The 72,089-nt window shown below is 44.4% G+C and overlaps 1 protein-coding gene, 2 long non-coding RNA genes and 1 pseudogene across 5 annotated transcripts; 2 read left to right on the forward strand and 2 right to left on the reverse strand.

The window, feature by feature from the left end:
* Nucleotides 1-275: 275 nt before the first annotated feature.
* On the reverse strand, nt 276-23,794 carry LOC309658800. Of its 2 annotated transcripts, XR_014262398.1 has the most exons (3): nt 23,261-23,788; nt 11,448-11,620; nt 276-1,280 (listed from the first exon to the last, which is right to left on the reverse strand). It is a non-coding gene; the product is annotated as an uncharacterized lncRNA (long non-coding RNA). The 2 variants fall into 2 exon arrangements; XR_014262399.1 differs by lacking the exon at nt 276-1,280 and having other exon boundaries at nt 11,554-11,620; nt 23,261-23,794.
* Nucleotides 23,795-34,491: 10,697 nt separating this feature from the next.
* On the forward strand, nt 34,492-38,771 carry LOC309657040 (thimet oligopeptidase-like; annotated as a pseudogene). Its single transcript has 7 exons — nt 34,492-34,818; nt 34,965-35,265; nt 35,466-35,835; nt 35,915-36,173; nt 37,084-37,159; nt 37,264-37,392; nt 38,021-38,771. The product of its transcript is annotated as a thimet oligopeptidase-like (transcript).
* A 4,381-nt stretch (nt 38,772-43,152) lies between these two features.
* LOC309658804 lies at nt 43,153-46,891 on the reverse strand. Its single transcript, XR_014262403.1, has 2 exons — nt 45,010-46,891; nt 43,153-44,820 (listed from the first exon to the last, which is right to left on the reverse strand). It is a non-coding gene; the product is annotated as an uncharacterized lncRNA (long non-coding RNA).
* Nucleotides 46,892-47,510: 619 nt separating this feature from the next.
* On the forward strand, nt 47,511-58,568 carry LOC309658772 (olfactory receptor 7D4-like). Its single transcript, XM_082457788.1, has 4 exons — nt 47,511-47,576; nt 54,047-54,739; nt 56,277-56,386; nt 57,587-58,568. The coding sequence occupies exon 4, from the start codon at nt 57,603-57,605 to the stop codon at nt 58,539-58,541; it is 939 nt and encodes a 312-aa protein (XP_082313914.1). The 5' UTR covers nt 47,511-47,576; nt 54,047-54,739; nt 56,277-56,386; nt 57,587-57,602; the 3' UTR covers nt 58,542-58,568.
* The last annotated feature ends 13,521 nt before the right edge of the window (nt 58,569-72,089 follow it).

Consider the following 72,089-nt stretch of genomic DNA (forward strand, 5'->3'; position numbering starts at 1 on the left):
GCTCAGCCCCTTGAAGTGAAACTTCACCTCCTCTCTTCCTACAGCAAGCCGGAGGACCACACCTCAGGGGTGTGCTAGTGTGTGTGTGTGTGTGTTTGTGTGTGCGTGTGCGTGTGTGTGTGTGTGCTGGAGCGTGAGGAGCATATGAGCCCACTTCAGAACTACACCAGACTTGAGAAGCTCCAGTTAGGAGAATGGAAGACAGCTGGCTGTATCATCCACTGTGCCATCCCTGGCTTGACTGTTAACTTGGCGGACCCAAGTTTTCCCTAGACTTGGAGCTGGCAGGATGCCCACTGCTGTTTTCAGATGTTTCCTCTCCCCCTATGCATTTGCCTCAATGGGCCTTTCTCTTTCCCAGCTTTATGTACATATATATATGTCAATAAAACCTTGTTCGTATTAATCTGCTTCTGTTTATGTGTCTTTACTCACTGACTCAGCTGTAGAGGAAGAACTGACATATGTGAGTGGTGATGTGGGAGCCAGACTTAAGACACCAAAATTCTGTGTCCCAGTGACTGGGATGTGGAATTAGGCACACATTATGGCTGCACGTGCTGACTCCTGAAATCTGTTTTCAGTGTAACGAGTGACAATCAGGAGGAACTAAGGTCCAGAGGAGGGAGAGTTGGGGTGACTCACCCTGACTGATTAAGTGTGCTGATGTGTCCAATCCCTGCCGACCCGTGGAGCAGTGCATTGAGTGGGCCGCACGTATCTCAGAAGAATGTTTTTCTCAGACTGATGAAGAGAAGCGACAGGACTTGCCTGTGGTGATGCCAGTTTTTGACAGAAATACCTGCAGCATCCCCAAATCCCAAATCTCTTTCATTGTTCATCACAGACATGTTTGCTGCTTGGGACGCCTTTGTAGACCTGCCTGAGTTAACCCAGCATCTTGACAATAATTTTAAATACTGGAAGGGACGGGACGAAATGAAGCTGCGGAGCCTCCGCCCGCCTCCGGAACAGTGGGCGACACTGCCTGGGGCCCTGACGCGGTGTCCCTCCAGTCACTTGGGATTCCCGAGGGCGGTCAGAGTTCCTTGGTCCTTTCGTCCCCCGGTCTGCAGAGCCTGTCAGAGCACACAGGGACGTCAGCAACCTTCTGTAGCCACCATCTGATGCCACTGCCATAAAGTGAGACTTAGTCCACTCAAGGTACCTGGGCCTGCTGCGGGGGCTCTTCAGAAAGTCACGTGAGAACCACGGTTTGCATTCGCGTCCGTTAAAACATGAGCTCGGGACTGCCCCCGCAAAGGACGGAGATGGATTTCCTGCCAGTGACAGAGAGTGTCTTGTTACAATTTCTCTCAGTTATGTTCAGCACTTAAGAACAGCTAAAGGCAATCGGATCTTTTTTCAAATCATAGAAGGTGCAATCACTCACTTTGGAACACTACTGAAAGTGGATTCTCTTTTAAAACTGAACAGAAAATGCAGACAAAGAAATTTTGAAGTTGATTATTAATATCAATTATTACAATGTTTTATTTATTTTATTAGAAGTTCAATATTTTCTATGAATTTAAAAATACTTCAAAGCCAAAGCCAACTTTAAATACCATGACCAAATTGACATGATTCATATTCATTAGATATGTATTACTTCGTGTACAGACTTATTTTCATAATGCAAATTTAAAATATAAAATGACACATTTTTACTGCAAAAAACAAAAACCACACTGGAGGCTAGATACTCCCTGATGTGTGATAAGGAACCACACTTTATGACTGAACTTTTTGAAAATGCTGAAATGTCTTTTGGGGCATCTTTTTATTCAATTGAGACTTAGGCCAGTCATCTTCATACATTCCCACTACACCCAGAGAGGATGGATTTGGCATCCGGGTTCATGTGTCTGGAGAAACAAAGGAAGAGTTCATACCTGCTCTGTAATTACTGAAAATTTAAGTTGACCTCAAATGTACCATGCTGCTTAAAACAGCAGAAAAGATCCTCTTTAATAACTGGCTTGGCTCTGAGCTAACCCACTAAAATATCAAATCACGAGAGTTATAATTGTGCCCAGTTCTGGCTGACCCTAGAGTTCTGCTGGGCCTCCACTAGGTTTAATAATGGCAAAATTCCTGAGTCTGTGCAGCCTATCTTCCAGTTGGAGGGGAGAACAGAAACCCATGTACATTCTCTGGTAGGTACGACAGGAATAAATGCTATGGAGATTAAGCAGTATATGGTGAGGTGAGATTGTGGGCAGAGAGGAGCAAGGCTTTCAACTTCAACGGTAGACAGGATAAGTTTTACTGGGAAGGTGGAATTTGAACAGTCTAGAGGGAGGCAGATGAGTCAGACATCTGAGGGAAAAGCATTCCAGATCATGGGAATAACCTCTGCAAGGCCCAGAGGAAGGATGCCAGTGTCCTCAGGGAAGAATCAGTAAATAATGTGGCTGGAATAGAGTCAGCAAGTAGGAGGGAGGGAAGGAGGAAAGGAGGACAGAGAAGATGTGTGTGGAATTCCCTGCATCACCATTTACTGATTGAGTGATCACAAACAGTTAATTCAACCTTCAAGTGTTCCAGTGAACTCAGTGCTTTTCCTATGGCCTACTGACCTCTCAAGAGTTTTGGAAGGATAAAATAATGTAGGGAGGTGACTTATAAGCCATTGTTACTGTTCTATACATAAGGATAGATGGGTAGACAGGTAGATATAGATAGATAGATACATAGATAGATAGATACATAGAGAGATGATAGATAGACAGATAGATGATAGAGAGATAGAGATATATAGACAGACAGATAGATAGACAGATACATAGAGAGACAGATAGAGACAGAGAGATAGAGAGAGACAGAGAGATAGGCAGATAGATAGACAGAGAAGAGAGAGAGACATAGACAGATAGATAGATAGAGACATAGATAGATAGAGATAGACAGAGAGATAGAGATAGAGAGATAGATAGACACACAGATAGATAGATAGACAGAGAGATAGATAGATAGATGGATAGATAGACAGATAGAGAGATAGATGGATAGATAGACAGATAGAGAGATAGATAGATAGATAGATAGCTAGATAGACAGATAGATACATAATAGGTAAGGACTGAATTTCTGTAAAATCATAATTTTAAATAATAGTTTCATTGAGATATAATTTACTTTCCATATTATTTAAAGTGTACAATTTAATGTGTTATGCATCTACCACCACAATCAATTGTAAAACTTTCATCCACCCCCCCCCCCCCAAAAATAATGTACTATAAGTCACTCACTCTCCCACTTCTCCGAACCCTAGGCAGCCACTAATATACTTTGTCTCTACAGATTTGCCTAGTCTGGACATTGCATACAAATGGAAACATACAATTACTTAGCATGTTTTCAAGGTTCATCTATGTTGTAGCATGTATCAGTACTTGATTTCTTTTTATGGCTGAATAATATTCCATGGTGTGGTTATTACTGTGTTTCATTGATCATTCACAGTAAATGGCCATTTGGGTTATTTCCTCTTTGGGGCTCTTATGAATAATGCTGCTGTGGTTGGATTTACATGCAGGTTTTGTATGCAGGTCTACATTTGTTTTTTAAATTAACAGACTATTTTGGAGCTGTTTCTGGCTTACAGAAAAATTAAGCAGAAAGGACAGAGTTCTCATACTTCCTTACCTCTCAACCCAGTTTCCCCTATTATTAACATCTTACATTAGCATAATATATTTGTTATAGTTAATGAACCAATATCGACACATTATTACTAACTAATGTCCATGCTTTACTTTACACTTCACTCTTTGTTTTGTACATTATATGATTTTTGACAAATGTGCAATAACCTGTATCCACCATTACAGAACCATACACAGGAGTTTCTCTGCCTTTACAATTCCGGGCTTCACCCATCCTTTTCTCCCTCCCCACAACCTCTGGCAACCACTGATCTTTTGATTGTCTCCACACTTTTGCCTTTTCCTAAATTTCATATAGCTCCAATCATATAATATGCATGTAGCCTTTGCAGATTGGCTTTTTTTCACTTAGCAATATGCATTTAAGCTTCTTCCATGCCTTTTCATGGCTTCATAGCCTTTTCTTTTTATTGCTGAATGCTATTCCTTTGTACGGATACACAATAGCTTGTTTATCCATTCACCTATTGAAAAACATCTTGGTTGATTTCAAGTTTTGGCAATTATGAAAGAAACTGTTATAAACATCCATGTGCAGGTTTTTATGTGGACATAACTTTTCAGTTCCTATGGGTAAATACCAAAGAGCATGATTACTAGATCACTGTATGGTAAAAGTATGTTTAGTTCTGTAAGAAACTGCCAAGTATCCTGCTAGCAACAAATGAGAATTCGAGTTGTTCTGCATCGTCAACAACTTTGGTATTTCAGTATTTGGATTTTAGCCATTTGAATAGGTGTGTAGTGGTATCTCATTATTGTTCTAATTTAAAATTCCCTGATGACATGGAATGTGTAGCATCTTTTCATATGCTTATTTGCCATGTGTCTATTTTCTTTGTTTAATCATAGTTGTTTTGGTTTTTTTTAACCAATGCCTGGTAACTCTTGTCCTCCTTTGTCTATTTATATTGTCTTCTTTCTTTCTTTCTTTCTTGTTCTGTTTTTTTTTTTTTTTTGAGCTTTGGATCATTTAGTCTTTTTCCTGGTATATCAAATTATTTTTTATATTAAAATTGGGCTTAACTTATTTTAGGAAACTATAAAGATACCTCCACATTCTGGATGTCGTTATCGTTCTCTTGAAAAGATTTCCTTTTGCCCATGGCAGACAGTTACTCTAGGGACTGGAAACCTTAGTCCATTCTCAGTTTGAGCTCATTCAAAGCTGTTTTTCAGTCTGTGTGAAGGTTGCTCTATTTCTGTCTTGTCCTTCCTCTACGGGTGTTGCCCTTTGGGATTACCATATGAGCGTTTGGATTCTCCCTATTCCCAACTACCCATGTATTTGTTAGGCTTTAAATGTAATGGTTTCCGCAGCCCTGTGAGACTAAAGATACACTTAGCTTGTCATTCCATTAGTTGTTGCCTTTAGCTTGAGCTCTTGCCGTTTGGCTTCTGTGGTTAGAGTCTTTTGAACTCCTTGGCTTTTCAGCTCCTAGTCTGTAAGATTTGAATCAGCAAATGCCCCAAGGAGAAAAGCTGCACCAAATGTCAAGCTTGCGTCTGTGTTTCCCTTCTCTCCAGAACTTGGCCCACATGTCTTGGTGTCTCTCTAACATTCAGATGCCAGCGAACAGATGTTTTCTTACTTTATCCAGCTTTTCTAAAATGTCTTTGGACTTCACCTGATCTTATGTTATTATTCAACTATCATCTCAATTACCCCTAGGAAGAAAATCTACAATTTCATGTTTTATTTTCTTATTTTCTATATTACCTCCGTTTCTGTAGAGACCTTTGACCTGACTGTTCAGTCTAGTTCCTGTGTTACCAGTAAGATGGAGATAAGGTGGAGGCTAAGAATATTGGGGGGAAACCACTGATGAATGATAGGTCTCGTTCGTTTTGTTTTTCCTCTCCTTATTTACTCCGGCAGCCTACATTTGCCTTTCTTCATTTGACCCAGTTGCCCAAATAAGGAACCCACTCTGGCAAAGACCTGACTTTACTCTCATAAATGTCTGCATGTTAGGATTAGCGAGATGATGAACACCATGCCAAAGCTCTTGGTGCGAGACTTTTGCAGACTTTTGTTATCCCTTTAGTTTGCCTCTTGCCATCACTGCTCAGATTGTTGAGGTTTTCTAAGATTCTGTAGGTCAAACCTCTCTACCTGCATACCAGATGAGCCCTTCTCTCTTTCCTGAGCTCACCTGCGGGAGGTTAGCCCTCGGTTTTTCTTTTTCCCCATCCAATCATAATTGTTCATGAATTCCAAAAAGCCCTCAAAGTACCTGTCATCCCTTTCTCTCCTCTCTTTTTTATCAACACTGTTAAATGTTAAGCATATATTTGCATACCTCTTTCTTACTTACAATGGAATACTGGAAAGCGCGATCATGCAGTGTGAGCCCCACCAAACTAGGACTCATACAACACTCTCCCCCAGGCCTAAACTTGTGACATCCACTGGTTTTCTTATAATATCTTATATGTATCTAAATTTGTAATGATTTAGTTAATTCCTGAGTTATGTGACAATAAGAAATCAGTCAAATTAGCACTACAGAAGCACAGCTTAGACCTAGGGACCAGAACCAAGGACCACAAAAACCTGTTAACCAATAAGTTTCACTTGTACTTTGTGTTTAACAAGTGGGTGAATGGGAAGTGAGGGAAAAGGAGTTTAACTTCATGTCACAGAAACTTGCACTAAAATGAAGAGGAAAATGACCCAGTTCCTGGTTCAAGTCACTATAATCTGCTTCAATAAATAATAACAGCACATAAGAAAAACAAACACTATATGATAGGAACAATGGATAATTAATTACCAGATCAGGGAGGACAGATGACACTTGCTATGGGATTTCATTAAAGAAGGATTCCAAAAAGCACTGGCTTCTTCTGAGAAGACTTCTTAGAACAGGCAGCATTTAAACTGAGTCTTGAACAAGTATATAGAGGGTAGGGAACAGGCCTTCCGGGCAGGGCACAGGCACAGTGTCAGCAATGGCACAAAGGGCTTATGGAATAGGGAACAAAACTGGCTGAACACAGGAGTGCTACGTGTTGGGGAATATGGGGGAAAGGCTGACTGAGGTTGGTTAAATGAAACATCATTAGACGGAAGAGAAAGTAGGTGGAAAGACAGATGGAAGACTGTGGAAAGCCTCTGAAGATGGAGGTCAGCATAATAATATTAAGAAATCAGTGGTACTTTGACACTGTATGAATGTCTAGGTTTAAAAAATCAAGAAAACACAATAAAAGAATAAACTACTGATATAATGATATGTAACCAAAGGCCAGATACCAAAGAATACACACTGTGTGATTCCCTGTATGTCATATATGGTGAAAGAGGTCAGCTTGGGTGTTGCCCTGGGGGAGTATGGAACAGAAAGAAGTAACAGAGAACCTTGTAGGGTGTCACAAATATTTTATAATACCTTGACCTGGTGTTGGATACATGGGTGCCTAGAGATGTAAAAATTCAGTTATTAGCAATGCAACCTGGTGTTTATGGTTTGTATGCATACATTAAAAAAAACTCTAGTAGGTTAATTAGGCTGTCAGCTGTATGAAGTAAATTTTGGTCAAGGAATAGCCAAGGTAGTAATACAGTAATAAGTTATACATGTGCTCACTGTGCTCTAGAACGTCACGACTGGAATACAAGAAATATGTGTAACAAAAAAGACAAATGTTCAATATTGATGGTTGGATGAGCTGAATAAATTAGATCACTCTACTTTCAATTTAAGAACTTGGCCAGTGTTTGGATACCTTTGAACAAAGAAAAATAGGAAATACAATTGTTATTGAGCATATGCTATGTATCAATCCCTGACTTATATTTTGACACACATAAACGTGGGAAATATTGCACCTTGTATCTGAGACAATGAACATGAGCGACGTGGCTGGTTTTGACACTAGAGGCTGAGAAAACAATCAGCTCAGAATCGTAAGAAGTTTGAAGTCGGAGGAAAAGAATCAAGAGGAAATACTGGTAAGTGCCAGGAGCTTCTGGAAACTACATAAGAGATGAAGACCGCAGAATTGTTGAGCTTTCTAAGAGGCCCAATGACTCAGGTAAAAACAGAAGGCTTAAAACTGAAACCTGGGGATATATGTATACATACAGCTGATACACTTTGTTATACAGCAGAAACTAACACAACACTGTAAAGCAATTATACTCCAATAAAGATGTAAAAAACAAAACAAAACTAAACAAAACCCTGCAAAGTAACAACTGTTAGGACAAACAGTAAAGAATTATAAGAAAAATAATCACATGCCTGTCCCCACACAGAAATATCTTAAGCTCCATCTCAGCATTTCTCGATTGGCCTTTCACAAAATACAGTCCCATCAGCTGAATATAGGTTTCTCAAGTAACTGTGAGTAAGACTGAATTAAAAAAATGAAATCACTTCCTTCCTCCAAAACTTTTCAGAGTACGTAATGTAACAAAGTGAAACCTGAATTTCATGCCGGGATGTAGAGTACGGCTCTTCCCATATGCTTCTGTCTTGTAACTACATCAACATCATCTAAAACCAGTGTTGTGCAGGACAGACATTGTGAAACGCTGCTCTCATCATGTAAGATATCAGGTCCTTCTCAAAATCCATTCTTCCTTCTGCCCTTTCTCATGTTGTCCCTGCCACCTGATGGGTCTCTCCTAAGCTCCACCTGCCAAAACCCTCCCCATTTTTAGGATCCAAGAGATAATAAAGGCTTACATTACTAAAAAGCAGAGAAAGAAATCCCTTCCCAGGGATCTACATTTCCTTCCTAGGGAAAAGAAAAACTGTAAAGTATACCACAGTGACCTTAAGTCTATGAATGTAACTATGTTGTGTTACTTTGAGTTCTGTAAAAGTCAATGTGCTACAGTATATATGGATATGAATATTTGATCTCTTGCATGCAGATCTTGCTGATAACTTTCATCGTGAGCGAGGTTAATGATTCAGGAGCCACTGTATTTGGCTCAGCCCTTAGAACCAGGGAATGTTAAAATTGGAAAGGTCCCTAGATATTAGCAAATCTATCCACCTCATATTCTAAGTAAGGAAACTGAGACGTTCACAGATTGGATATTTATACTAACAAAGGATAAGGATATAAGATATTGGCAGATATATCTTTTAGATTAAGAATTTAGAGATTTTTGTAGAATACTAAGACATTATGTCCACTGATACTGAGACAATGTGGTTTTGTTTTTGTTTTTGTTTTTTTTATTAATTAATTTATTTATTTTTGGCTGCGTAGGGTCTTCGTTTCTGTGCGAGGGCTTTCTCTAGTTGTGGCAAGCGGGGACCACTCTTCATCGTGGTGCGTGGGCCTCTCACTATAGTGGCCTCTCTCGCTGCGGAGCACAGGGTCCAGACGCGCAGGCTCAGCAGTTGTGGCTCACGGGCCCAGTTGCTCCCCGGCATGTGGGATCTTCCCACACCAGGGCTTGAACCCGTGTCCCCTGCATTAGCAGGCAGATTCTCAACCACTGCGCCACCAGGGAAGCCCAGAGACAACGTGTTTCTTAGTCATCATTTTCTATTGCCGTGACGAAGCGAGGTGGTAGTCAGTAGTTGTACAAAGGGAAAAAGATAACTTTACAAACTCCCAATTTATATACACAGGGAAATTCATCATTCATGTTATTTAAGCTAACTGGATGCAGTTTATCAGCTACATTGAGGAATGGTGAAGTGTCTATACAATTAACATGTTAGTTTCTGTCACGAGCTCCCTGTTGTTCAAGTGAGTTAATGGTCAGCACTCAACTAGGCACTTAGAGTCCATTATAAATCTGGACTAAACGTTTATCTGTGGCATCTTTATTCTTCTTTGGTGCCCTTAGGCAGAATTAGCTCTCTTATGTTTTGATAAATTCAAGTATTAAACAGGGCTAAGGTTTCACAAGTTCTTTGGCCTAAACATGGGGGTAAGGAGGACCAATGAGCTGGAGTACTTCTAGATTTGAGAATGGTCAGATTGAGGAAGAAGAGTCTTATACCAGAGGTGAAAGAAGACTGATTAGAATTACCTATTTTTAAACATTCCGACCCTTTTCAATGTTCTAAAGTGATCATGAAGTACATGGGTATGCTAGGAAGTAAGGGAGTCAACCAAGAATATTCTGTAAGAGTTTGTGGATGGCAATAAAGAGGCAAGGAAGATAGAGAACAGACTAGAAAAGGCTTCGGTTGGCCATAATGAAGTCAGAAGGAGAAGGAGAAGAAGAATGACAGATGCAATGGGAAAGAGAAAGCAAGAATAGAGAAGCAAAAGGGAAAGTAGAAAAATGAGACAAATTTGGAGAAGGAAATGAGGAAGAAAACTGGGTGAAAGAGGGAAGCACTGATGGTAGACCACATGACACTCAAAACTTAACACGATGGGGCTTCCCTGGTGGCGCAGTGGTTGAGAATCTGCCTGCCAATGCAGGGGACACGGGTTCGAGCCCTGGTCCGGGAAGATCCCGCATGCCACGGAGCAAATGGGCCCGTGAGCCACAATTACTGAGCCTGCGCGTCTGGACCCTGTGCTCCGCAGAGAGAGAGGCCGCGATAGTGAGAGGCCCGCGCACCGCGATGAAGAGTGGCCCCCGCTTGCCACAACTAGAGAAAGCCCTCGCAGAGAAACGAAGATCCAACACAGCCATAAATAAATAAATAAATAAATAAATAAAATTAAAAAAAAAAAAACTTAACACGATGCACATTTAAGATGTGCCACCAATGGCCATGGTCATTACCCTCAAATAGTTTACAATATGTGTTTCAAAGACATTTATAAATTGAAAATGCCATTAAAATAAGTGCCAGGGTAAAAGTATTCATGGAATTGTATGGGAGAATAAAAAGTCTCCCGTCAATGAGCCTTCTGAGACATAGGAAAAAAAAAGAAAAACCTAAAAAGCATAAGACTCTTCCTATTTTCATTTCCAATGATACATCCCAATCTTGATGATCAATCAGCGATTTAAATGTCAACTATAAACCCAGTATTTTATTAGCTGCTATGCAGTATACTGGAGCAATAGAAGAGAGAGGACCTCAAACCCTCTGTTCCCTCAAACTGAAAGGCAGGCTTCCTGACCCCTCCAGACCACTACTGGACACAGGGAACACACACTAATGTTTCAGGACCCCAACCAACAGTCACCTGCTTTGTGATTACTTCCGTGACACACCCCCACTAACACCACTGACTCTGCTGCTCCTACGGGACATTACATATATTTCCTATTTTAACACATACCACAGTGCATTATAATTATGATTGCAGATACATGTTCTAACAATTTAAAGAGAATGATGACTTTTTTGCTCTTTACATCTTGCTATTTCCCTTCTCATAATATTTCTTGAAGAGAAACCATAAAAATATAAACAAACACAAAAAACAGAAATTATACAAAATGTGTGCTTTGCAGCTTAACACAAACTTAAGTAAAATTCGTTCTGACAGCATCCAGCATGACAAACTTCCATGGTACAAATGAGAATGGACCAAGGTTTGAGCAGGTACAGGAGACAATCCAGGCATGAACACCACCAAGAAAAGGTAGACAGGAAGTAACATGGCGTGTAGGAAATCACGAGACCAGTCTGATGGGAAGAGACTTAAACAAGACTGAAACTCACTTTCTAAACCTCCATCTCCAATTGGACAATTCGCAAGACACAGGTGCACCAAAGTGGCCTATTTGTTCAATCCCTTTAATGGGGAGAACAGTTTAAAATTTTACCCGTTTAGTTTGCCCCAAAAGCAACTATCAAATGTTGGCAGGACACAATGAAGGCTTACCTTTGTTAACATAGTTAAGTCTCTCTCTCTCAGAACTAGCCCATTTAGCTCCAGGTTCCTTATTGCACCCGACGCACTTACACAGCATTCGTGAGCTTTACACAACTGGAAGGTCACATCTTTATTTCTTATTGCAGGAACACAACTTCTGGAAACTTTATTTCTGTCACAACCTAAAGCAAAATTATTGTAAAATGAGTGATTTAAACCGTACATTTTATCATCATTAAAAAGCATCTAAAAAGAAAAAAAAGCATCTGCTCTGTGCTAAGGATTAGAAACGACTCCTGCCCTTAAAGCCTCGTTAAGGAGGGACATGTATAAACTCAAAATTTCAATCACATGAGATAAAGAACCATAACCTTTATGCACAGAGGTTCCTATGGAGGCAAAAAGTTATATCTAAGTGATGGCTTCATGATAACCCTGAAGTACAATCGAGAAAGCTGAGGCTCTGCAGAGGTGGAGGAGGAGGTGCAGTAACTGCAGAGGGAGCACCTCTGCACAGACACTCAAGCCTGACACCTGCTGGGCACTGTAAATACTGCAGGTGGGGATGACTAAACGCCGGGGCGGGGGGGGGGTCCAAGTGTGAGAAGGGACAGAAAATAGAGATGTTGGTCGAAGCAAGCCTGGGAGAGAGCATGGCTTGTATCCCACAGGTGATGAGCCCTGGGGCTACCACAGGCTGAGTAAGGGTGCCTCCGCTGATTAGAAAAAGGCGCCCCGCTGCTGAAGGACTGATTAGGTAAAGGGAGTGATCACAAAAAGCTCCCCTTCCTCAGGGCCAAAGAGCCCCAGGAGGCTTGGCCAAGCACAGTTCAGACTACACGCCTCTGGGCAGAGCACACGCTGGGCGGCTAGTACGCACTAACTCTGTGTGGGCAAGTCATTAGCAGCATTATTTTAGGCGTATCTTTTCATGTTAGAAGATCACTCAACCCGAGTAGGCAGATGAACTTAGAGGAACTGAGTCCAGGGGCCGCGAAACCACCCAGGAGCTTCTGCCATAGTCCGGGAAAAATGTAATGTGGATGAAGAAGCAAATTTACGAGGAGGCCAAAATCTACAAGCTAGACCCACTGGATGAAAAACACAAAGAAAGTTCAGTGAAGGAACTCTGAAGAGAATGGGCTCTGCAATAAATTTTTCTTACAATCAAGGTAAAATATTAGGCAACATTAAGTACAGTGGCCTTTAAGGTCCCTTCCAGCTCGAATTTCTTTTGATTTCTAACTTATTACTCTGGTTAAGTAAAGTCCCTTCAGAGGGACAGAACAGTTCCTACACCTGAATGGGATGCAAAGAATAATCTGACTTCTCTTCACCAGGGGATGAGTTGAACTGTCCTTGCAGAAGAGATAACACACGGTGTGAACCCCAGATCCTAGAAAAGGGCCAGGCACACAATAAGTATTCAGCTTTTTGAAAACAAATGAGCAATCATTTCCTCTCCTAGATCTTCACACCCTTCCTCTGCTGGCTACTTTCTTTCAGCTTATAAGCATCCTCAATATACCCACTGAAAAAGCTCTCACACCTATGACTCTTTGGACCTTCTTGTGGGTAACCTAAGTCTCTCCCATGCCTTCAAACACCTGTCCTCCCAAAAAGCCCAGATCTGTACCTTGGGCCCAGACCTGTCTACCAGGCCCCCCAAAAGCACTGAAGATGAAGTAAGATCCTTTCCCCAGCCCCAATCCCTTCCTACTGTGCTGTGTATCTCACAAAAAGATGCAGCTATAAACTGTCACCCACGCTTGCTGCCCTCCCTTTTCTAACTGGTCACCAGGCCCCACCCATTCTCTCTCGGATCTCCGAAATCCAGTCCAACCTTTTACAACTTAAGTGGGACCCTTAGATTACAATTCAGCCTGCACCCCATCAAGTGCTTTCCACATGGAGGTCCGAGTGAGTCTCTAAACCAGAAGTCCATCTCACTGTTGTTCAGCGTTTCCCACAGCCTTCAGGATAAACATTAAAACTTCTGACAGGACAAAGAAGGCCCTTTTCTGTTTGGCCCCAGTAGGTTTCCAGTATCAACGCTCATTTCTTTCCCAAAACCTGAGTTCCACTCGTGTACCTTACTTTTGCCATATTTTCTTATATTTCTCAAACTTTGACACACACTGCTCCCTCCTGCCACCCCAGGAGCTTCCACTGCTCCCTCCTGCCACCCCAGGAGCTTCTATATATCCTTAGAAAGGATGGCACCTCCTCCAAGAAGCCTGAACTCTCCCTTCCAAGATTCTGTGCTCTGCAAAGGGGAAGGGGGGGGAGGGATAAATTAGGAGTTTGGGATTAACATATACACACGACTATATATAAAATAGGTAATCAACAAGGACCTAATGCATAGCACAGGGAACTCTACTCCATATCCTGCAATAACCTGCACGGGAAAAGAATCTGAAAAAGAATGGATATATGTATAACTGAATAACTGTGCTGTACACCTAAAACTAACACAATATTGTAAATCAAGTATACTCTAATATAAAATAAAATTTAAATTAAGAAAAAAAAAGATTCTGTGCTCTGCAGCACCAGAACTCACTTCTTCCAGAGCACTGACTACTGTGTCTGTGTTTACTTGCTCCCCAGTAGAAGGGGAGATGACCTAGGGCATAAGCATCGTCTCCAGCAGCCCTTGGTTCTGACAACTCATTCAAGTGCCAGGATACTTTACACACATAACCTGCTTAATTAATTCTAAGAACCCACAGAAAGAGTGGTTTTTAATGTCATTTTACAAGTGTGGGGATTGCAGTTCAAAAGTAACCTGGGCTTCCCTGGTAGCGCAGTGGTTGAGAGTCTGCCTGCTAATACAGGGGACATGGGTTCGAGCCCTGGTCTGGGAAGATCCAACATGCCGTGGAGCAACTAAGCCCGTGCACCACAGCTACTGAGACCGTGCACCTAGAGCCCATGCTCCGCAACAAGAGAAGCCACCGCAATGAGAAGCCCGTACACCGCAACAAAGAGTAGCCCTCACTTGCTGCAAATAGAGAAAGCCCACGTGCAGCAACAAAGACCCAACGCAGCCAAAAGCATAAATTAATAAATAAAAATCAAAATTTTTAAAAACACAAAAACACCATCACAGAAATATCCAGAAAAATATTTCACCAAATAACTGGGCATGGTGGCCCAGACAAATTGACATGTAAAATTAACCACCTAAGCCATAGTTTTGCCATCTTTTACTGAGAAATCTGACTTATCTGAACTATTTTGATACCTAGAAGATACCTTCTAGAGGTAACACCCTCAGTTTTTGACATGGTAGGCAGCAGAGGGAAAGAGCCCATTTGCCCAGTCAGATGACACCTAAAAGGATAAAATGCTGTCTCTTCTCTCTCCAACCCATAAGGATGAATGCCAAAAACGCATCACTTGTATCTGCTTTAGCTAACATATGATAGGCCTGGAACAGACCTATGCTCCCAGCAAGTCTCATGAAATGCTGTTTCATTAAGGGGAGACTTTACTTGCTAAGATTAGAAGCAAAAGAGGGTGGTGGATGAAAAACTGCCCAAGGATATAAGTTCACGCAAGGGAGCAGGAGAGAGAATGGGTATCCGAAGATGTGCGCTCTGAGCCAACACTAATTCCACAGCATCAGGTTGTAATTCAGGGAGCCAAACTGCTGGGGTTTCCCCCCCCCCCTTTTTTTTTCCTCCAAAGAGGGACAAATCAAGCATACTGACAAAGGAAGAGCATTAGTCACCACAGATAAACTCCTTTTTAGAGGTGATACCGCAAGTGATTTGGCTCAGTGTAGACTATGATTTGGCTCCACAAACCATAAGCTAGAGCACTTCATGCCAGGTCCCTCCTCAAATATCCATGATAGGTAGAAATTCGGCATCAGTACTTTTTGAAATCTTCCCAGGTGATTGTAATATGCAATCAGGGCTGAGAATCTGGAGATGTAGAGAGAATTTAAATTGAACTTTAGTTAAACAGTAAAACAAGCTCTGACTCTACTGGCTGGAGCTAGACAAGGGATATGGATTTAGTGGGATGAGAAGATAAAGAACACCAGGGAGTAAATCAAATGCTTTACACCTGTGCTTAGCTAATTGTTACTCAGATAATTCAGACAATCTTACAGCACCTGAACCCTGAAATTCCTTAGCTCTGTTTTAAAAAAAGTAACTCTTCAGGTACCTGAACTCTGAGAATCACGTAAATCATAAAGAAAAAGAAGAAATCTTACTTTTTGAATTAGTTGATTTCATATATACTGTTTCACTTTCATGATATTAACTAGATATCTTTCTTTCCATTTTATGTTTGAGGAAAGTAAGGCTTTAAAAATCTCAGTAACTTTCTCAAGGTCACTTGTTAAGGGTGTGGTAGGCAGCATAATGGCTCCTAAAAATGCCCTCACCCTAATCCCTAGAACCTATTAATATGTTACGTTACATGGTAAAGAGGACTTTGCAGATATGACTGAAGTTATAGACCTTGAGATAGAAAGATTAGCCTGGATTGCCTCATGGAACAAATCTAATTGCATGAGTCCGTAAAAGCAGAAAATCATTCCCAACTGTAGAAAGAGAAAGAGAGAGATGTCCTAATAGAAGCAGAATCAGAGAGATGCAACATTTTGGGTTTTGTAGGTGGAGAAAGGGGACTCTGAGTCAAGGACTACAAGTGACCGCTGGAAGCTGATAAAGTCCAGGGAACAGAAACACCCCTAAGAGCCTCCAGAAAAGAATGTAGCTCTGCCAACACTTTTTTTTTTTTTAACCATCTTTATTGGAGTATAATTGCTTTACAATGGTGTGTTACTTTCTGCTTCATAACAAAGTGAATCAGCTATACATATTCATATATCCCCATATCTCCTCCCTCTTGCGTCTCCCTACCACTCTCCCTTCCCTAACCCACCCCTCTAGGTGGACACAAAGCACAGGGCTGATCTCCCTGTGCTTTGTGGCTGCTTCCCACTAGCTATCTATTTTACATTTGGTAGTGTATATATGTCCAAGCCACTCTCTCACTTCATCCCAGATTACCCTTCCCCCTCCCTGTGTCCTCAAGTCCATTCTTTATGGCTGAGTCTTTATTCCTGTCCTACCCCCAGGTTCTTCATAACCATTTTTTCTTTTTTTTTTTAGATCCCATAGATATGTGTTAGCATACGGTATTTGTTTTTCTCTTTCTGACTTACTTCCCTCTGTATGACCGTCTCTAGGTCAATCCACCTCACTACAAATAACTCAATTTCATTTCCGGCTGACTAATATCCCATTGTATATATGTGCCACATCTTTATCCATTCATCTGTCGATCCTGCCAACACTTTTACTTGACTCAATTGAGACCAATGTCAGACTTGTAAGGTAATAAATTTACGTTGTTTTGAGTCACTCAATTTGTGGTAATTCGTATGAAAGCAATAAAAAACAAATACAGAGGTCCTACAAGAGCCAGGCTACATATTTATAGTTAAGTATTTCTAAAATGAATTTAACCTTGTGATTGACAGCAGCAGCAGCTTCCAAGGGATCCCACCACACACCTGAGGCAAAAGCAGCCTAATAAAGAAGCAGTGACAGCAGCAGGTCACTGCCCCACACTTGGGGTAGAGGGGGATTTGATCAACTGTAGCAGCAGCATAGCCTGAATGGGAATGCATCCTCCTGGGGCACTAGTCCCATCAACATTAGTCTAATCTGCTAGCATCTGCTGTGCCAACAGGCCCAACATATACAAACCCTCCAACTCAGCAGCATTAAGTGAGCCAGGCTCAGTGTTTCCTGAAACTCATATCCAATGGCACTGGAAAGCCCAGATATCACCTACTGTTATGAAAACATAAAAAAACAATAACAGAAGACTGGGAACTTCAGAAAGAAAAGGGGAACAATGGAATGGGTGAAAACAAATGGGGTAAATATAAGAGACTATCATTAGCTTCATGAGTTTCTTAAATCCTATATGATGGTCAAAGCAAAAATTATGACACCATCTGATGTGGTTCTCAATGTATATAAAGGAAATACTACAGAAAATCATACTTTAAAACTGGGGACTATTAAGAGACCTAAATGGAAGTAAAATTTTGAAACTTCACTTGAAGTAATAAAACACTGATTCCAATAGGCTATGATAAATTACATATGTATACTGTAATGCCAAAAGCAACCACTAAGAAAACTATACAAACAGTATACACAAATGATTATAAGCAAATTAGATTAAAATGGACTTATTAAAAAATGTTTAAGTAACCCACAAGAAGGCAAAATAAGAGAAACATAGGATTCAGAAACTAAGGTAAAAGACAAAACAAAAAATAAAATGGTAGACCTAATCTTTAACATAGCAATAATTACATTAACTGCAAATGATCTAAGTAACCAAGTCAAAGACAGAGATTGGAAGAGTAGATGAAAAAAAATCACAAGCATGATCCAACTATATACTGTCTATAAGAAGCTTACTTTAAACATCATGATATAGGTAGTTCAAAGTAAAAGGATGAAAAAGATATATCATATGAACATTAATCAGAAAAAGCAGGAATGGTTATATTAATATCAGATAAAGTAGATTTCAGAGCAAAGGAAATTATTAGGGGCAAAGAGGGTCATTACATAAAGATAACAGGAATAATCCACCTAGATGACCTAGTGATACTAAATGTGTGTGCACCAAACAAAAGAACTTCAAAACACATGAAGCAAACACTGAAAAAGGTAAAAGGAGAAAATTTTAAATCTACAATTATTATTTGAGACTTCAACACAGCAATTTATAGAACTACCAGAGAGAAAAATCAGCAAGGATATGGAAGAACTGAAAACATCATCAATCAACAGGATATAACTGACATTTAAAGAACACACTCAATAAAAGCAGAATACATACTCAAGTGTCCATGGAACATTCACTCATATACCATATACTGGGTGATAAAAAAACATTAGCAGATTTAAAAGAATTAAAATCATAGAGAGTCTGTTCTCTAGCCATAATGGAATCAGACTAGAAGTCAATAACAGAAAGACAACAGGAAAATCTTCAATCACATGAAAACTAAACATCACAATTCCAAATAACTCATGGGTAAAAAGTCAAGGAAAACATTTTAAATGCATAGAATAAAAGAAAATGGAGGTATAACAGACCAAAGTTTGTGGAATGAAGTGAAAGCAATGCTGAAAGGGAAGTTTATAGCACTAAATTGGGAAAGTAAATATTACAAAGCAATAATCTAATTTTCTATATTAAAATAGTAAAAACGGAAGAGGAAAAAACACTAAACAAGCAGAAAGAAGGAAATAATAAAGATGAAACAAAAATCCATGAAACTGAAAACAGGAAAATAGGGGGGAGGGAAATCAATGAAACAAAAGGCTGGTTCTTTGAAATAAACAATCTTATCAATAAAGATGTAGCAAGACTGATCAAGATAAAAAGAGAGATGGCACAAATCACAGATATCAGAAATGCAACCGGGGATACCATGACATATCCTGCAGGTTAATAAGGGACAAGTTATTATGAACAAGTCTACACTATAAATTCAAAAATGTAGATGAAATGGACCCATGCTTCTACACCCAAAACTACCGAAACTCAGCCAAGATGAAATAGATAATCTCAATTTTCCTGTAACCATTAGAAACACTGATTTTTCATTTAAAAACGCCCAGAAGAAATATTCAGGCTTAGATGTTTCACTTTTACCCAAGACTTAAAGAATTAACACCAATTTTACATGACTTGATAAGAAACAGAAGTAGAGGGAACAGTTCCTAATTAATTTTATGAAGCCAGTATTACCTTGATACCAAAACCAGACAGGGATAGTATAGAAAGAAGAAAACTACAGACCAATATTTTTTATGAAACTGCCTGTAAAAATCCTCAGCCAAATATTAGCAAATTAAATCCAGAAATATATAAAAAGAATAATATACCATAACCAAATGGTATTTATTCCAGTTATGCAAAGTTGGTTAAATATTTGAAAATCAAATAATGTAATCCACCATATCCAATAGATTAAGGGGGAAAAGTCATGTAATCCTATCCATTAATGCAGAGAAAGCATTTGACAAAATCCAACCCCATTCATGATTTTAAAAAAAGAAGAAAGAAAACTCCAAGCAAACTAGGAATAGAAAAGGAACATACTGAAACTCATAAAGATGATCTACAACCTATACCGACATGATATTTAACTGTGAAAGACTGAATGCTTTCTCTGTAAGATCAGAAACAAGGCACCGATATCTGCCCTCACCACTTTTATTAAATATATTACTGGAGGTTCTAGTAAGAAAATAAAGCAAAAATAAAGAAATACATAAATTCAAAAGTTAAGTTTTTAAAAAGTTTATTTAAAAGATAAAAGGACTATTCCTACTATGTTGAATAGGAAGGAATATATCCTACTGAATGTTGAATAGTAATATATCCTATTATATTGAATAAGGAAAAGTAAAACTGTCTGCATCTGAAGATGAGATGACAATCTAAATGGAGAAAATACCAAGGAATCCACAAAGAGCTTGAGAAATAATATTAGTTTGTAAATGTTTTAGAGTACAAGATCAACACAATTTTATCAAATTATGTATTAATAACAAATGTGTAGAAGCTTAAATAAAAATATGTGATGCCATTTACAACTGACCTAAATAAATACTTAAATATAAGCCCAATAAGACATTTATAGGACCTCTATACTGAAAATGACAAAATGCTGATGAAGAAAATTTTTAAAGTCCCAAACAAATAGGGAGACATACCTTGTTCATGGATTAGAAAACACAACATAATAAAGATGTCAATTCTCCCCAAGTTAAGAGGCTTAACACAATTACTCTTAAAATGCCCTCAAGGTTTTTTGTGGCTATAGACAGGCTTAATCTAAGATTTATATGGTAAGAAGAGGCTGAAGAATAGCTAAAACAATTTGTAAAGGAAGATTAAAATGGGAGGAATTAATCTACCCAATTTCAAGATTTTGCAGTAATGATGGAGGCTAGATACATAGATCAATGGAATGGAACAGAGAACCCAGAAAGAGACTGACATAAATACATTTAACTTGTTTTTGACAGCAGTGCAAAAGCTATCAAGGAAGAATAGACTTTTCAAAAAATGGTACTGAAACAGTTGGACATCCCTCGACAAAAACAAACAAATAAAAAATGAACCTTAACCTAAACCTTACACACCTTACACAAAAATTAAATCAAAGTGGATCATAATCTTAAATGTAAAAGCAGGACATTTTTAGAGAAAAAAAAATAGGAGAAAATCTTTGGCATCTAGAACTAGGTGAATAATTCTTAGACTTGACACCGAAAGTATGATCAATAAAAGCAAAAACTGATAAATTGGATCTCATCAAAATGAGTTAAAAATGCTTCATAGAAGATCCTTTTAAGTGGATGAAAACTCAAATTACACAGTGGGAAAACATATTTGAAAATCCCATATGAGACAAATGACTTGTATCTATAATATACAAAGAACTCTCCAAACAACTTACAAAAATCCAACTAGAAAATAGGCAGAAGACAGGAACAGACATTTCATGGAAGAGAATATACACATGGCAAAGAAGCACATGAAAAGATGTTCAACGTCGTTAGCCATTAGGGAAATGCAAATTAAGACCATAATGACATATCAGAGAATAACTAAAATTAAAGTATAGTGACAACATCAAATGCTGGCGAGTACGTAGAAAAATTATATCACATCACTGGTGGGAATATAAAATGGTTTAGCCACTCTGAGAAACAGCTTGACAGTCTCTTTTAATCCGAAAAGTAGATTCACCCTACAATGCAGTAATTGTCCTCTTGAGCATTTATCCAAAAGAAACAAAAACTTAATGAAGTTCCCACAGAAACTTACACATAAATGTTCATAGCAGTTTTATTTATAATAGCCAAAAACTGGCAACTACCCAAATGTCTTTCAATGGGTGAATGTTGAAACAAATTGTGATAAAATCTTATGATAGAATACTACCGAGCAACAAAAAGGAACAAATTATTAATATATGCAAAAATTGAAATGAACTTCAAGGGAATGATGCCGAGGGAAAAATTTTAAAAAGCCAGTCTCCGAAGATGAAGTAATTCATGATTATGTTTACATATTATTCTTAAAATAACAAAACTGTGGAGATGGAGAACAGATTAGAAGTTGCCAAGGGTTAGAGATGGGAGTAGAAGGTACAGCGGGGGAACTTTGTGAGGTTTTTGTGGTCCCAGTACAAATAATACAGCAATCTTGGTTTTAATCCCTAAAGATTTTTAAAAGCAATTCCTAATAAGAGGTGTCCAGATATTTAGCAATGGCAGCAGATTAGAGGTATAGCTCCCCAACATGACAACTTCGAAAGACATCTATACTATCAACACTAATTTAATGCATATGTTAATTTTAAAAAGGCCAGTCACAATACTTAAGTGGTACATATCTTAACGATATTATTCTGGGTATCCAGCTACACCAGATGGACTAGCAGGATTTTCTGTACATTCAATCTTATTTAAGACAGTAAATCTTATAATAAGACAGTTAAAAAAAGAAAAAGAAAAATAACAAACCTCAACTACAGTTGGATATTCTCATAGGAAGATGAGGTGAAAATATGTAGCAGCGGTTCAAACGCTTAAGCAGTGGCACCTAAATCTGGCTGCACATTAGAATCATCTGAAGCACTTTTCAAAAACCCTCACACCGACGGTTGGTCATCCTAGACCAATAAAATCATTTTAAATCTCCTCAGACGATGCCAATGTCTAGCCAGAACTGAGAACCAGCGGACTAAGCAGAAGGGGATGTTTCTACAAAGATCTCTTAACAATAAGTCCTTTCACCCAATCAGATTTACCTCCCCGCAAAGGGGTAAAGAAGGCTAGATGTTGTCCATACTTGCTTAGCTTTAATTAGCACTTGTGACTTGCCCAAAACCTACATCTTGTTTCCCCTAAATTTCAGGTTATTCCCTAAGCTTTTCAAACCCAGGGCTAAGGGGTTTGCCAGGATGAGATTTTAAGTGCTCACACAGGGGAAGTCCCTGGCAAACCAGGACACTGAAATGTAAAGCATCCTAAATAACCCTGCCACTGCTCCCAGATATTAGTCTGTGCCAACCAGTGGAGAAAAGGCATTCTCCATTACTACCACGGCAAATGCTCCTGTACTTGCCTTGGCCAGTCCCTATCTTTTGCAGGCGCCACTCCCCTTCACCTGCTGGTGGACGCTTTGGTCAGCTGACAATGCAGATATTTTCAAACTTTAAGGTGAATAAAAATCATCTGGAGGGCCTGTTATAACAGAGATCACTGAGCCCCACCAGAGTTGCTGATTCCATAGGGCTGGGACCGGGCCCTAAAACTTGAATATCTAACACATTATCAGGGGACGCTGGTAAAGCTGGTCAGGTAAAGTCTGGTAAAGCCGGTCAGGAAAAAGAAACCCGACGTGTCAGATCATGAAGTACGGAAGGGCAAGCCCGCAGGCAGTCCAGGCCCGGGGGGACCGGGGTCCCCAGCACTACAGAGCCAACGGCAGCCCGGCTCGGGCGCCCCTCGGAAGCACGGGGTCCCCGCGGCCGAGTCTGCGCCCCCGGCCGGCCCCGGCTCCCCTCTGCCCACTCTGCGCGCGGGGGCTGGAACGGCCGCGGAGAACCACGGCGGGGCGGGAAGGGGGGCTCCAAAGAGGGTCTGGTGACTCGAGTCGCTCCGTTTCTCGGTGGGCTCAGCGCACGCCGTGGAGGAAGAGGGGCGGGGGCTCGGGAAGAGGGGACGGGCGGCACTCACGTAGACCGGCAGCGGCCACGGGTAGACGGCGGGCTCGGCCCCCACGGGCGACTCCAGCCTCAGCTTCTCCCCCATGTCTTCGCGCGCGGCCCCCGCACCAGGCTAGTCTGGCGGTTAGGGGAGGGGCGGGGCGCCGCCGGCGGGGGCGGGACAGGCGGGCGGGCCGGCGGGAGGCTGAGGGGAGGGGGCCTGGCCTGGGCCTCAGCCGGCGCCGCCGCCGCCGCCGCCGCCGCCGCCGCCGCGCTCCCGTCCGGCCCCCGGCTCCCTCTTTGTGGTCACCGGCCCGGGGCCTCCAGCGCTGCTGCCAACTCCGGCCGGTGTGAGGCGAGCACAACGAGCTGGGGCCGAGCTGAACCACTCACTCGTGGCGAGCGCCGCCCGCCCCGTGGACACGCCCCCTCTCACGCACGCACGCACGCACGTCTTCGGCTGCCCCCGGCCACTCCCACCGGCCCGAAGTGGGGACCCGGGGAGACCCCTTGGGGCCTGGGGTGGCGGGTTCGACTCCCGCCCTTGACGTACCGTGGCACCCCCCCCCCCCACCAATAATAGGACTATAATTCCTCATTAAGTATGACAGCCGGAATCCTGGCTTCTGTTCAAAAAAATGCCGTGTATTTAGCCTATGCTAGGCACCAGACCCCTGGATGCTCAGTACTGGCAAACAAGGAAATGCCCTGCCCTCATGGCGCTGCCATTTTAATTGGAATAGTAGTGACAATGGTCAAGGGAGAAAATAAAGTGTCATCATCGCCACGGGGATGGTTAATCTCATGTGCGCACTGCGTGGGGCCCCGGCAGCCACAAACATTATTCCAGATGTGGCCAGGAAGGTATTTTTCAGAAGAGATGAACACTGAAATTGGTCCACTTTGAGTAAAGGAGATTGTCAATGCCGCGGCGTGGGTGGGCCTCGTCCATCAGTTGAAGGACTGGAGAGAAAAATGAGGTTCCGTAGAAAGAGGGAACTGTTCCTCCAATGGCCTTGGGACATCAGCTCTTGCCTGTGTCTCCAGCCCAGAGTCCTGCCCTGACTTGCCTGCCTCACGGTCACATGAGTCAACTCCTTAAAACAAAACTATATATGTAAAAATACTGAATGTATACAAGCCTATTAATTTGTATATGTGTGTATACATATTATATATATGTATACACATATGTTTATATGTGCGTGCGTTTGTAGTATATGTGTAAGTACTATATACAGTATACATACAAGCCTATATATTTGTGTGTATATATTGTATACATGAATGTCTGTGTATATATATAGAATACATATTATAAATGTGAACATGCTGTATATATACACACACCCATATATTAATATATGGGTGTGTGTATATATACAGTATATGTACACTGTATGTATGTATGTATACAGTGTATATTTATATATAGGTGTGTATATATGTTGTATACCTGTATGTGTATATGTTTCTAGGTATTATATGTATATCTGTATATACTATTATATACACACTTGCGTATGTATTTATATGTGTATGTACATGCGCATATTTACATATAGGTGTGTATGTGTGTGTATACATTGTATATATGTATGTGTCTATATCTTATATATATATGATATATGTATGTATATATACGATGAATTTATATATCCAGTACATATATATTTTTATGCTATGTGCTTTTATATGTAGGTGTATATGTGTGTCCATATGTATATACGTGTATGTATTGCATATATTATATGTGTATGTATGTATACTGTCTATATACACACCTAAATATCTTTGTATGTGTGTATATATGTATGATATATATGTACCTAGGTGTGTCTATTGCATGTGTTATACGTATATGTACATACTGTATATATACAAACTATGCATTTTATTTGTGTGTATGTATAGTGTATATGTCTGTGTGTATTGTATCTATTATGTGTATATGTGTGTATACATACTGTATATATACAAACTATGCATTTTATATGTGTGTATATATGTATGTGTGCATTGTATATACTATATGTGTATATGTGTGTATGCATACGGCATATATACACAGCTGTCTATTTTTGTATGCGTGTACATATGTACGTGTGTGTGTATATACACACACACACCCTATGGATTCTGTTTGTCTGGAGAACCCTCACTGATACGGACACTTATGACAATTGAGTAGCTGCTCTTTGCCAGCCAGGGGGCCAAAGGCTTGTCCTTTCGGTGTCTGCCTTAAGTGTCACAAGTCCCGGGAGGGAAGGTGATGCGGCTCCTACCAGTTGAGGTGCCTCAGGGTCAGAGAGGTGCACAGGGCGGGGGGCTGGAGCCTGGTGGAGCCCAGGTGGAGTTCTAGCAGCAGTACAGCCTAGCAGTCCCACTTCCCCGGGTGCTTCTCACAAAGACGCCGAGGGAGCGACGGGATCTGAAGGAGGGGATGAGGAAGCTTCCGTGGGTCCGCAAGCCCAGACCAAGGCTGACTCGTCAAGGGTGTTAGAGGTCAGGACTGTGGTTACCCTGGGGGTGGGCTTACACAGAGCCATTCACATTCTGAAAAAGTATCCATTCTGCTCTTGTTTGTATGTTTACCCCCCTCCCCCAAATCTTTTAAAAACAGATTCTCTTGATTGCTGGGAACACACACGGGGAAGTTGTGTGTGAGGGGGTGTGATCCAGGGGACAGGGAGGAGAAGCCCCTCACTCGTAGGGCAGGAGTGGCTCAGCTTTGTGAGCTGAGGATGGCCCACGAGGTCCCAGAGAGAAGGGTCCCCGCTCCGTCCCTGCTCTGTGCACCCCATTCCCAGCCTGAGAAGCCCAGAGCCACCCCCCCCCCCCCCAACACACACACACCAGGGAGGAGAGCCAGTCACCCTGGCTCCCAGGCTCCGGCTCCAAGGCTTCCGGCACTAGGAGCTATTTTCAGCTTTCATGCCCTAGGACACAGCCAGAGCTGTAGTCTCCGGAAACTCTCTATCTCTCGCCCGCCCTCCCTCCCTCCCTCCTCCGCTTCTTCCCCCTCCCGCTCCATCTGTCCTCCCCTCCACCCTGCATTTCTACACAGGATGGCTCACAGACAGCTGCTCCCCGCGCCCACCTGCCACCATTCAATGGATGTCAAAGCAAGCCCTGGGGACTTCCCTGGAGGTCCAGTGATTAAGACTCCGAGCTTCCACTGCTGGGGGCGCGAGTTCGATCCCTGGTCAGGGAAATAAGATCCCACATGCCGCACGGCACGGCCAAAAAAAAAAAAAAAAAAAATGAATAAAAAATAAAGTTATAGTGATGAGACAGCCCTAGTGGTGCAAGGATGGGACGTATAGCTCTATGGTATAGAATAAAGGTCCAGAAACAGATATATGAGAACTTGCTATGACAGAAAGTGGGGAAATTAAGGAGTTTTCAATAAATGGCATTAGGACAATTGCATATCCATGTGGGAAAAAGTAAATTAGAAAAAAAAAAGCAAGCCCTGGTCAGGTGTGACCTTGGGCCCAGGGCCATTGGCACACGTTGTCATGTGGGACGTTCTTCCTTCGACTCCTCCCTCCCTCCTGTGTCACGGTCACTTCCTCCAGAACCTTCCTGGACTCCCCTACACAAGCCCGGGGTGTGCCCTCACCCGCCCTGGATCACCAGAATTCCAATCCCGGCCCACCCTTCTCCGCCAGGTAAAGAACTGTGCATGGTCAATAAGACCGTAGAGGTCATTGGCCATTGCTACTGCAGCTGGAATTGTTACTGTTTAGATAGGGTGACCAACACCCGCCCCCAGTTTGCCCAGGACCCTTCAGGTTTGAGCGCTGGAACTGTGGGGAAACCCTCAGTCGCGGGGAACCCCAGAAGGCTGGTCAGCCTATTTAGGACGGATCTTTCACTTGATCTCCCAACCCCCGAGAGCTAGAAAGGGCATCTCCCCCCTCCTTCCATTGTAACCTTCATTCATTCATCCACTCATCCCTTTATTCAGCTCCTTTATTCAGCAAGTATTTAGGAAGCATCTACTACACAGCAGACACTCTTCTAGGTGCTGGGGACATAACCGCATCCCTGTCCTCAAAGAGCTCACGTTCTAGCGAGGGCAGCAAACAGTAAACTGAGAAGGTGTGATTTATTACATGGGGATGAGAGAGGGGTCTCGGAGACCACTGCAGGGCAGGGGAGGTGGGAGAGGAAAGGGGCAGTTCTAAATGCAGGCGCTGACAGGATTGGGGCAGACCTTGCCCTGGGCCAGGCTGGTTGCTTCAACACAACTGTCCTCGCCCAGGGCCATCCTGCTCCCGCCTCACCCAGTTCTTCCGTGATGTGTGGGGAAAATCTGTGGTTGTCACAAGTGGGGGGGAGGGGCCCCTGGAATCAAATGGGTGCGGCCAGGGATGCTGCTAAACCCCACACAGTGCCCAGGAGGGGCCCTCAGCAGAGGGTGACCCGCCCCGAATAACCCCAGTGCCGCGGGGGAGGCCCTGCACTAATATGATTCAGACCCGCTGGTGCCCCCACCCAGCTTCCTGCACAGGCAGGGACTCTAACCGGGTCACCTCTGTATCCCGAGGTGACCTAGAGTGGGGCAGCCAGGAGGGCTGAAATGAGTATCGGGGGTGAAATGACAAATCTCTGTGCCTACTCTCCCCGCCGCACCCCAGGGGCGATGGCCTCTATCTCCTCCCTGTGCAGGTAGCTTTTCCCTGAGCCATTTCTTCTTGTCAAGGTCCCTGTCGCAGGTTGGGTTCCCCGAAGATGACGTTGAGAGCAAGGATTGGAGTGCAGGTGGTTGATGTGAGACGTGCAGGAACAGATACAGCTGCCATAGGGTCCCGCAATTCCACTCCTGGGCATAGATCCGGAGAAAACTCTAATTCAAAACTATACATACACCCCTGGAATTTCCCTGGTGGTCCAGTGGTTAAGACTCTGTGCTTCCAGTGCCGGGGGCATGGGTTCCATCTCTGGTCAGGGAACTAAGATCTCACATGCCGTGTGACAATAAAAGAAGAAAGAAAGAAAAAAGAAAGAGAGAAACAGAGAAACAGAGAGAGACAAAGAAAGAAAGAGAGAAAGAGAGAGAAAGAAAGAAAGGAAGAAAGAAAGAAAGAAGAAAGAAAGAAAAGATACATGCACCCCAATGTTCATTGCAGCACTATTTACAATAGCCAAGACATGGAAGTTGCCTAAATGTCCACTGATGGATGAATGGATAAAGAAGATGTGGTACATATATACAGTGGAATATTATTCAGCCATAAAAAGAATGAAATAATGCTATTTGCAGCAACGTGGATGGACCTAGAGATTATCATACTAGGTGAAGTAAGTCAGAAGAGAAAGACAAATATCATATGATCTCACTTATATGTGAAATCTAAAATACGACACAAATGAACTCGTCTATGAAACAAAAACAGACTCACAGACATAGAGAACAGACTTGTGGTTGCCAAGGGGGAGAAACAGTGAGGGAGGGTTGGATTGGGAGTTTGGGGTTAGCAGATGCAAACTATTAAATATAGGATGGATAAACTACAACGTCCTACTGTCTAGCACAGGGAACTATATTCAATATCCTGTGATAAGCCATAATGGAAAAGAAAAAAGTTTTATTTATAGGTTCCATCCCGAACTGAGCTGGCCCATCCCCTCCCATGGTTCTAAGTGCAGCCCGAGGCTGCAGACTTCCCACCGTGGTCTTCAGCTCCAGAGCAAGCCACCTGCAAACCACCCACATCTTCCCAGGGGCTGGCAACTCTCCTTTGCTACTGATTCCAAGACACATCCAGATAGCAAAAAATGTGACCATGAAAAGAAACTCAGGCATGTTCAAATCAGGGAAATAACATTCTTATTTCTGTTCAGTACTCGCTTAATTTTAGAATAGCTTAGAGTTACAAAAAAGTTGCAAAGATCTGTACAGAGTGTACAGAGTGCCGTGGACCCTGACCCAGTATCCCTATTTCCAACACGTTAGTACGTTAGTACGACATGTTTATCCAACTAAGGAACCAAGATGGATACATTGTTATTAACTAAAGTCCACACTTGATTAGAATTTCCCTAGTTTTCCCCTAACATCCTTTTTCTGTCCCAGTCTCCTCTGGGCTGTGACATTTCTCAGACGTCCCTGGGTTTTGATACCTTGAAAGTTTTGAGGAGGACTGGTCAGGTATTTTGTCCCTCAATTTGTTTGTCTGTTCGTTTTCTGATTGTTTTCTTATGGTTGGTCTGGAGTTATGGGGTTTGGGGTGGAAGATCCAGACAGAGATAAAAATGCCATTCTCCTCAGGTCACATCAAGGATACACACCATCAACGGGACTTATGACAAACGATTTTACCCTTGATCACATGGCCAGTATCGTCTTTTTTTTTTTTTTGCTGCGTTGGGTCTTCGTTGCGTGCGGACTTCTGTAGTTGTGGCACGGGGGCTCAGTAGTTCTGGCTCCCAGGATCTAGAGCGCAGGCTCAGTAGTTGTGGCCCACGGGCTTAGTTGATCTGCGGCACCTGGGATCTTCCCGGACCAGGGCTTGAACCTGTGTCCCCTGCATTGGCAGGCGGATTCTTTTCTTTTCTTTTTTTCTTTTGCAACCAAAACTTTAATCCCAAGGATTCTCACAAAACATATTACAAATGACAGCATGAAAAAAAAATTGCACAGTAACTCAAAGTTCAGCTCTACAATATACTCTTAATCTGGCAGGACATTGGTATCCTGATCATCTCAAATTTCCAAAAAATATTACAAAGAGCTATGTATTCATGTACAGCAATCACAGAGGGGACTTATGACCTAACTCAAAGGTAAACCAACTTCCTTGAAACTTCTTAGATTCTAAACTCCCTGGACAACCTCTTGTCCAGTGTGAAGACTAGTGGAATTTCTAAACCTCTAATCTAGGGTAAGGGTGCGGCTTTCATTTTTACCTGCTGGCTTGTGTTCACAGCACCTTTTAAAGACTGCTTGCTTAACTACATCTGCATACCATATCCCAGCTACAGAAAGTCTTTTCAATGTTTCCATAATAGTAAACATCACACTTTAGGTGGGCAGGAGTTAGAGTTTTATTATCAGTCTAGGCAAGACCAAAAATTCAAAGCAAATTCAATTTTGCTTAAGGGAACATTGTAAGGTAACAATTCTTCACATAACATGCCTCATATGACCCATTTCAAACCAGAGAGATTGACACCTTTATGTGTCACTGGGTCAAGAGACAAACAAATGTGAACAGCTAAAACATTTAAAAAGTGCACCAAGGGTCGCAAGTCTCAAACAAAACTTGAATTTTCTGTACATACTCTTGCCAAATGAAGTTATTGCCTGTACACCACTCCTCTTGCAAAGTGGTCTTCTATTTCCTTTCATTTGGCCTAGATCGGCTAGGAGACGTAGAGAAAGATCGGGACGGCTTGTGATCTCTCTCCTGGGACAGGGATCTCTCTCTTCTCCTAGATCTAGAAAGGGACCTGCTCTGGCTGACGGAGAAGGCTCTCCATCTTGGAGATGTGTGGGAGGTGGAGGACTCCTCCTCCGATAATCATCTCGAGGGCGACGACCCCAAGAAGGAGGCGGTTACGATTTCGACTTCTCTTTTCCCCATTCGACAGGTCCACTCTTACTCGGCAGCCACCTAGCGTCCTTCCATCTAGTTCTCGGACAGCATCGGCTGCATCTCGGGGATCTTCACGTTCAACAGGAGCGAAGCCGGGAGGGTTTTTAGCAACCCACACACTTCCATAAGAGTGTCCATAATAGCCTAAAGCTCGTTCCGATTCAGCCTTGTTACCACTGTTTCCAAGATTCCCTACATAAACTTGACAGTCCAACAGACAGGAATCACGATGCAAGACCCTCGTGGCTCCTGGGTTTCACGGGCCACAGGGTGGTCCCGGGCCTCTAGAATCTGGCAGCTGAATCTGCTCGCGTAAGTTGTCCTGTGGGGATGCTTTTCCCCCTGTGTGTCCAGCCCGGGGCCCTGCTGTCTTGGCCCGTCCTCCCGGGTGAGAAGGTGAACCCCAGCTCCCTGGAGCAGACACTCAGTGCCCTGGTGATCGGACTCATGGCTGACGGGGCTGGAGCGGCGGCTGGACATGTGTGGCCAGCCTGGTGGTGTTTGGCCCCGTCTGCAGTTCCCGTTCCAGCTGAGAAAGAGCCTCCCTGTGCTATTTTCTACTGCTTGTGTAAGGATCCCCGGTGTCATTTGACAGAAACGTAGATGGTGTGTTCTTTCTCTCTTTTCTCCCTGCTTCCTCTCCTCCCTCTCTGCCTCCCTCTCTCCCTGTCCCTCTTTCCCTGTTCTGCTCTCCCTCTACCTCTTTCCCTCTCCCTCTCTCTCTCCATCTGACTCTCCCTCTCCCCCCCTCTCTCCCTCTCCCTCCCTCTCCCCCTCTCTCTTTCCTCTCCCTCTCTCCCTCTTCCCTCTCGCTCTCCCTCTCCCTCCTCCCTCTGCCTCTCCCTCTTCCCTCTCCCTCTCTCCCTCTGCCTCTTTCCTCTCCCTGTTTCCTCTCCCCGTTTCCTCTCCCTGTTTCCTCTCTGTTTCCTCTCCCTCTTCCCTTTCCTCTCTCCCTCTCCCTCTCTCCCTCCCTCTCTCCCTGTGCCTGTTTCCCTGTCCTTGTTTCCTTGTTCCGCTGTGCCTCTGCCTCTTTCCCTCTCCCTCCCTCCCTCTCCCTCTCCCTCCACCTCCTTCCCTCTCTGGAGAGGGAAGGAGGTGGAGGGAGAGGGAGAGAGAGCAGGAGAGGGAGGGGGAGAGGGAGAGAAAGGGGGGAGAGGGAGAGAGGGATAGAGGGAGGGAGGGAAAGACATCTCTCCCTTCCTCCCTCTATCCCTCTCTCCCTCCCTCTCTCCCTCTCCCTCCCTCTCTCCCGCTCCCTCCCCCCTCCCTCTCCCTCTAACTTTCCCTCTCCCTCCATCTCTCCATCTCCCTCACTCCCTCCCAGAGAGGGAGAGATGAGATGGAGGGAGAGGCAGAGACAAGGGAGAGGGAGAGAGGGAGAGGGAGAGGGAGGGGGAAGAGAGGGAGAGAGAGAGATGTCTCTTCCTCCCTCCCTCTCCCTCTCTCCTCCTTCTCTCTCTCTCTCCCTCACCCTCTCTCCCTCTCCCTCCCTCCATCACTTTCCCTCCTTCTCACTCTCCCTCCCTCTCCCTCTCCCTCTCTCCCTCCCAGAGAGGGAGAGACAGAGGGAGAGGGAGAGGGAGGAGAGAGGGACACGGAGAGGGAGGGAGGGAGACAGAGAGGGAAGCAGGCACCCTCTCTCCTTCTCCCACTCCCTACATCCTTCTCCGACTCCCCCTCTCCTTCGCTCCCTCCCTCTCCTCTCCCTCCGTCTCTCCCTCTCCTTCCCTCCCTCTAGGAGAGGAAGAGGAAGGGAGGGAGAGGGAGAGAGGGAGGGGGAGGGAGAGGGAGAGAAGTCTCGACCTCCTTCCCTCTCCCTCCCTCGCCCTTTCCCTTCCTCTCTCCCTCTCCCTCCCTCCCTCTCCCTCTCTCTGTCTCTCCCTCTCCCTCCGTCTCTCCCTCTCCCTCACTCCCTCCCAGAGAGGGAGAGATGGAGGAAGAGGCAGAGACGAGGGAGAGGGAGAGAAGGAGAGGGACAGATGGAGGGAGAGGGAGAGGGAGGAAGAGGGAGAGAGGGAGATGGAGAGGGAGGGTGGAGAGAGGGAGAGAAGAAGGAGAGAGGGAAAGGGAGGGAGGAAGAGACCTCTCTCCCTCTCTCCCCCCTCCCTCTCCCTCTCCCTCTCTCCCTCTCCCTTGTCTCTGCCTCTTCCTCCGTTTCTCCATCTCTGGGAGAGAGTGAGGGAGATGGAGAGATGGAGGGAGAGGGAGAGTTGGAGGGAGAGGGAGAGGGAGGAGAGGGAGGAGAGGGAGGGAGGGAGAGGGAGAAAGGGAGGGAGAGAGGGATAGACGGAGGGAGCGAAAGATGTCTCTCCCTCTCTCCCTCTATCCCTCTCCCTTCCTCCCTCTCCTCCCTTTCCCTCTCCCTCCGTCTCTCCATCTCCCTCACTCCCTCCCAGAGAGGGAGAGATGGAGGGAGAGGCAGAGACAAGGGAGAGGCAGAGACAAGGGAGAGGGAGAGAGGGAGAGGAAGAAGGAGGGGGGAGAGAGGGAGAGAGAGAGAGGTCTTTTCCTCCCTCCCTCTCCCTCTCTCCTCCTTCTCTCCCTCTCTCCCTCATCCTCTCTCCCTCTCCCTCCCTCCATCACTTTCCCTCCTTCTCACTCTCCCTCCCTCTCCCTCTCCCTCTCTCCCTCCCAGAGAGGGAGAGACAGAGGGAGAGGGAGAGGGGGACGGGGAAAGAGAGACAGGGATGGAGGGAGGGAGAGAGGGAGGCAGAGAGGGACAGGGGTGGAGGGAGGGAGAGAGGGAGGCAGAGAGGGACAGGGAGAGAGGGAGAGGGAGAGAGGGACAGGGAAAGAGAGACAGGGATGGAGGGAGGGAGAGAGGGACAGGGCAAGAGGGACAGGGAGAGAGGGAGGGAGAGAGGCAGAGGGAGAGATGGAGGGAGAGGGAGAGTGAGAGGCAGGGAGGTAGAGGGAGGGAGGGAGAGAGACAGGGAGACAGAGAGGGAGACAGGGAGAAGGGCTGATGGGGGCTCCCTCCCCCTCCCATCCTCTCCCCACTGCTTTCTCTTTTTTCTGCTTCAACAAACACCAGGCGCCTTTTAGATCAGCCCTGAAGTCAACGTTGATGCTTGGACGGCCTGACCTCCCTGCTGCCTTCCAGCCCAGGACCACAGCTGGGAGATGAAGTCTGCGGGGCCCTGGGCGGCGGAGGCGGGCTGCACAGACAACTCCTCTGACGCCCAATCTCTCCTCCTTTACGAGGCAGCCGCCAGCTCCCCTCCCTGACTCCCCAACATTTGGGGCTTTTTTAATATGTGTCGATAATGCCATGAGCTACCATTTAACTTTTCCACGAGGACCCATCTCCCGAAATGCAGTGGTTTTCAGCCTTGGCTGCACTAGACAACCCCCAGGGAACGGAGAGACCTCTGTACCTCCCTCTCTCTCCCTCTCCCTCCGTATCTCCTTCTGGCTCTCTCCCTCTCCCTCTCCCTCTCCCGCTCCCTCTCCCTCTGGGGTGATGCCAGATGAGCTCAGATTCGCAGATGTTCCCCCCATCCCCTCTCTGTGCCTTGCGTGGGGCCTGGGCCTTCTCACTGTGGGCCGGCTACGGCCTTGACATTCAGACATCGGTTCCTGCAAGGACACTTGCGTTTGGTCCATACCGCGTGTGGCTGCAGCCTGTGCTTCTCCCTTTCAGCATCTTCAGTAGATGGGGGCTGTGCATGAGCCCTTCATCTTCCCCGCAGACACCACTGGTGCTTGCTCGGCCTCGCGGGTGATGCGGGGGGCACGGGGGACAGTCTTGTGTCCCCACCTTCTTGGGCTGCAGACAGGCCACGTTGGTCCTGTGGTGACTGGGGGCTCCCAGGAGAACCCCACCGCAGAGCCGGAGAGGTGGCCCCAGAGAAGGTGGCGTACGCCTGGGGCCGGGCCTCACCAGCCAGCCCTGGGCCACCTGCAGCAACAGGCCTCTCGCCGTCCAGGGTCTGGGTGTTCGGGCGCCGTGGGGATGAGCTGCTGTCTGCATGGCAGCCGAGTTTGTATTGTTGAGCCCGGGGAGGCCCCTGGGTGGCTCCTGGAGAGCCTGGTCGCATTTCTTCCTGCCCTTGGCTTTAGAGCTCATCACGGTTCACGCCGTTTCTGGTTCCAAAAGGACCTGTGTTCATAAAGACCACGTGTTAGGACAGCACCAAAGTGTCTAGAAATCCGGGCCAGGAGGAGGAGGGAGGGGGACTGGCTGTGCCCGCCAGTGGCCTGAGAGCCCTGGCTGCCCGCAGAGACCTGGCCCGGGGCTCGTGGGGAGGGCGTAGCCCACGGTCCCCAGCGCTGGCTGTCTCTGGGTTCCAGGAGAACTGCGCGATCCTCGGGGAGCTGGTGAGGCTGCAGGCTAAGAAGTCCCGCCTGCTGGGGTTCAGCACGCGTGCCGACTCCGTGCTGGAGATGAACATGGCCAAGACCAGCCAGCTGGTGAACACTTTCCTAGGTAACCCCGCCTCCCCGAGTCCCAGTGGGGACGGGAGTCAGGCGGACCTTGACTGGACGTGGTGCTGCCTGAGACCCCACTGTGTCAGCCCTTGGGGGTCGCCTTCCCCAACCCTTCATTCTGCCTCGAGGGGCGTGGGGTGGGGGGCGGCTGGGGGGCTGCCACAGGGACATAGCCGAGCCTCTCCCCTCCGCCCACAGATGAGCTGGCCCAGAAGCTGAAGCCCCTCGGGGAGCAGGAGCGGCCGTGATCCTGGATCTAAAGAAGGCCGAGTGCCAGAGGCGGGGCCTGCACTTTGTCGGGCCCATCAACGTCTAGGACCTGCGCTACTACATGAACCAGGGGGAGGAGACGCGCTACCACGTGGACCAGTACCTGCTCAATGAGTCCTTCCCCATGCAGGGGGTCACGCGCGGGCGGCTGGGCATCTCCCAGGAGCTGCTGGGGCTGACCTTAGACCTGGAGAAGGGCGCCAACATGTGTCACGAAGATGTGAGGCTCTACACGGTCCGGGACGTGGCCTCGGGCAAGGTCATCCATCGGCAAGTTCTACCTGGACCTCTACCCTCGGTGCATGCGTGGGGGAACCTGTCGGCCATGGGCCGGGGCTCCTCTGTGGAAGCGGGGCCTCACCCACGTCCCTCTCCAGGGAAGGGAGGTCCGGGCACATGGCCTGCTTTGGCCTGCATCCGGGCTGCCTGCAGCAGGATGGGAGGTGCCAGATTGCCATCGCGGCCATGGTGGCCAACTTCACCAAGCCTATGCCCAACCCGCCCTCCCTGTTGCAGCATGATGAGCTGGAGACCTACTTCCATGAGTTCTGGCAAGCGATGCACCAGCTCCGCTCCCAGAAGGGTGCGGGCGCGGGGCTGCAGGCAGGGGACGGGGAGGGCCCGGGCTCTCCCGTGGTCCTCAGGCAGGCCCTCGCCACGGGATTCTTCCACTGATGTCACCCCGCACGTGGCGATGCCCTCGGTGTCAGTTTCCTTCATCAAACCCCACTCACTGGGCGCTTACACAACAGAAGTGGATGTCCTCGAGACTCTGGAGGCTGGAAGCCCCAGATCAAGGAGTCAGGACTGATTACCTGCATGTTAAATACATGTATTCAAGAGTTGCCTTCAAAAAAGACAAACGACAAGAAAGGCACGTTGCCTGCGACTGGTGACAGCCGGTGATGAGAACCAGAGGGTAGGCTCTGGGGCCGGGAGCGCCGCGCCCTGTGAGGCCCTGGGGCTGCTGCCAGTCTCGGTGGAGGCTCAGCAAGTCCCAGTGACTTTCCCACGGGGGGGTCCCCAGATGAGCGTCTGGGTCCGGGACCCAGTGTTCGTTCACTCTTCCTGCGGTCAGCGCTTCGTCCTGAGAGCGATGCTCTCACAGGCTGCACCGGAGCGCGTGGGGACAGTTTACTGAGCTGTGCAACCGTCACTACTGCTCTGTTCTGGAACATTTCCCTCACCCCAAAAATGTCCCTCACGCCCTTAGTTATCATTCCCTCCCCTCCCCTGCTCCTGACAACCAGGAACCCACTCTGACTCTGTGGATCTACCTGTTCTGGATGTTTCCCCTCAGTGGGGTCACACCCTGTGTGTCCTTCTGTGTCTGATTTCTCTCCCTGAGCATCGTGTTCTCAGGGTGCATCCTCGTGGCAGCGAGTGTCAGGGCTTCACACCTTTGCGTGGCTGAGGGCTGGAAAAAAGACAAACGACAAGAAAGGCACGTTGCCTGCCAGTCTGGTGACAGGCGGTGATGAGAACCAGAGGGAAGGCTGTGGGGCCGGGAGCGCCGCGCCCTTTGAAGCCCTGGCGCTGCTGCCAGTCTCGGTGGGGCACGGGCAGCGCCATCCCCCAGGAGCTGCTGGACAAGCTCATCCAGTCCCGGCTGGCCAACCCTGGTGCGGCCGGGCCGAGGGAAAGGAAAGGGGCTCCCGGACCGCCCGGCTGAAAGCACGGCCTGGACACAGTGCCAGCCCCCCGTCTCCTTCCTCCCGCCCTCCAGGCCTCTTCAACCTGTGCCAGATCGTCCTGGCCAAGGTGGACCAGGCCCTGCACACGCAGACGCCCTCGGACCCGGCCCAGGAGAATGCCCGCCTCTGCCAGGAGATCCTCTGGGTCCCAGCTACGCCAGGTAGCCAAGCGCGCGCCGGGCCCACCTTAGCGGTCGGTTGGCAGCTACTGCCCAGGTCAAGAGGATCGTCTGGTGGTGTGTGAAGGGGGACCGACTGACGGGCTTTGGCCGAGGCCCGCTGACCCCTGGCCTCTTCCTGCCTGGGTTCCTGGGCTGGTCCCTCCAGCTGTGGCCCGCGGAGTCCGAGGGTGGGGTGGGCGTATCTGCACATGCTTTCTGGAGAGCCTGGAAGAGGCAGGAGAGGGCTTCATAGTCCGGAAGGAACGCGTCGACGAGGTTTGCCGGTGCGTGTCGGTGCGGAGATGCAGTTCACTCCCTCGTGAGCGCTTTCACCCGCGCTCTCCCCGTGCTGGAGGGCGAGCCCTGACTCATCCCTCGGAGCCTCGGGCAGCTGTCCTTGTAAGAGGCTCAGGGGTGAACCCTCGTGAGCTTCAGCAGAAAGTCGGCAAAGATTGATTTGTGTCCCTCCACTGAGTTGCCCGCAAGGTCCCCGTTTTCTACAAGTGTTGGGCCAATACTCCCTCTAGTGGCGGGGGACTCAGACAGGGCTGCTTTGAGGCCCCCGCTCTGGGGAAGGGGCACGGAGCGGCCAGGGGGCCGGGCAGGAGCCTCTCCCCGTGTGTCCCAGAGACCCACCTGCCTGCGACCTTCGGCCACCTGGCAGGAAGCTACAACGCCCAGTCCTATGGCTACCTGTGCAGCGAGGTGTACTCCACGGACACGTTCCACACACGCTTCAAGCAGGAGGGCGTCCTGAGTGGCAAGGTGAGAGGCCGGCCTGCCGCGCAGACCACCACGGAGGTCCTTGGCCTGGGCCTAGATGCTTGTGCCGCCCCCCTGGGCCTGCCAGGCTCTGAGGGCCCTGCCCTGGACCTCCTGCTCCCCTGCCCTTTGTTGAGTCACAGCAGAGGTGGCCACACCCACACCCTCAGTGAAGGCGGAGCTCCACCCTCCTGCAGCCCCGCCCCCTCTCGGCAGGTTGCCATGGACTACAGAAGCTGCATTCTGAGGCCGGGGGCTCCGAGGATGCCAAGGGCATGGTGAAGCTCTTCCTGGGTTGCGACCCCACGCAGGACGCCTTCCTCCTGAGCAAAGGGCTGCAGGTTGAGGGCTGCAAGCCGCCGGCCTGCTGACGGCACGGGGTTTTGCCCACCCAGGCGGGCCGGGTGCCTTAGCGCCCCGTTGGGGCGGGGGAGGGGCTGCGTGTCCTCCCAGCCCCTGAGTCCCCAGCGGCCGGCCTAGGCCAAAAGTCTCCACCTGGAACTGTCTGGAGAGCCTGGCATCAAGGCTCCCCCTTGTTGCACTAATGCAATGTCTTCCTGGGGAGCTTTCCTGGTAACAAAACGGTTCTTTGAAAACGTAGCCATTAATAAAAAGACTCTACTCCTGGTCTCTGCCTGCCGTCCCTTCCACCACAGGAGTGACATGGGGGCCGTCACACTGGGGGGAGTTCTGAGCTTGGTCGGGGATCAGCCCTGGGGCCGTGGTGACGCGTCTGGGTCACTGGGAGACGGCTGAGCTGTGGGGTGAGTTCAGACGGAGATGGTGCCCCACACCCCGACTGGGCAGGCTCTCCAGTGAGGGGGTGTCAGTTTCCTGCCGGCCTCTTGCCCGTCACTGTTTGGCATCTCGGGGGCTGTGATTGGCTGGACCTGGTTCTGGCGGTGGGCACAGCTGCGGGAAGCCCGGCTGTGGCTGTCCCTGTCCCCGGGTCCTGTCCTCCTGCTCACGGCCGGCCAGCTGGCTCCCTCTGGTCATCGGCAGCTGCTGAAGTCTGGACCACAGCAAGGGGGCCGCCTTCCTGGGTCCTAGCGATTCTTCCCAAAGGCCTTAGGGATGCGGTTTGGTGGCAGTAGGAATTCAGAGAGGGTGCTGCCCCACTGGAACACTAGGGTGGGTCTGGACCGTCCCATGTGTCCTTCCCTGGCCTTTGAGCTCCTCGGGAGCCCTGCCTCTGGCCCTTCGCCCCCACAAAGGACGCCAGGCAGCGGAGCGAGGGCGCGAGCAGCGCCCCGATCTTCTCCCCGTGGCCCAGGCGGGCAGGCCGTGCCACACTCTGTCCTCCCCTCAGCCTGCCCGCCCGTTCTCACCCGCCCTGGGCCAGTCGGCTGTGGACCAGGCTGTGGTGTCTGCCCTTCTGCAGACCCAGCTCAGCTCCCTGCACCCACTTCTGTGCCTTTTGTGTTCTGGGCTGGTCGCAGGCCCAGAGCCGGTGGGCAGGCACCCCGTGGCCGGGAGGGCTGTCCGTGTGAATTCCCTGGGGCTTGAAAAGGAGCACAGCCGGCCTTCCATCAGGCACCTCTCGATGGATATGGAAGGGGCGTGTCGGGGCCTGGGGGCTGCTCGTCTTCCCATGCACCGAGCCCCCTGATGGTCCCCGTGCAAAATCCAGGTGTGGCGTTGGCACCCCAGCCGTGTGCCAGGCAGTCCGTGGCGGGCGCCACAGGCCTCGGGCTGGCGGGCCACAGGGTTCCCGAGCGGCAGGTCAGGACTGAGAGGGTGAGGCCTTTCCCCAGGTCCAGGGCCCAGGCTGACGCCGGCTGGAGGCCCCTCTGCTCACCGCCCGCACCCCCCAGCCCCTGCCCTCACATGAGCCCCCAGGGCTGAGCTCAGGTGTTGCATGCCCAGGCTCCCCGGCAGCCCAGCCCGTTCCCACTCCTCCGAGGTCACTGAAGGACTTGGAAGCAGGTTGCCCCACAGAGACTGCTGTTCCCCGAGCCCTGGGCAGGGGGCAGGGAGGACGGGCACAGGGCCTGCAGGGGTGTGGGCGCCAGGGCAGCCGGGGCAGCTCCACACAGTAAGTAAGAGCAGCTCACCAAAACCAGTGCGTTTCTCCAGCCGCCCCGGGACCTGGGCTCAGGTCCTGGGGCAGGAAGGGGCAGCACTGCAGCTGTTAGCTGTCACTGGGGGTCGACTGTGGCCCAGTGCCACCTCTTAGATCCTCCCCCGTCCCCTTCCGGGGTTGCTACCGGACCCCTGCCAATCGGGTTCTCACTCCTCCCCGTCCCCTACGCCTGCTCCATGAAGGTGGAAGGAACACATTTTTTGAAAGGTTAGAGCTCGGGTTTCCCTGGTGGCGCAGTGGTTAAGAATCCGCCTGCCAATGCAGGGGACAAGGGTTCAAGCCCTGGTCTGGGAAGTTCCCACACGCCACGGAGCAATGAAGCCCGTGCGCCACAGCTACTGAGCCTGCGCTCTAGAGCCCAAAAGCCACAACTACTGAGTCCTCGTGCCCCAACTACTGAAGCCCGCACGCCTAGAGCCCGTGTTCTGCAACAAGAGAAGCCACTGCAATGAGAAGCCCACGCACCGCAACGATGAGTAGCCCCCGCTCACCGCAACTGGAGAAAGCACGCACGCAGCAAGGAAGACCCAACGCAGCCAAAAATAAATAAATAAAATCAATAAATAAATTTTTAAAAATCATATTAAATACCTATTAATGAGATTTTAAAAAATAGTCAGTTAGTTAGTTAGTCAGTTAGTTAATTGTGCCGGGTCTTAGTTTCCACGAGCCAGCTCCTTAGTTGTGGTAATGAGATATTTTATATTCTTTTTTGTCCCTGAACAAAGGCCTCAGAATCCAGTATCTATCTGATAATGCTCACAGCATAGCTCAGCACGGAATAGCCACATTGTTTTTCTTTGGCTGCTATGTACCAAATAGCCTTTTGTACTGTTTTACCAAATGCATGTATTTAATACCTGTTTTAAAAAACATAGTGAGATCTCAAAACTTTAAATTGACTAAAGTAAGATTCTCTCCGTAGTACTACTTATTTGACCAACACCACCTGATAACACCGGTGTGGTGCACTGAGCCTTACTCTAGCATATTGGGATAAACCCTGTTTCGACAAGTGTTCATCCTCCAAGTCCCCAAGGCCTCTCACACACTGCCAGTGAAACTGCTTCCTGCTTGGTAAAGAGTGCCCCAGTTCGTTTCTTTAGAAGCTTGAAGGCTATGTAAGCCCTCCAAAAGGTTAAAGGGCAAAGAACAACTCTAAAACTGGCACATTTGTTTAAAAAAAAAGACTTGTCAATATTACAAGAGCCAGCTTGCTTTCACTTGTGACACGTTTTCTTAGGAGGCAAGGGATGTGGCCATGTGACTTGGACAAGCTGTTTCGCTCTGTCTCAGTGTCCCACCTGTGAGTGGGTAGTCTGACTAAACTTAATTACACACATCTGAATAAGGATCATGAACAGTGGCATCTAATTTCCAAAATAAAAATAGGAGAATGAGTATGTCTTTTACAACAAGACGTCAAGTCCACCTCAAAGATATTGGTAGCCTTGAGTCCATTGCTTCTCACTGAGTGCAGTTGTGCCTCCCAGGGGACATCTGGGAAAGTCTGAAGGTGATTTTGTTTGTCACAACTGGGAGGAGAGAGAGGGAATGTTACGGGCACCTAGTGAGTAGAGGTCGGGACCTTGCTAAACACTCCACGATGCACAGGACTCACACACCACAGCAAAGGTTTACCTGGCCCCAAAAGTCAATCCCTTGGTTGAGAAACCCTGCCTTAGAGCAAACCACGGATATTCATCTTTAGCAGGTAACAGGGCATTTACTACCCACCTGTAAACCTACAGACTTCCTGACTTACACAGCTAATCCTGTGGCAACAATGAAATAGATAGCATGTGACCATCTGGTATTATCTAGGTTTGCCCCTCAAGTCACATGGGACAGTGCTAGAGACTGACATTTTCTATATTGGAGGTCTCTGGCAAGCCACCAGTTTTCTAACCTAAAAAGTCTAAGCAGCATTATTACAATACACATAATAACACGACAATTCTGCTTTTATAGAGAAATTAGATGTGGGAAAGGAGCTTATGTGACATCAGAAGCAAATGCTTTGAACACATCACATCTGCTGGTTCGACTGTCAAATCTTGACAGCTGGAAATGTAGGAAGGTAGACAGGAGAGAACAGACCAAAGTTATGGGCCTGCTGAGTCCTCAGGTCTAACCATAATACACTTCGTACTGCCCTGTGTCCAGGGATGTGTTGTAACACCCTCTCAGTCACTTATGGTCCATAGCAGACCAAGTATAAATTCACAATTACCAGCAAGTGTACCAAAAAAAAGGCAGAGTTAAGAAACTTAAATGCGAGCCCTACCTGGTCTTTTTCTTCTTCATCGACAGAATCATCTGATTTTGCTTTTTTCAGGGTCTTCCTCAGGTTTCCGTTTGGCAGGGCTGTCACACACAGTAAAGCCAACTGTTAGCTCACCAGACCCTAGACCTCCAGTGGGCACGAAACAACTCATATTCCTCCCTACCAAGAGTACCCTCTCTTTGGAAAGATTCAGGGCATGGTCCCCTCTTCCCTCTGAGAAGCCCTTTTTGCCAGGACATTAAAAGAAGCTTCGAGCTTAATGTTTCTTTGGATGACAGGTTTAGAATACCACCATTTTGCAAACCTTAAGAAATAATGGATCTAGACTTTGATCAATGGCTGCTCGAATCACTGAAGAGACATTACATGCCTCTGATCGACAGCCCCATGCCGTCAATGAAGTCTCACAAAATAAAGCTGGAATCTGATCAAGACTCTAGACCTAACTACCAGTTGACAGAAAACTGGAGGCAAGGGAACACATTAACCACCAAAACGACGCAGTCAGCCAGACCTAGAAGCTATTAGAAAAAAGACCTATTTTCTTTAAATAAATGGCAAGAAAATAAGGAATCTATCACTTGAAAGGCTTAAGGAGCAAATCAACCAAACTCTGTTACACAAGGGGAAGAATGAACACTGCTATATATTTGTTAGTAAGGAACTGTTACACTTTATAAGGCATGTTTTGTCTTCTTCAAAAGACTGTTTGCTAGATGTTAGCAATTATAGCAAAATATGAATAAAAAACTTGTCAGAGAAAGAGACCTTGTCATCTAGAAATATAGTATGTGTGGATAAGATGACATGTCCGATTTGTTTCAAAGTAATCCAACTGGGAGGATATGGGTGTGTATGGAGTTGTAATCCATTTGGAATAACTTTCACGTGGAGCATGTGGGGGTATAGATGAAACAACAGCCAGGAGCTGTTAACTGTTGATACTGGGTGATAGGTACACAGGGGTTCATTTTACTATCCTTGGTATTTTGTGTATGTACATTTGAAGTTTCCTATGTTAAGAGTAAAAATGGATGAGATCTTCAGAAATGCTGTTCATGAATGTCTAATAACAGAATATCAAAAGGACAACCTAAGCAATGTGGAAGTCAGAATTACTAAGTTACATCCTACTAATTTATATGTGTTTTACCAAAAACAGTTGGCCCCTAAAATGGGGGCTGTCCATTCACTATATACTGAACCCCTTGTGAAATGAGATGTGATGGTGGTCTGCCTGGTAGTTTGCCTTCTAATCCTGGGGCTAGATGAGACTTCAGCTGCTTAAAGAAAAAGAAACAAAAAAGCCACTATGAATAAAGAGTTCACAGCCAAGGTACAGTTCTTCAGCATTACCAAGCTGGTGCAGAGACCAGGTTCTGAGGATTAAGTAACCTTCTCTTCTTATTCTAAGCAACCACCATCTTGATAAACTCATCAAATTAGCACCTGCCAGTTTGCTGGGCCATTTTAACACAAGCTCTTGTATGAGGGGCCCAACTCCGAGACGCACAAGGAAACAGAGCCTCCGTTTATTTCATCAGAAGATGAAGTGGCCAAGCACCTGACCTGAGCTCAAGTCCCATGCTCTTTTTAAAAAAATTCCAGAAGAGTTACTCTGACTACAAGTGGGGAAAGAGTCTAAGAATAAATGTTTAGCTTAAACAGGCATGTAACTTAGAAGTCATAATTATCAGCAGCTCCTGTTATCTTATACCTCATAAATTCAACCGCATTTGGGGATCTAATGCTCTATAACTTGGTTGAAGACAAAAATTTAAAGTATATATCTAAGCTAGTTAGAAGTATACACAAGAGGGAATTCCACGGCGGTCCAGTGGTTAAGACTCGGCACTCTCACTGCCGAGGGCCGGGGTTCGATCCCTGGTTGGAGAACTAAGATCGCACAAGCCGAGCAACACAGCCACACACCCCCCAAAAAAAGATACACAAAAAACAAGTACTGTCGGTGGAGGGGCTGTGTGTGGGGGGAACAGACAGACCCTATGGCGCCAAGTCTGTCCTCCCCTTAGGTGGTACCAGATTCCAACGAGGTCAAATGAATCAAGTGCTCTTACAGTGTTTCTCCATCAGACTTGCTTCTCCTGGGCATGCAAAGTTTGGAAACAGGTTTGGGGGACTTCTTTTTCTCTGCTATTTCCACTCTGCGCTCCTCACCACTTGTCTGGTTCCCGTTTTCTAGACAGTCATTCACTTCCCGACTGAAAGCATGAGCTCCGTTCTCCAAGGACAAATCTTTATTTAAAAGGGATTTGACTTTAGCCAGGTAGCCCTCCTACAGCAGGAAAGGAAAATTTAAGTAGCAGTGAATGTCAACAAGGGGCCATGAGAGAATAAGGAAACACATGCGCTTCGTTTATAACTATCAGGTAACAGGGAGAGGTGGGATTATTCTGCCTCCCTGGTCACAGACAAGTTACATGGGAGGAAACGTTTTCTAGCCACCGGGATGCTGACGACTTACCTCTGATAATTCTTCTTTATGTAATTTGGTTTCCAAGTCACATAACTGATTCTTTATTTCTGTCTGCAGAAATTCATGCAAGAGATTCCATTTCTCCTTCATGCATTCCTAAGGGAAGGATATAGGTTTACAAGTCTCCACATTCCCAAGGTAGGAACCAATGGATAATACACAAATAGTTACACTGCCTGGTCACATAACAATGACTGAATGGCAGGCAACGCTGAGTCGGCGAAAAAGAAAACTAAATATTCACAAGACATGTTCGTGATGTTTCCGTTAAGATCATATCACACCATCTCCAGAGTGGTGAAAAATGGAAAGATTAGAGGTGAAACAGACACATAATAGAGTACTAGAACAAAACTGATTTTGAAAAACAGTGTGACCAGGACAAGTTATAATCCAGACTTGATGGTACGGAACCCAGACTGGGAAACTCGATGAGTTACCAAAAGCTAACCCATAATAGCCTATTAGTCCAGCACGTTAGACAGAAACATCCACGTTATCCTCAACTTTAGGGAAGAGAGAGCCAATTCCACTTAAATTTGTTTGTATGAACTACATAGTATCTGTCAAATGGTCACATTTGATCGTATATTTTGTTAAGGTGGAGATTACCTTACCTTTTCTGTTAACTATCTCTTTCCAAATCTTTGAGCGTGGGGGAAGAAAAGGGAAGAAACAGACACTTGTTCAGCAACATTGTCTACCTGTAAGAATACCGCAGTTTAAAGAACTTTGGAAATAAGTTTAACATGAATGTTAGAAAAAAATACAATGGTTTTTCCCTCCCCCAGTGTCTAGAATGCCCTACTGTAATGCCTGCACGTTAAGAAGTTATTTTCAATATGAATGAGGTCCCCCTTTTGGGGGGTGGTTTTCTGATGGTGGTAAGAGATGATATAGGAGCTCTAGAACAACATTCTTTCTTTCTTTTTTTTTTTTTTTAACGTTATTTTAAAGACACTGGGAAAGGGGAAGCAGGTCACACAGCTGGGTTCCTTCCCAAGCTAACTGACCTATAGGTGGTCTTCCTCCAGTTGGACCTGACAAGATTTCATAGAAGGGCATACAGAGGTTAGAAAGAGTGGACCAGGGTGACAGGATGCTGTGGGGAACAGCCAGCTAACATCCCCAAAGGCCAGGATGGGGTGGTGGCAGCATTCTGAGGAGGAATATAGGAAAGTGGAGGAGTCAAGGCATCTGGGGCAGCAGGCGGTGCCCACACACAAGAGAGATGAAGCTAGAAAAGTTGGCTGGCGCCTCACCCAAGAGCTCATCCTTGCAAATGTTTGTACCCAGTCATTCACAAGTGCAGAACTGTCATGAGTTTAGCTGGAAAATCATGGCCTGATTTGGTTCTTGAAGATGAGTATCTTGCCTCTTTGGGGAGGAAGGCAGCGAAAAGAAGAAAGGAACAGAACTAGAAGACACCGAGGAAATGGGGAGGCTGCTGTTCCCAGCCTGGGCGCTGACTGTGGGCAGTTGGGTGCGAACAGGGCTAACCAGCTGGGCGAGCGTCCCTCAGCAGAGGGGCAGCACCCTGGGCAGGCGCTGGGCCTCCACCATCGATGGATCCGCCCCTCCAGCACCCAGGCTAGGTACTCAGTTACCAGCAGCCCAGAGGGCAGGAACAGAGCTCTGCCAGGCTGGCCTTCCCAGAGGGCACGTGTAAGCAGCACAGCCAGGAAGGTGAGCGACAGGCTTTGCTGGCTTGTCGGGAAGAAGGGCGACGTCTGGCTCGGCACGGCTGGAGTCAGCGCTAGCCTCCCCTCGGACACGGGCACTGGGCCCCCTGGTCTCAGGCGCACACAGGCCTCCAAAGCCCTTCCCTCGGGATGGCGCTCAGACCCTCCACCCAGCCCATCCTCCCGCCCCAAACACCAGCAGGTCAAGCACCACACTCAGAGAAGGGGGCCTTGAAAGGGCTTTAGAAAATCTTAGAATCCGGATATGGAAGCTACTATGTTTCACTTCTGGCTGAGAGCTCTGCTCCCAGAGCACAGGATGGCCGAGGGGGGCGAGATGGGAGGGTCTCGCTGTGACCCCCAGGCACCGCTGGCCTTTTCAGCCACATGCCTTCCTTGGAAATACATTTCATTAATAGCCAAACAGAACACCCTGAGAAACAGGAGGAATTATTGGTTCGTTTCAACCCTTAGCAACAGTGAGTTTTCACCACCTTGTATTTCGTCTGCTCTCTGCAATGCGCTGGAACTTGCCTTTGGGCGAAAAGTGCCTCAGCTGTCCAGGGCACCCGACACACTTGGCGACTCCGGCTGACCCGGGAGCGCCCTGGGCCCCAGGGACAGGGTCCCTCCTTCCTGACCACCCCCTCGTGGGAGTGCTGAGGCCAGTCAGCCCCCAGCTCTGGGGGCTCAGCGTCCCCTCGGAAGTGACTGCGCGTCAAGCTCCCCACCGACCCTCGATCCCCTGGTCTCCCCCCCGCCAGGGCCGCTTCGTGCGCGGTGCCGGTCGCCCCTCCTCTGGGGGGAGGAGACCCGGGCCAACTCCGCTCCACTGACCTGCCGCTGCCCGTCCGGGACGTGGCCGAACAGCCGGTAGGTGTCGGGGAAGCCCCGAGGGCGGGCGCCCTCCCGCACCCTCACGACGCGGTGCTGCTCCGGGTGGAGCCCGCGGCCCGGAGGGCAAGAGGCGCGACGGGGGTGGGAAGCAGACGGGGCCACGGGAAGCCCACGCCGGGCCGGGGCGCAGAGGCAGGAGGCGGCGAGGGGGGCCGGCCCAGCCGCGAAGCCCGTGCCTCCGCCCCGCCCAGAGCGGCCCTCAGACCTCCGTGCCGGCCCCTGGGCTCGGGGTGGGCGACGGGCGCGCCGAAGAAGCCGTCCCGCTCGAGCCGTCCGGAGAGGCCAGCCCAGGGGTTGTGCCTGTTCCCGGCGTGGGGCGAGCACCGGGGCCTGAGGGTGTGGAGCCGTCCGGCCGCAGGTCACAGGCTTTGCCTGTCGGAAAGGAGGGCCGCGATGGGGCTGTGCCGACGGAAGGGGAGGATGGAGCCGCCCACAGTCCCCGTTTGCCAGGCGGAGCTTCATCGCGGACCCTGTTCTCAGCAGCCGTGCGCAGCAGGGACACCCAGGCCTGGCGAGTCTGCGCCCCACCCGGGGCCGCTGGGTTCCTGCGCGGCAGCCCGGCATCTCCTGCTGAGAAACCCCGGGGACCGTGCTCCTTCCCCCGAGCCCACCGCAGCGCTGCAGAGCCCAAGGGGGCTGGGGCTTCACCCCAAACTTGAGGAAGCCACACCTGGGGGGGCCGCGGCACAAGCGCGGGTCCCACCATCCCCGCAGGAGCAGACCCCGCAGAGGGTCTATCTTTTGGCAATAAATTTAGACTAACAGGTTTTACACACAGAATCTTAGAGCTGGGAAAAGTCCTTTGTGTCATTCATGTAGCTTCATAAGATTTTTTTTTTAATGAGAGGATGGATTTCCTTGAACAAAAGTCAATTTCCAGGAATGGGTCCCTGGATACCAAGGACTGTTTTGGGGAAGAAAGATGAATCTATTCTGCGAACGCCTTATAGAACTTATTCTATATTGTAGTTCTCTCTGGAAACACATGTACCGTTGATCTTTGTAGCAGCCCTTAACATCCTCAAGAGAAGCTCTCATTTCCCCATTAGTACCTGTTATAGACTGAATATTTGGGTCCCCCCAACATTCACATGTTGACACCCTACCTCCAATGTGATGGTATTAGAAGGTGGGTCTTTTGGGAGGTGATTAGGATTTGATGAGGTCATCGGGATGGAGCCCTCATGATGAGATTCTTACCCTTGTGAGAGTCATGAGAGAGCTGGCTTTTTCTCTCTGCTCTCTGCCCTGTGAGGACACAATGAGAAGCGGACAGTCCGCAACCCGGAAGAGAGTTCTCACCAGAAGGCGATGATCCCGGCACCTAGATCTCAGACTTCCAGCCTCCAGGACTGAGAATACATTTTTGTTGTTTACAAGCCCCCACCCCCCCCCGTTTGTGGTACTTTGTGACAGCGGCCCAAACTGACTTAGCACTCTTTTTTTCAACTAAATGGAAGAATTTGTGGAGCCCATCCATTTTATGATACAATTTCCCAAGTAACCGAGATTCTGCCTATACGCTCTGATTTCTCAACTTTTTTATTTATCAGAATTGTTATTAAAAAAGCTTCCATATTTTTTCCTAATTAATTGTTTCCAATCCAAGTTGTCTCTATAATGGTTCTATGATATTAATATTTGAGCCCTAATACCCTGCTTAAAATAATCAATTATTTGTCTTATGAATAAGTTCAGGGTTCACATGCAAAAGTTTTAAAAGGATATACTGTGTAAAACATCTATGTCATCCCTCTGAAGGAAAGAAGGAGGGAAGAAAGGAAGGAAGGAAGGAAAAAACAGTGAATTTGCCCTCTGTTTAGCTGCCACTTCCTAAGGGAAGCCCTTCCCAACTCCAGACCCCCAGGCATCACAAATAAGCTCTCATGGGACACTGTCCATACTGTTGCAGGTCATGTTCCCTGAAAATCTGATTCTGAGACAAAGACAGACTTTCAGGAAGTTTCTTGGGGTGTGTTTTTTGGGATAAACATAGAATTACCGTATGACTCAGCAATTCCACTCCTAAATCATTGAAAACAAACACTCAAACAAATCTACGTACACACATGTTTATAGCAGCACTATTCACAATAGAAAAATCATGGAAATAACCCAAATGTCCATCAATGGATGAATGAATAAACAAACTGTGGTATATACATACAGTGGAATAGTAATTCAGTCATAAAAAGGAATGGAGCAATTAAATATCAAACAATTACACGACCAAAAACATTTTTTTAAGGAATGAAATACTAATACATATTACAGTGTGGATGACTCTCACAAACGTCATGCTAAGTGAAAGATGCCAGACACAAAGGTCGTACATTGTATGATTCCATTTATCTGAAATATCCAGAATAAGTAAATCCATAGAGAAAGAAAGCAGATTGGTGGTCTCCAGGGCCTGGTAGAGAGAGTGAAGTAGTATCTTCTCAATGGGTACAGAGTTTCCTTTTGGGGTCATAAAAATGTCTGTGGGAAGTAAAGTTATTTTAATTGGAAAATGATTGATTAAAAACAAAAGTCTGTGGGGTATTTCTTGGCACTGCCTTTCCCAATTTTGACAGTAAATGGTCAAGTACAGCAGCCATGGTTTGAGAAAGAAATGATGACCAGGGCTCAGAACACTCACTCAGGGACGAGGGTGAGGGTCACCCCACCAAGTAAGCCATCCATTTGAGCAGAGATATTATCCAAGGATGAGGGGACTTGAGAATGGATAGCACAGGATGGAGACAATGCCTATCAGTTGTGGCCTTGAGGCCACCTACAGTAACAGAGGCTATAGTTCCACCCACTGACCCTCCTTTCACTAGTAGTTCATCTCACTCACCCTCTCCCCTAAAAACGATCCATGGAAACTATGAAAGAGTTGTTTCCAGAACTTATGCAAAGACGTTGATCCAAGTAAAGGCAACAAAAGCAAAAATAAACAAGTGTGGCTACATCCAACTAAAAAGCACGACAAAGGAAACCAACAACAAAATGAAAAGGCAACCTACCAAATGGCAGAAAATTTTTACAAATCATGTATCCTATAAGGGATTAGTATTCAAATTATATGAAGAACTCATACAAAAAAGATAGAAAAAAAAATCCAACTAAAAAATGGGCAGAGGATCTGAATAGACATTTTTACAAAGAAGATACAGAGATGGCCAGCAGATAATTTAAAATGCACCTAAAATCACTAATCAGCAGAGAAATGCAAATCAAACCACAAAGAAATGTCACCTCATACCTGTTAGAATGGCTAATATCAAAAAGACAGGAACTAACAAGTGTTGGCAAGGGTGTGGAGAATAGGGAAGCCTTGTGCACTGTTGGTTGGAATGTAAATTGTTGCAGCCACTATGGAAAACAGTATGGAGGTCCTCAAAAAATTAAAAATAGAACTATCATACGATCCAGCAATTCCACTACTTGGTATTTGTATGAAGGAAACAGAAACTCTAATTCAAAATGAAATCTGTACCCCCATATTCATTGCAGCATTATTTACAATAGCCAAGACTTGGAAACCCCTGTGTTCATCAATGGATAAATGGATAAAGGACATTTGGCATAATATGCCTAATTATTTATATATATATATATATATATATATATATATATATATTTATTTATTTATATATAATTCAGCCATGAGAAAGAAGCAAATCCTGCCATTTGTGACAACATGAATGGACCGTGAGGGCGTTATGCTAGGTAAAATATGTCAGACAGAGAAAGAAAAATCCTGTATGATCTCACTTCCTATGGCATTTTAAAAAAAGCTCATAGATACATAGGCTGGTGGTTACCAGAGGCAGAGGGTGGAGGGTGGGTGAAATGGGTAAAGGTGGTCAATATGTACAAACTGCCAGTTATGAAGTAAATAAGTCCTGGGGATGTGGCTATAGTTAATAATATCGTATTGCATATTTAAAAGTTGCTAAGAGAGTAGACCTTAAAAGTCCTCATCACAAGAAAAAAAGATTTCTACCATGTATGGTAATGGATGTTAAACTAGACATACTGTGGTGATCATTTTTTAAATTTAAGCATAGTGGATTTACAGTATTATACTGTAATAACAATATATTAGAACACAGTGATTCAATATTTTTATAGATTATGCTCATTTAAAGTTATTATAAAACATTGGCTATATTCCTTATAGCTTATTTATTTTATGCATAGTAGTTTGTGCCGCTTAATCCCCTCCCCTCCCCCTATCTTGCCCCTCCCCCCTTTCCTCTACCCACTGGTAACCACTGCTTTGATGTCTGTATCTGTGAGTTCATTTCCTTTCTGTTACATTTATTCTTTATTTTTTAGATTCCACATACAAGTGATAACGTACCGTATTTGTCTTTCTCTGTTTGACTTATTTCACTAAGCATAATAGTGTTGCAGCAAAAATAGAAATGAAGTTTTTCCTCTCCTGAAAATAAGGAAAGTAAAGGGGACAGTGAACAGGCTAGAGAAGACACATAAACTGGCCTGAAAGTGTTAATCGATCCTTGTTTTATTTAAACTGTTACTAATCTGTAGAGTAAGTAACTAGGTTTATCTTTCACAAAGTAAATTACATTCTGTTCCGATCACTCCCTAGCTGTCTATGTAAATTACATCCTGCATCTGGTGTTTAAGCTCCCTGCACTCTCTTGTAACAAATCACCCTGTGTAGCTGTGTGCATTTCAGGAAGAAGGTGGCAGGCAGATAACGCAGAAACAAATGAACCCAATTACCGGACTACCTGACGCCAGAGATGAAGGTTTTGAAATAATGCAAGAAGAAGAATGTAGGACCTTTACCACTTTGATCCTTATCACCAACCCCTGGACTGCGAGTTCCACATATAAGACACCCTGTAATTCCCCAGGAGAGAGGGGCACAGTTTTTGAAGGCGCTAGCGGGCTGTGTTCCTTCTTTGCCTGGCAAAGAATTAAAAAGCCTCTCTATTTCTTTTCCTCCAAATCTCTTGTCTCCATATTTCTATTCGGCACCGGTGTACAGAAGCCGAGATTTTGGCAACAATAGCCTCTAGGTCATTCATGTTGTTGCAAAGGGCAGAACTTCATTCTTTTTTAATGGCTGAGTAATATTGTATTATACATTGTGGTGATCATTTTGCAATGTATACATATGTTGAACCACTATTTTGCACACCTGAAACTAATACAATGTTACATATCTATTATATCTCAATTTTTTTTACAAAGCTGACCCAAATGTCCCAAGGATGGACTATAATGAATGCTGTGCTTTGCTGTCTACATTCTCCTTCAGGATTAAGGGCTTATTCTTCCAGGTGCACAGAGTGCAGCCATATGACAGCCCTCAGCCTTCAGTCCTCTCGGAGAATTGCTGTCAGCGAAAGGAAGCAGCCTCACCTAAGGTCATGCCACTGAGATCTCTTGCTGTGGGAGCGTAACTGACCAGCAGCCATCTCTATCCACCACTGTGTTTGCACTGAAGCTGCTCCTGGGCTGCTCCCAGCCACAGACGGAGCACAGCAGGATGCCAGTGCGTGCCCATCGCCATGGTCACACAATGACCTTGATGACCAGGATCAATTACACCTGCCCAGAAGGTGACTCTTCTTCTTAGCAGGAAGGACCTAAAGTGCCAGGGAGCAGCATAGTTTGAGTTCAATGGGACTTTTGCCGTGACTCTGAAAGTGTTACCCCTTAACAGAGTCAAGACCTCCAAACCTACAGAAGCCGAAGTTGAGATCTGAAGCACACAAACTCCCAGTGTGGCTCACTGGGAGTGGTGTTACATGGGCCTGTTTCCACATCAAACACTTCATTTGTGGACCCATGTAATCTATAAATTGGAGATACAGCACATTATGATTGTCATTATTATGTAGCCAGAACACTGTGTATTCAAATGCCTACACTAAACATGATCATTCTCTTTGAAATTAAATCTATTCCTATATCTGCTATTAAAATTTTTTAAACTCTCCCATATTTTATACTCACTTTAGGCTATGCTTTACTCTTTTTTTGTTTGTTTTTTAAATGATCTTAGATACTTGGCAGGGTGCATTTCTCCCAACTTGCTTTTTATTTATTTATTATTATTATTATTATTATTTATAGCTGTGCCACATGGCTTGTGGGATCTTCCCTTGGCAGTGAAAGTGCGAAGTCCTAAGCACAGGACCGCAAGGAATTCCCAGCTATGCATTGTTCTTTCTTTTTCTTCCCAGACAAACTTTATAGGTAGTTTATATTTGCCACCTATGTTTCCTTAATACTCACTCTTCAACCCAACCTACCTGGGTTATTTCTGTCCGTCTCTTTAGAGATAATAAATGGAGCCCTCCCTAATATCAACAAAGGCCTCCATGGCACCAGCAAATGCCAAGGGATAGTTTTCAGTCCTTATTTTGAGTCCTTTCAAGAAAGCCAAAACTATTAACCACTTTGTTTTTCTTCAGGAAGGACGTCCTTGTCTCCATGACTTTGTGGACACCAAGGGATCCATGAAACCTCTGAAGAATCTTCAAGGGAAGAGCATTACAGAAAGTTGGTTCCTTTAGAAATTAAATTTTCTCTGGGGGACACATTGTAATTTTTAAGTCAAACCAAAGAAAGAATTTCTCCTTGGAGGAAATAAATTCATCTCCCTCCAAGGCTGCTTGCACAGACACAACACTGGCTGAAAATTTTCCATTCTCTTATCTTTGTACCCCAAGGGAGTTGAAATGTTTGGAGAGTGGAAAGACAATAGAACAGTTTATTTAATGAGGAGCTGTGAGAATCCAACCCCTGAGGTGCTGGAAACTTTAAACATGTTCCTGTTGCCCCTTTCCTATAATTTTCTGAGCGCAACCAAGTGAAAACACCTCTGGACTTCCCAAGCACAGACCACGGAGAACAGAAATCTTCAGCGATAACCGTGGGAGAGTGTGTCCATCAGTAAAAGCTGGTGGAGTAAGAAGGAAAAGAGGGGAGAAGTGGGTACTGGGCTTTACCTCTAGAATAGTGAGACTGAGACAGTCCCATGGTTATTTAGTCTGTGACGTTGAAGTCCCTGTACTTTGAAGTTGCTTTCGTTCCAAATGAAATCAGTTTCTTCTAGCTCTTGCTGTTTCCTTCTCTCTTTTCTTGGAATCTCGAGCCTCTTTCCAGTAAGAGTATTTTTCTGGAGAGTGTTCACCTCTTCCCTACTTTCCCACAATTGTAGGCTTCTGTCTGATTTCTTATGCCCAGTCAATTATTCATTAACTAGTCACTGGAGACTGCACAAGGTATTGTCTAATGTATTCTTCATGTGATTGCATTTTGCTATTATATTCAGTTAACTATTTTGTAGTACTGTTAGCACTTAATAGTTCAGTATTGATTAGTGTTGTTTCACTTTAGTGTCCACAATATCGTCTACAAATAATGTAATTATTTCTGATGTTCTGTACTCAGGTTAATTTCCTATTCTCATTTTACCAATCTCTTTAAATGTTCAGGAGAATATTGAAATACTGAAGTTGGAATAGACTGCCTTGTCCTGTTCATAAATTTAATACAACTAGTTTAATGTTTTAATGTAGAATATCCTTTTGGATATAGTTTTTTTAAAAAAACATTCTTTATTGGGTTAAGAAATTGTCCTTGATTTCTTCAGTTAGTGAGAGGCTCTGTCTTGGCTGCTAACCATGGCTGCTAGATGTAATAGCTGTTACATTTTCTCAAATGCATTTTCTATTGTAGTTATGGTTATGATTCCTCTTCATTGACCTATTTTTGTGATGAACTATATTAACAAACATCATAGTATTAAACCAGCTCTCCATTCTCAGAATAGTTATTACTTATTCATGATATATTATTCTCTAAAATAGATATGAATGCATTTTATCTAACTTTAATATTCAATATTGTTTCTATATTCAAGGATATGAGCTTGAAATTTTCTTTTCTTGTGTTGTAGTTTATGCTTTTGGTCTCAATCGTTATTACATATCTATCATTTGCATGTGTTGAGCACCTACTATGTGCCAGGCAGCACATAGGTCCCTGAAAAGACATTGATGAGCAAAAACAGCCACGATCTCTGATCAACAAATAAATATAAAGTTACCAACATGAGAGGCACATCAGGAATAGTACAGGATGTTCAACTTGTGGGCCTCACACGCTGTCCTCCTGACCCTCACTCTGTTCTCCATCTCACTCACATCCCTTCCATTACCAAGCTCACCAACCCCAGGGCTACCGTGAATTCTGTTCTCTCAACCCAAAATGCTTGCCCTTTCCTTATTTCCTCTGATTAACAATTACCCATCCTTCCGCTCACAGCTCAATAGTCATATATCAGAGAGGCCTTTTCTACCCACCTTCCCAGAGCCAATTCGTCCTCAATGATTTTTTTCTCTCTTTAATGAACTGCATTCTCTAGGCATTAATAATGCCAACATTTTTTCTACTGTGGAGAATGTAAACATTTATTTTCATCTTAAATTTGCCTTTCACTTTTTAGGATAATCTATAGAAGCTTTGAATATTTTTTATCAAATCTTTCAATTCTTTTTTTTTGCAATTAACTCCACCGGTTTTTAATAAAACACACCCTCACTTGTGAGCATGAAAGCATGAGCTCACACTTTCACGCACAATTTGTATTTTATAATAATGGTTTTGTAATCTTGTTTCCCCCTTTTATTTATGTAGTTCATTTGCTTTTCCTTCTTCTTGGAAGAATCCACCTGGCAGGCAGTCTCTGAAAGAGGGAGCCATAAGGATCATCATTAACTAGAAGTGCTGAATGGCAGTCAAAAGAGGTAACAGATCTGTTGTGTTTATAATGATCAGAATTCCATCTTTGATGGCTGTCCCTGTTTAAGGGGAATAGTGATTAATGATAGTCGTGTAAGACAAATTTATTGTTTTCTAACAAGCTCACATTTATCAAGTGTCTGCTGTATATGCCACAAGAACCACACTAGAAAAATTACATCATCTCATTTAATTCACTCATCAGTCTTACAGTGTATGGGCTATTTATTACTTCCATTGTAGAGGTGAGGTATCTGCACCTAAGAGAGATTAAATAACTTTGTTAAGGTCATGCAGATAGTACGTTCCTGGACCAAAATTCTATTCTAGGAATCGTGACTCAAGATCTCATTTTCTAAATCAGAACTGTATACTGCACTTTGGGAGAGTTATGTATCAAAAATTATTGTCATATAAAACAGATTCATAATAATAATAGTAATGATAATAATGGCTATCATTTATTGAGATATCACTGTGCACAAAGTTATTTTCAAACCTCACAAAGAATGTAATAAAAGTAACCACAATTTTAGAAAGATAAACAGTAAGGTACACGAGAGTTAACTCTGACATCAATTCAGGTCACAGAATTAAGGTCGTTGGAATTGAAAACCCATGTCTTAATCACTACTAAAAGAGTTATTAGAATGAAAGAAGTATGGAGATTATCAAAGAAAAGACCTTAAGTGTCTTCAATTATTTTGGAAGCATCTTATCAAGAAGAAATTGGTTTATATTCATAGATTTTAATAGGAAAATTAGAACCAGTGAATGGGAGATAAAAAGACAGAGAAATTTCTGCTAAATTAAAGAAAGTCTGAGGGACTTCCGTGGTGGTCCAGTGGCTAAGACTCCAAGCTCCCAATGCAGGGGGCCTGGGTTTGATCCCTGGTCAGGGTACTAGATCCCACATGCCACAGCTAAAAAGATCCCACATGCTGCAACTAAGACCCGGCGCAGCCAAATAAATAGATAGATAGATAGATAGATAGATAGATAGATAAAGAAATAATTTTTTAAAAAGTCTGTAATTACACACACTTAAAATGGAAATGGGCTGCCACTTGAATGAGTGAATCACTGGCATTGGAAAAAATAATAAGGGGTAGAGGATTTCCATGAACGTGCGGAATCAAAAGGTGATGGCTAGCTGAGGTGCCATTTGGCTGTTCATTGAATGTTGCTTTTGCCTCCTTCCCCAGCAGACACAGCAACCACATGGGAGCAGGAAACCATACGGGAGTATCACAGTTCCTCCTCTTGGGCCTCTCAGATGATCCTGAACTGCAGCCCCTCCTCTTTGGAGTGTTCCTGTCCATGTACCTGGTCACTGTGCTCGGGAACCTTCTCATCATCCTGGCCGTCATCTCAGACTCCCAGCTCCACACCCCCATGTACTTCTTCCTCGCCAACCTCTCCTTTGTTGACATCTGTTTCATCTCCACCACTGTCCCAAAGATGCTAGTCAACATCCAGGCACAGAGCAAAGACATCTCCTACATAGGATGCCTCACTCAGGTGTACTTGTTTATGGTGTTCGCTGGAATGGATGACTTCCTCCTGACTGTGATGGCCTATGACCGGTTTGTGGCCATCTGCCACCCCTTGCACTACATGGTCATCATGAACCCCCGCTTCTGTGGCCTCCTCGTTCTGATGTGTTGGCTCATTATTTTCTGTGTTGCCCTGGTTCATATTCTACTGTTGAGGCGGCTGACCTTCTGTATTGGCACTGAAATTCCACATTTCTTCTGTGAGCTGGCTCAGATTCTCAAGGCAGCCTGCTCTGACACCCTCATCAATAACATCTGTTTGTATGTGGCCGCTGCCCTGCTGTGTATATTTCCTCTGACTGGTATCCTCTTTTCTTACTCTCAGATTGTCTCCTCGTTAATGAGAATCTCCTCTGCAGTGGGAAAATATAAAGTATTTTTCACCTGTGGGTCTCACCTCTCTGTGGTTTCCCTGTTCTATGGGACAAGCCTGGGGGTCTACCTCACTTCTACTCTGACCCATTCTTCCCAGAGAAGCTCAGTTGTCTCAGTGATGTACTCTGTGGTCACCCCCATGCTGAACCCCTTCATCTACAGCCTGCGGAACAAGGATGTGAAGGGGGCCCTGGGAAGGCTCCTCAGCCGAAGTGCCCCTTGTCCGTGATGGGCCACGGGCCCCAGAACTAAGTGGACATTGAGGCCCAGGGGCAAATGTTGTACATTTAAATATCTTGGTTCTTATTCTCCCCTAAAAGACATGCTGATTTCTTCTATTCCTAAAGCATATGTGACTTGACCTTTATTTGTTTTGTATTGGTTTTTCCTGAATAACCTCCTTAGTAATTCCCTTTTGACATTTCTTCCTTACATGCTGTCCATAAAGTCCCATGTTTTGTCAGCTTTTTGCAGCCATTTTTAAGATTTCTTAATTTAGATTTAAAGCACTTATCACGTGCTGATGTGGTTTCCCCCCAAACTGTTCGCTCAGATATTGGTGTTCTTCCCCTTCATGTGGTTGTGTGCTTGTTTTCCTCAGAAGAAATGGATGAAAATCATACAGTAGTCATAACAAAATGCATCCCATATCAGGACTGTGCTTGTTTCTTCATGTGCGTGACTTTATATCATCTGGAAAACATTTCTTTGAGAAATTTTCTCATCCACTTTTCAAAAGAGGAGACTGAGGTTGACTTGGACTGTTAACTGACTGGCCAACAAGGACTCTGCCACCCTACTTTTCATAGGAACAGCGATGTGATTTTCAACTTCAAAGTAGGAATCTAGACTTGAAAGCTGATTTGTTGAGATGATTCATAGTAATATACTGCCTAGGAAAGCTCTTGAGATGTTGCTTCATTGTTTGTAATCCTTCCTTGTGTTCCTTTTTAAAGTTGACCTTTATTTCTCATCATAGCAATTTTAAGATATACCTTCTAAGATCCCCAAACAGGTAATAATGAATAGAATAAGAGTTCTTTTCTCACATGGTTTAACTTTTTTCTGGGACTCTCTGGAGGTACCATCTGGAATGGCAGTTACACATATGTGGAACGTGTTCAGAACTTAGCTCGTTTTTTGAGGAAAATGTTGCTAGAATTGAGTCTGCGGTGAAGGGTGGGGTAGCAGATGCTGTCAACATTCCTCCCACAGTCCCTGGGATCCTCTCACCATCTCCACCGCATGACTGCCAATGGCCAGCACCAGCTGAAATGTACTTTGCCTAATATGTGCTGGCAGAAGTGACAGGGAATTAGGTCCCATCAGAGACAGCCCTTGATGGAGAGGTGTAGGGTACCCAATGTCTTTCACCTTTAAGGTAGGGTAATTCTGAGGTTTGGATTTTGTACCATTTTCCAGAAGTTCCCCACAGGATGAATACTCTGCTTATTTACTGTGGTAGCTGACAACGCAAGCTGTATTGGATGTATTTTCTTCCCTGTGTTTGCTTCTCCTCTCTCGCATCCATGTTTCTTGCTCCTTCCAATAAAGTGCTTGCACATAAATGCCTGGCTCAGCATCTGCTTTTACGTGAACCAAAACTAACAAAGGTGGTAAAGACCGATTTATCAAGACAATATCATGAAAGGAATGAGAGACTTGTGGGAAAAAAAAAAGGAACTAATTATTGGGGACATAGTAAAGACTGCAAAATTACTCTAAAATCATAATTTGTTAGAGAGGAAAGACGTTTTTTTTAACATCTTCATTGGAGTATAATTGCTTTACAATAGTGTGTTAGTTTCTGCTTTATAACAAACTGAATCAGCTATACATATACGTATATCCGCATATCTCCTCCCTCTTGCGTCTCCCTCCCACCCTCCCTATTCCACCACCCTAGGTGGTCACAAAGCACCGAAGTGATCTCCCTGGGCTATGCGGCTGCTTCCCACTATCTATTTTATATTTGGTAGTATATATAAGTCCATGCCACTCTCTCACTCCGTTCCAGCTTACCCTTCCCCCTCCCTGTTCAATCTATACATCTGCGTCTTTATTCCTGTCCTGGCCCTAGGTTCTTCAGAACCTTTTTTTTGTTTTTAGATTCCATATATATGTGTTAGCATATGGTATTTGTTTTTCTCTTTTTGACTTACTTCACTCTGTATGACAGACTCTAGGTCCATCCACCTCACTACAAATAACTCAATTTCGTTTCTTTTTATGGCTGAGTAATATTCAATTGTATATATGTGCCACATTTTCTTTATCCATTCATCTGTCGATGGACACTTAGTTTGCTTCCATATCCTGGCTATTGTAAATAGTGCTGCAATGAACATTGTGGTACATGACACTTTTTGAATTATGGTTTTCTCAGGGTATATGCCCAGTAGTGGGATTGCTGGGTCGTATGGTAGTTCTATTTTTAGTTTTTTAAGGAACCTCCATACTGTTCTCCATGGTGGCTGTATCAATTTACATTCCCACCAACAGTGCAAGAGGGTTCCCTTTTCTCCACACCCTCTCCAGCATTTATTGTTTGTAGATTTTTTGATGATGGCCATTCTGACTGGTGTGAGGTGATACCTCATTGTAGTTTTGATTTGCATTTCTCTAATGATTAGGGATGTTGAGCATCCTTCATGTGTTTGTTGGCAATCTGTATATCTTCTTGGGAGAAATGTCTGTTTAGGTCTTCTGCCCATTTTTGGATTGGGTTGTTTGTTTTTTTGATATTGAGCTGCATGAGTTGCTTGTATATTTTGGAGATTAATCCTTTGTCAGTTGTTTCATTTGCAAATATTTTCTCCCATTCTGAGTGTTGTCTTTTCTTCTTGTTTATGGTTTCCTTTGTTGTGCAAAAGCTTTTAAGTTTCATTTGGTCCCACTTGTTTATTTTTGTTTTTAATTTCCATTTCTCTAAGAGGTAGGTCAAAAAGGATCTTGCTGTGATTTATGTCATATAGTATTCTGCCTATATTTTCCTCTAAGAGTTTTATACTGTTTGGTCTTATATTTAGGTCTTTAATCCATTTTGAGTTTATTTTTGTGTATTGTGTTAAGGACTGTTCTAATTTCATTCTTTTACATGTACCTGTCCAGTTTTCCTAGCACCACTTATTGAAGAGGCTGTCTTTTCTCCACTGTATATTCTTACCTCCTTTATCAAAGATAAGGTGACCATATGTGCGTGGGTTTATCTCTGGGCTTCCTATCCTGTTCCATTGATCTATATTTTTGTTTTAGTGCCAGTACCATACTGTCTTGATGACTGTAGCTTTGCAGTATAGTCTGAAGTCCAGGAGCCTGATTCCTCCAGCTCCATTTTTCTTTCTCAAGATTGCTTTGGCTATTCGGGGTCTTTTGTGTTTCCATACAAATTGTGAAATTATTTGTTTTAGTTCTGTGGAAAATGCCATTGGTAGTTTGATAGGCATTGCATTGAATCTGTAGATTGCTTTGGGTAGTATAGTCATTTTCACAATGTTGATTCTTCCAGTCCAAGAACATGGTATATCTCTCCATCTGTTTGTATCATCTTTAATTTCTTTCATCAGTGTCTTATAGTTTTCTGCATACAGATCTTTTGTAGAGAGGAAAGACTTCTTTGATGCAGGTTCAATTCACTTTGATTCCATTAAGTTTAATTGAATGTGCATTTATTGTCAACTGTGTACATACTGAGGAGGGGACTAGAGAGGCACAAATGATTGCAATACAGAGTGGTGAGCATAATAATTTAGTGTGTAGTAGATCCTGTTTAAAACAAATGTAAATATTTTCAATTCACTTTGAGTAATTCCAGGAAATGTTCTTTAAATTTTTATTTTTTAATATTTTTACTGACATACAATTTATATACATGAAATTTACCCATTAACAAAGTAAATCCAACAATTTATAGTTATGTGATCATCACCACAATCCAGTCTTAAAATATTTCTATCACTTCAAAAAGTACCCTTGTGCCCATTTGCAGTTAACTCCCACCCCCACCTCAGCCTTAGGAAACCACTTATCACTTTCTGTTTCTATAAATTTATCTTTTCTAGATATTTTACGTAAATGGAATCATACAGTATGTGGGTTTTTTTTGTGTCTGACTTCTATTTTGCATATGTTTGTGAGGGTCATCCATGTGGAAGTATGGCTCCACATTTTATTTCTTTTAATTGCAGAATAATATTCTATTGTATGTACATATTTCTTTTTACTTATCCACTTACAGGTTGATATACATTTGAATATTTACAGTTTAGGGTTAATATGAATAATGTTACTATGAACATTTGTGCCTGTGTGTTTGTGTTGACACCCATTTTCATTTCTCTTGGAGTGCAGTTACTAAGTCATATGGTAAATTTATCTTTCACTGTTTAAAACACTGCCAAACAATTTTCCAAACTGGCTGCACCAATTTGCGTTCCCACCAGAAATGCATGAAGGTTCCAGTTTTTCCACATCTTCACCAACACTTGGTATTCAGGAAAAACTTCTAATAGGAGAACATGCTTGAGTGTTGAATAAAAAATTATGAGTAGAATTTTTTTTAAGTGCCTTAAAACAGATTATAGAGGTTTTATTTATAAAGAAGCCTTACCCTTTGGAGCTTTCACTTTTTAAATATGAGATATTCTCAGGCACTGCTCTGTGTCTACACTGAGCTAATTTCAAAAACAATGAGCTGCTTGCAGCCCCACTGAGACACATAGAGGGGCTGCAAAAAATAATGAGGAAAAATTTAACTGGAGAACATCATTGGGTGACATTCAAGAGTGAGACATATCAGGAAGATATATCGAACGTATGGCTGAGTTATTAGAAATAAAGTTGGATAATAGAAGGATAGATCACTGAGAGTCTAATTTAGCATACTAAATATTTTAGAAGCAGTTGAGAACCAGATCCATGCTGTAATCATAAGTATAATATGAGGACTTTAGGATTGCCTTGAGTGAGACAAACTGGAGGAAGAGGAAAAGTTAGGAAGCTGTGGAAGTAGTGGAGTGGAGAGAAGATGGGGACAGCACACAGCCGTCAAAGTGTCTGGCACAGCGTTTCTATGCTGGGAATGCTAATCCAACATGTTAAGTGCAAGGGCTCTGCACGGGACTTCTATAGACAAGTGAAACCAGACTAAACACAGAAGAAGGTAGACCTTATCACCTAGATTCCATCTTATTTTTCCCGGGGACCCCAGTGGGCTTTGCTGGCAACACCATGGGAAGGACCTTCAAGATGGCAGAGGAGTAAGACGTGGAGATCAACTTCCTCCCCCAAATACATAAAAAATACATCTATATGTGGAACAACTCCTACAGAAATCTACTGAACACTGGCAGAAGACCTCAGACTTCCCAAAAGGGAAGAAACCCCCCACATACCTGGCCATGTGGCTGACAGGGTCTTGGTGCTCTGGACGGGTGTCAGCCCTGAGCCTCTGAGGAGGGAGAACCGAGTTCAGGACATTGGACCACCAGAGACCTCCCGGCCCCACATAATATCAATCAGCAAGAGCTCTCCCAGAGATCTCCCTCTCAACGATAAGACCCAGCTCCACTTAATGACCAGCAAGCTGCAGTGCAGGACACCCCATGCCAAACAACTAGCAAGACAGGAAAACAACCCCACCCATTAGCAGAGAGGCTGCCTAAAATCATAATAAGTTCACAGATATCCCAAAACACACCACAGGATGTGGTCCTCCCACCAGAAAGACAAGATCCAAAAATGTTTTTATTAACAATCTCATAAACAGTAATATTTAAAGTTTCATTTTGTATGGACAGAGAAGCTATTTTCTTTTTATGTGTTTGTTGTTATTTGGGGCTTTTAGAAATTGTTAAAACAATAAATAATCAAACTATGTGTAAAAAAAAAAAAAAAAAGAAAGACAAGATCCAGCCCCATCCAACAGAACACAGGCACCAGTCCCCTCCACAAGGAAGCCTACAGAAGCCACTGAACCAACCTTACCCACTGGGGGCAGACACCAAAAACAATGGGAACTACGAACCTACAGCCTGCGAAAAGGAGACACCAAACACAGTAAGTTAAGCAAAATGAGAAGACAGAGAAATACACAGCAGATGAAGGAGCAAGGTAAAAACCCACCAGACCAAACAAATGAAGAGGAAATAAGCAGTCTACCGGAAAAAGAATTCAGAGTAATGATAACAAAGGTGATCCAAAATCTTGGAAATAGAATGGAGAAAATACAAGAAACGATTAACAAGGACACAGAAGAACTAAAGAGCAAACAAACAATGATGAACAATACAATAAATGAAATTGAAAATTCTCTAGAGGGAAGCAATAGCAGAATAACTGAGGCAGAAGCATGGATAAGTGACCTGGAAGATAAAATAGTGGAAATAACTACCGCAGAGCAGAATAAAGAAAAACGAATGAAAAGATTTGAGGACAGTCTCAGAGACCTCTAGGACAACATTAAACACACCAACTTCGAATTATAGGGGTCCCAGAAGAAGAAGAGAAAAAAAAAAGGGACTGAGAAAATATTCAAAGAGATTATAGTTGAAAATTTCCCTAAGATGGGAAAGAAAATAGTCAATCAAGTCCAGGAAGCACAGAGAGTCCTATACAGGATAAATCCAAGGAGAAACACACCAAGACACATATTAATCAAACTATTAAAAATTAAATACAAAGAAAAAATATTAAAAGCAGCAAGGGAAAAACAACAAATAACATACAAAGGAATCCACATAAGGTTAACAGCTGATCATTCAGCAGAAACTCTGCAAGGCAGAAGGGAGTGGCAGGACATATTTAAAGTCATGAAAGGGAAAAACCTACCACCAAGATTACTCTACCAGCAAGGTCTCACTCAGATCGATGAAGAAATTAAAACCTTTACAGACAAGCAAAAACTAAGAAAATTCAGCACCACCACACCAGCATTACAACAAATGCTAAAGGAATTTCTCTAGGCAGGAAATGCAAGAGAAGGGAAAGACCTACAATAACAAACCCAAAACAGTTAGGAAAATGGTAATAGGAGCATACATATTGATAAATACTTTAAAGGTAAATGGATTAAATGCTCCAACCAAAAGACATAGACTGGCTGAATGGATACAAAAACAAGATCCATATATATGCTGTCTACAAGAGACCTACTTCAGATCTAGGGACACATACAGACTGAAAGTGAGGGGATGGAAAAAGATATTCCATGCAAATGGAAATCAAAAGAAAGCTGGAGTAGCAATTCACATATCAGAAAAAATAGACTTTAAAATAAAGACTATTACAAGAGACAAAGAAAGACACTAGATAATGATCAAGGAATCAATCCAAAAGAAGATATAACAATTGTAAATATTTATGCACCCAACATAGGAGCACCTCAATACATAAGGCAAATGCTAACAGCCATAAAAGGGGAAATTGACAGTAACACAATCATAGTAGAGGACTTTAACACCCCACTTTCACCAATGGAGAGATCATCCAAAATGAAAATAAATAAGGAAACACAGCTTTAAATGATACATTAAACAAGATGGACTTAATTGATATTTATAGGACATTCCATCCAAAAACAACAGAATACACTTTCTTCTCAACTGCTCATGGAACATTCTCCAGGATAGATCATATCTTGGGTCACAAATCAAGCCTTGGAAAATTAAAGAAAATTGAAATCATACAAGTCTCTTTTCTGACCATAACGCTATGAGACTAGATAGCAATTACAAGAAAAAATCTGTAAAAAATACAAACACATGGAGGCTAAACAATACACACTACTTAATAACCAAGAGATCACTGAAGAAATCAAAGAGGAAATCAAAAAATACCTAGAAACAAATGACAATGAAAACACGACGATGCAGCAAAAGCAGTCCTAAAAGGGAAGTTTATAGCAATACAGTCCTACCTCAAGAAACAAGAAACATCTCAAATAAACAACCTAACCTTACACCTAAAGCAATTTGAGAAAGAAGCACCAAAAAACCCCAAAGTTAGCAGAAGGAAAGAAGTCATAAAGATCAGATCAGAAATAAATGAAAAAGAAACGAAGGAAAGAATAACAAAGATCAATAAAACTAAAAGCTGGTTCTTTGAGAAGATAAACAAAATTGATAAACCATTAGCCAGACTCATCAAGCAAAAAAGGGAGAAACTCAAATCAATAGAATTACAAATGAAAAAGGAGAAGTAACAACTGACACTGCAGAAATACAAAGGATCATGAGAGATTACTACAAGCAAATATATGCCAATAAAATGGACAACCTGGAAGAAATGGACAAATTCTTAGAAAAGCACAACCTTCCAAGACTGAACCAGGAAGAAATAGAAAATATAAACAGACCAATCACAAGCACTGAAATTGAGACTGTGATTAAAAATCTTCCAACAAACAAAAGCCCAGGACCAGATGGCTTCACAGGCGAATTCTATCAAACATTTAGAGAAGAGCTAACACCTATCCTTCTCAAATTCTTCCAAAACATAGCAGAGGGAAGAAAACTCCCAAACTCATTCTACGAGGCCACCATCACCCTGATACCAAACCACACAAAGATGTCACAAAGAAAACAACTATATGCCAATATCACTGATGAACATAGATGCAAAAATCCTCAACAAAATACTAAAAACAGAATCCAACAGCACATTAAAAGGATCATACACCATGATCAAGTGGGGTTTATCCCAGGAATGCAAGGATTTTCAATATATGCAAATCTATCAATATGATACACCATATTAAAAAAATGAAGGATAAAAACCATATGAACATCTCCACCAATGCAGAAAAAGCTTTCAACAAAATTCAACACCCATTTTTGATAAAAACCCTCCAGAAAGTAGGCATAGAGGGAACTTACCTCAACATAACAAAGGCCATATATGACAAACCCACAGCCAACATCATTCTCGATGTTGAAAAACTGAAACCATTTTCACTAAGATCAGGAACAAGACAAGGTTGCCCACTCTAACCACTATTAGTCAACATAATTTTGGAAGTTTTAGCCACAGCAATCAGAGAAGAGAAAGAAATAAAAGGAATACAAATTGGAAAAGAAGAAGTAAACCTGTCAGTGTTTGCAGATGACATGATACTAAGCATAGAGAATCCTAAAGACGCTACCAGAAGACTACTAGAGCTAATCAATGAATTTGGTAGAGTAGCAAGATACAAAATTAATGCACAGAAATCTCTTGCATTCCTATACACTAATGATGAAAAATCTGAAAGAGAAATTATGGAAACACTCCCATTTACCATTGCAACAAAAAGAATAAAATACCTAGGAATAAACCTACCTAAGGAGACAAAAGACCTGTATGCAGAAAACTATAAGACACTGATGAAAGAAATTAAAGATGATACCAATAGATGGAGAGATATACCATGTTCTTGGATTGGAAGAATCAACATTGTGAAAATGACTATACTACCCAAAGCAATCTACAGATTCAATGCAATCCCTATCAAACTACCAATGGCATTTTCCACAGAACTAAAACAAATAATTTCACGATTTGTATGGAAACACAAAAGACCCCGAATAGCCAAAGCAATCTTGAGAAAGAAAAACGGAGCTGGAGGAATCAGGCTCCTGGACTTCAGACTATACTACAAATCTACAGTCATCAAGACAGTAAGGTACTGGCACAAAAACAGAAATATAGATCAGTGGAACAGGATAGAAAGTCCAGAGATAAATCCAAACACATATGTTCACCTTATCTTTGATAAAGGAGGCAAGAATATACATTGGAGAAAAGACATCCTCTTCAGTAAGTGGTGCTGGGAAAACTGGACAGGTACATGTAAAAGAATGAAATTAGAACACTGCCTAACACCATACACAAAAATAAAATCAAAATGAATTAGAGACCTAAATGTAAGGCCAGACACTAAAAACTCTTAGAGGAAAACAGGCAGAATACTCTATGACATAAATCACAGCAAGATCCTTTTTGACCCAGCTCCTAGAGAAATGGAAATAAAAACAAAAATAAACAAATGGGACCTAATGAAACTTAAAAGCTTTTGCACAGCAAAGGAAACCTAAACAAGATAAAAAGACAACCCTCAGGATGGGAGAAGATATTTGCAAATGAAGCAACTGACAGAATTAATCTCCAAAACATACAAGCAGCTCATGCAGCTCAATATCAAAAAAACAAACAACCCAATCCAAAAATGGGCAGAAGACCTAAATAGACATTTCTCCCAAGAAGATATACAGATTGCCAACAAACACATGAAAGAATGCTCAACATCCCTAATCATTAGAGAAATGCAAATCAAAACTACAATGAGGTATCACCTCACACCAGTCAGAATGGCCATCATCAAAAAATCTACAAACAATAAATGCTGGAGAGGGTGTGGAGAAAAGGGAACCCTCTTGCACTGTTGGTGGGAATGTAAATTGATACAGCCACTATGGAGAACAGTATGGAGGTTCCTTAAAAAACTAAAAATAGAACTACCATACGACCCAGCAATCCCACTACTGGGCATATACCCTGAGGAAACCATAATTCAAAAAGAGTCATGTACCACAATGTTCATAGCAGCTCTATTTACAATAGGCAGGACATGGAAGCAACCTAAGTGTCCATTGACACGTGAATGGTTAAAGAAGATGTGGCACATATATACAATGGAATATTACCCAGCCATAAAAAGAAATGAAATTGAGTTATTTGTCCTGAAGTGGATGGATCTAGAATCTGTCCTACAGAGTGAAGTAAATCGGAAAGAGAAAAACAAATACAGTATGCTAACACATATATATGGAATCTGAAAAAAAAAATTGGTTCTGAAGAACGTAGGGACAGGACAGAAATACAGACACAGATGTAGAGAATGTACTTGAGGACACAGGGAGGGGGAAGGGTAAGTTGGGACGAAGTGAGAGAGTGGCACTGACATATATACACTACCAAACGTAAAATAGGTAGCCAGTGGGAAGCAGCTGCATAGCACAGGGAGATTAGCTCGGTGCTTTGTGACCACCTAGAGGGGTGGATAGGGAGAGTGGGAGGGAAACACAAGAGGGAAGTGATATATGTGTACACATAGCTGATTCACTTTGTTATACAGCAGAAACTAACACAACATTGTAAAGCAATTATACTCCAATAAAGATGTTTAAAAAAACCTTTTTAAAACAGAGGAGATTTAAATTAAAGATCATCTATCATCATATTTTCCTGTAAAAATACTTAGTAGGTAAAACAGATATGTTCGTATCTTAAGTATTATTTTTTAAAATATAGATGATTAAAAAAAAAAGAAAGAATAGTGCAGCCTTGGAGCAGGAATATACATAACAATATCTTTGAGTTGTTTTACAGATACTGAAAACCCCACCAGGTGGAAGAAGTTAACTGTGTGTTGCCCACAAGCACGTAGACCCCAGATCGGTTGGAACCAGAAGGTTGATGACAGTGACTCTCACTTCACCGTCAACCAATCAGAAGAATGCCCACGAGCTGATCACGCCCTCTTTGAACCACATTGTAAAACTCCTCACTACCCACTCCAGGTTGGGACACACAGTTTTGAGGGCATTAGCCTGCTGTGGCCCCCTTTGCATGGCAAAGCAATAAAGCTATTCTTTTCTACTTCACCCAAAACTCTGTCTCCAAGTTTTAATTCTGTTTTCGGTGTACAGAGGCCAGATTCAGCTTCAGCAGCTCTCACCTCTCATACCTGGTAGCTTCAGTACTAAAGAGGAACTGGATTTAATTTAGCTGCTCAGGTCTAAACATATATCTATGTATCTATATATCTATAGATAGATATATATATCAGAAAAGAATTCTGATTGTTACAATCATGTCCTCTTTCCACGTTGGATCAATCAACTACGGTCAAGAGACAGTGTGACTGGCAGCCCCTTCAGAACCACATTCACTTATTCAATTTATCAAACCTATTTTTACTGAGTATTTACTATGTGTCATTCATTATTCTAGGCTCAACTACCACAGGATAAAGACGATCAGGAGTATGGGGAGGACAGGTTGTCCTAGTAAAAAAGGGTGGTCCTAGTAAACTCATTGAGAAAGTTACATTGGTGAAGACGGTGAATGACTTAGGTGAGTGGTATCTGGGTAAAGAGTGCCCCAGGCAGAGGGTAAGGTTAATACAAAGACCCTGAGGTGGGAGGTTGCCTGGGGGGAATGTAGCTGGAACAGAGTGAGTGAGGGGGAGCACAGAAGAGGAGGAGAACAGGTATTCAGGGGCTGATCGTGGGAGGCTTTCTCTGCCACTGAAGGACTTTTGCTTTCATTTTCTCTGAGTGATGTGAGGAGTAATTGTAGGGTTTAGAGCAGATACATGACATGGTTAGGAATTTTAAAAGATTATTCTGGATGCTGGGTTGAGTGTGGATTGTAGGATGTGAGGAAGCCTGCTTGGAGTTTACCTGTAGGCAAGCCAGGTGAGATATAGGTGGGTAGGACCAAGGTGGGTATAGCAGTGCAAGGGTTGAGAATCGGTCTGCTGAGCTATATTTTGAAGGCAGAGCCAAAAGGATTTGCTTCCAGGCAGGATACAGGTGTGAGAGAAAGAGAGGAGACAAGAATGTCTCCAGGGTTGGGGCCTGAACAACTGAAAAAATGGAATTGCATCTATTGAGACAGCGAGGGCTGTAGGTGGAGCAAATTTGGGAAGGAAAGGGGACATTAGAGATTCAAGTTTGAAATGTCAAAATTGAGATATTTCAAATGGATATATATTATATGATTCCACTCACATGAGGTAGCAAGAGACAGAAAATAGAATGGTGGCAGCCAGAGGCTGGAGGAAGGGAGGAAATAGCATTAGCATTTAATGGGTACAGAGATTCAGTTTGGGAAGATGAAAAAGTTCTGGAGATGGACGGTGGTGATGGTTGCCCAGCAATGTGAATGTGTTTAATGCCAAGTGTACACAATTATAAACTTAAAAATTGTTAAGGTGGAGCTGGATCCAAAAAATATTGCTGTGATTTATGTCAAAGAGGGTTCTGCCTATATTTTCCTCTAGGAGATTTTTAGTACCTGGTCTTACATTTAAGTCTTTAATCCATTTTGAGTTTATTTTTGTACATGGTGTTAGAGAATGTTCTAATTTCATTTTTTACATTCATGTTATATAAATTTAACCACAATAAAAAACATTAAGTAGCACAAAATAATGCAGAAAGATTGAGATTTATTTCAGACAATGTTTTCAATGTCACTGTAAAATAACAGAGATTGGTTGGAATTTTTTAGATAAAAATTTTAATATCATTCCTCAACAGTCTAGACCGGGGTTTCTCAACCTCAACAATATTGACATTTTTGGTCTGTATTCTTTTTCATAGGGGACTGTCCTGTATATTGTATGATATTTAAAAGCATCCCTTGCCTCTACCCACTAGATGCCAGCACTGAGTTATGATAAGCAGAAATGTCCATTGTTATTGCAATTGTTCCAGAGGGGGCAAAATCAGCTCAGCTGAAAACATTGGAGTAAAACAAAATTCTTTGGGTGCCAGAGTTGATGGTGTATGCTTTCAAAGAGATGGGATAATACAAAAAGCAACATTTTAGGGAGGATAAAACATTGGAAACGTTGAGTTGAGGGACCCACAAAACATTCCATTATTATCTCAGAGGTCAAATGCATTGGCCCGGCTATCCTCAGTCTGCACAGGTGGCAGTACAAGTCAATTAGCTGTACAGACAGAAGAAGTTCCTGCTGAGAGAGTCAGGTGTTAGAAAGACAAGCCGGTGC

This window comes from Balaenoptera physalus (assembly GCF_965194825.1).
Source record: "Balaenoptera physalus genome assembly, chromosome: 3".
NCBI classification, from domain to species: Eukaryota; Metazoa; Chordata; class Mammalia; order Artiodactyla; family Balaenopteridae; genus Balaenoptera; species Balaenoptera physalus.

Coding starts and splice junctions, on each gene's coding strand:
- LOC309658772 (XM_082457788.1), top strand. CDS start 57,603: ATGGGAGCAGGAAACCATACGGGAGTATCACAGTTCCTCCTCTTGGGC.